A 72,089-nucleotide genomic window follows, 5' to 3' on the forward strand; every position below is an offset into this window, starting at 1 on the left:
CTCTGTGGCTTCTCTCACAAGTCTCCTTCTTGTCTGAGTGCTGAGTTTTGAGGGACAGCCTTTTCTTGGCAGTGCCTGGGTGGTGTGATGCAGCTTCCACTTCCTGATTATTGATCCAACTGTGCTCACTGAGATATCCAAACACCTGGATATTATTTTGTACCTTTTCCCGAATTTATGCATTTGTATTACTTTATCTCTAACTTCTGTAGAATGCTCTTTGGTCTTCATTTTCCTTCAGAGTCACAGCCTTACCAATGATCCTTCAACAGTGGGGTTTTTATCTAGAAATGTGACAGCAACTTGAATGGTTCACAGGTGGAGGCCAATGGTAAGGTAATTGTGTCCTCGTTAGGACAATTTCTTTCATCGTTGCAAACTGGGAGCTTCCAAAGCACAGGGGTTGAATACTTATGCAAGCAAGATATTTCAGTTTTTTATTTTTCTTAAAAATATTTCCAAACATAAAACCAATGTCACCTTACAATAATTGATTCTGAGTTTCAGTGTTTAAAAATAAAATATCAAACAGAACGAAATTTCAATGTACCATTTGTAATTCGGTAATATGAGAGAATTGGTCAGGGGTCTGAATACTTTTGCAAGGCACTGTATATATATATATATATATCACACACAATGTACTTTAAAGCTATGTGCTCTGTAATTTGTATTAATCTTGAACATCTTCTGAGAATTGTATGACTGCTCTGCTGGTTGTATTTAACAACACTGAATGTTCTTCTTTTTTAACGTTTGCTGCTATTTTAACAGAATCCCCTTGAAAAATGTTTATGTATCTTCTAACAGCCCTCTGAAAGGCTGGTGTGCACAGGCAATTCTTGACATGCTTTTATCCTTTTTCTTTTAGATCTCTACACTGTGTTTGTCAGAGTGAATATAATCATTTACATGTCCCCGCTGAACTGCCATATAAAGATTGGAAAACAGAAGTAGATGGTAAAATAAAGACGTTTTGATGGTTCAGTGGTAGCTTTTTGACCTGGTTGTTAAATTTATTGAGTCAAAATTAAATAGCTGTCAAGCTGAGAATTCTGAATAGTCAGAACATGGAATGCTGCAGAGATTCTAATAGAGAGTAAATATTGAACAAACTCCAGTATACCCATACAGTACATGGCCTGCAGGAGAATTGCAAGGTCTACAGCTAAAGACAGCCTAGTACGTCTCAAGGGTGCTAATTTGCTGAGCAAAACCAAACACTTTAGAACAATAATTTTTCTTACCATCATACAGAAACAAACACTCAAGTTTGTTGTGTGAGACTTAAATGATTACATAAAACGTTCCATGGGTTTTTATAAATAAGTATAGATGCAATGGAAAACTCTCTTTCCCATAAAGAGTCATTCAACTGGCACATATATTTGTTTTGTTTGGTTTTTAAATACTCCTGAAAGCGCTGGGCACCTATGGTTAATATTGTCCTTTAACCTGTACCCAGTGGTCATTAACTTCCGTCTCAAACATATATAACTTTTGACATCAATACTTAGGCACATTCAGATGTATCTCAAGTTCGTTCTGGTTAAATAAATGCTCAGCACTGTTACGGCTGGTTTAATAGTAATTCAGGTCAGAAGGATCAAGCACATGACTTCTGCACAGTGCTGGCAAACGTCCTAATAAGGAGGCTTCACTGTCTGCATGCGATGCCTAATCTGACAGTCTGTTCCCACAGAGACCAGGGCAGGGTGGGCACACAGAAAGGGTGCTTCGTGATGCAGAATGGCACTGTTCTGTCTATGCACTTCGTGACAGTGGCTTCAGCGCCCCCATACTGTGTAAAAGACAGTATGTGCAGAAGGTTCAAAGTCAGTTATTTTACTGGCTTAGCACAAACTCTAGCAGGCAGAGTATGAGGGAGGTCAGAAAAAAAATGTATTGTTTGCTGTATTGTCAAAACTCACAGTAAGGCATCAATGACAAAACATACTAGGATATATGATGTTCTACAAAATAAAATCTTGCTAGCAATTATTTTTCAAACATTACTAAGGGATTCAACCTATATAGAAAACAAACAAACAAAAAAAAGATTCAATTATTTTAAACCCATTCCTAATTTATCAACTTAGTGTTTTAAACTAATTACATCATGCTACAGCATTCCTGATCTCTGTTCACTAGCTCCACCTACTGAACAATAGCTGAGAGCACCACTATTTATTACACTCAAGCCCTAAATGTTACATGTGTTCTTTGCTGACACCTAGCGGCCGTAATGAGACACTGCCCTTGCAATACACCAACCTATTTAAAACAAAACTCGATGAAATGATATAAAATGTAACACTTACATTTAGGCAAAAAGCATACACATTTATAGTAATTGTTAGAACAGATAAAACATTATACCTAAAAAAAAAAAAAAAAAAATTGTATAAGGGACATAAATCTAAAAAGGAGTAAGTAGTTGAAGCATATATAGGGCCAGCATGCTTGAGGACTGATTGGTTTAATCTTAGTTGCGTTTAGTTACAATGCTAATAATCAGGTAAAAAATAAAGCAAAATAGATGCACATAAATATCAGTGTATGTAAAAGGAGTGCATACAGGGCACCAGCTAGACAGGAACATTGTTGGAATAATAAATTGTTACCAAATAAATAGTACAACACGTTTTTGAATTGCAGCTGACAGTCATTGTATGAAGAGGGTAGAAGACAATGCAGATCTGGTCTGCCCTGGAGTAGCATAAGCACACACCAGTAAAGCAGCTTGGAACTAGGGGTCACTTTGTCAAGTTAAAGCTGTTGCAATTTTATTATTTTTTTCAGAATCCACTACAGTAGAAAAAATGTATATTACATACAATCAAGGCAGATTTATTACTAGGGAAATTAAATTCCCTCTAGATCTCATTCAATTAAATGAGTAATTTCAGCTGTCACACACCACTAAGGAGAATGCCCACTGGGTAGCATCATTTAAACGATTATATTAACAGATAGATACAATATGCATAATAAGTGTAACTGCCTGTCTCACCCGGATTTGTTTTCATTTAAATTCCAAGTATATGCATGAATAATGGGATTTAGCAATGCAGTTAAATAGAAGTTAATGAAGATTTAAAACCATGTATAAAATTAACATGCTTGGCAGAGCAAAATAAGCCAAAAATAAGCTTGGTTTACTGCCCAAAGGTCTTGCACAGCTGGAATAATGATTTATTTTACTTTGCTTGCATGCATATGCTGTTAGCTTTAGCTTGTAGAATATATTGCTATAGAACCCATAATGTAATTGGCTGTGTTGATAAATTAACAAATTGAATAAGAGCTTCAACGTTTCCCTAATGAGAGTTCAAAAGATATTTTGGATTTGTGAAAAAGATGCTGTGATAGCTACATGGCTCCAGTTCACTGATCCAATTAGAAAGCATTTGCATCTCACTGGCATGTTGGTATTTTTGACCTGGTACTTCTAACAGAAGGGTCTCATTTTAACCCTGGAATGTCCATTGCTGTATAGCATACAAGCCAATGTTGTTTCTCTGATGCTTACGCTACTAAAATCATTGCTGTTGCCATATTTAAATACAATGACTTCTATATCCATAATTGTTCATGTAAAGCATGATGCTATTCAGGTGACTCATTGTCATGTTAATAAATGTCCTCAAAATAATCCATTCCTTTCAGAGGAAGATCTATTAATTGTTGTTTATGATTCTCAAAGCAGTTTGTTAACACTGTTCAGGGATACCATGTTCCAATCCCATGAATATTCATTGCAGGAGTGACCATGGTCAGAACACTGGTATCAAGTGGAGAATCAGAGTGTGTTAGGCATTGTTGCAGAACACTGCAACTCAAAATGGCTTGCCATGGGCACTCAAACAGGTTTCTCCAATGCTTTAGACAAACTCACCGTGGCTATTAATAACTAAGGACACTTGCCTTAATACATCTGTAAAAAGCAGCCTCATATTTAACTGAACATTCAAGGCATTTCAAAATAGTGTAATTATGTTAATGTGCAACAAAATAAATAGGACTTGTTAGCTTAATTTACTGTATTGTTTTACAAGCTGTATCATTTAACAGGAGCATTACTACATCAACCAATCCAAATAACATTAGATACATACAGAACTAACAGCACAAATCTAATATCAAAGCATCAAGAAAATTAGCCACAACAAGTAAAATGTACCTTCATAAAAAGATTTAAAAAATAAATTAAAAAAAGGACACTCAGATACATTGAAATCAAATATTAGCAGTTTATTTATTTTACAAAAAGGAGGTATGATAATGCATAGTGGGGCACTGAGGGGGCCACATATTCAGGTTCAACAAAAACATGTATTTTCTAGCCTATGGGATTTCTAGTATTAACTAATAATTAGTGCAGCACCACCTTCTGGGGAAAAAAAGTTATTTTCCTACCAAACAACAACAGTGTAGAACAGAATAGTTCACTGCTTATCAATAATAATAAAAAAAATAATAAAAAAGGAGAAGAAAAATCCAGGATTGCAGCAGGAGTTTTTACAGTTTTAATTCTACTTTTTTTTTTTTTCTGATAGGGTCAAGAATATCACCAAAATCAAAAATGGGTGCATATTCCAGTCAAGGTACATCCACCAAGTGTATGTCTTAAATGTACAACATATAAAGTATTTGAGCAACATACAAGTAACAGCCAAGAGTCAGATCAGTGCCTCGCCCTGTTTACATTTACAAAGGAATATAAAATGGGTCCCCCCCCCCCCCCCAATAGGTTAGAACACAACTGCTTACTAAAATTAACTTCAGTATAAATTGATTAAATGCTTAATTTCTAGAGTATACTAAAACTGGTATCTTAATAAAAATGAGACAGTCCTGGATTTTGGGCCAAAGAAAGTATAAAACCCATTACTGTAGTAGCATTACAGTTACCTACTGCTTTATTCTAAAAACATAAGAGCTCACATCACAATTTAGTAAACTAATAACTAAAAGGATGACTACACTCGTCACTCAATTATAACCCACACCTTAGACGGTTATACTAGATTCAATCACCAGTGTGCAGTTGGCTGCATGGGCTACAAAATCAGAGTGTAAACCACACAAACCTTGATTAAATTTGGGAATGCCCAGTGGTGTTTTCTTAACACCGATATGGACAGTCACTAAATCCTATTCAGAACTGCATGTGACGTAATGGACAGGTTAACCACAGCCAGTAATGGTTAACTACTTCAACAAAGGCTAGCACAGCCACCCTAAAGGACAGTTCATATTGAATTGGTTGGTTACCAGAGTTATAAGCAGTGAATGTACACAAATGTGTGGAGGAAGGAGGTGAACAGTGCTATTTCAATTAGAAACAAGTACGAGGATGGTCAAGAAACAAATAAATCACAACCTAAACCACCTAATAAAGTATGGTACCAAAGGCAGCAAGCCATTAAATCAAAACAAATCAAGAAAACTAATGCATTATTCTACACTGCATCATGTTGTAATGGTTTCCAAAACATATCACAACAAATTCACTCATAAAAAGTACTTTAACAGCAAGCTACTGTATATTGCAAGGACCTAAGCAAGCAACACCATAGAATGTCCTGCGCTAATCAGTACATTGAACTGTACAATAGGTTCAAAAGGAATTTTAGCAATAACACTTCTTGCTTAATACTATTTTGAGACTGCATGACAAAACACAGAAAAACAAGATTATCACAAGCCAAAAAAGGCCACAAAGTGCATAAGGAATCAATCTAAAGCCACTGCATAATGCATGGTTGCAATTAATAAATGGGCAAAAATAGACTGGTCTACTTTACCTGTCTGGCTTGTGTATATCCCCTTTTGCTGGCATTAATAGTCTATACTTCTGGTTGTTTGTATTCTATCAGTAGTGAAGGTGAAGAACAAAAAAAACCTAAACAGTTAAGAAATGTCCAGTTAAGTAATGTGATTATATATATATATTAGTATTTTTAGTTAAGTGTGCACTTAGTTTGGCTTTTCACTTGTGCCTCTTACATTTAAGTAGTTAGGCTGATATGTAAATTGCATAACCAGAGAGACTGCATGACTCAATTAGTATGCTGCAGAAAGGTACAAATATTGGATTCTATGGTTTTGAAACTGAAGTATTAGATTAAAAGGAACTGCAAGCACAGGGTGTAAGACTAGTAAAAAAAAAGACAGCAAATATCTGCTTAAACAAACACTAAAAATGTACCTTCATAAAATTTTGAAAGTCATGCCAGCTATAGTTCATCTCAGTTGTAAATACAATTATTGTATAACAGGCTAACACGATGGAGGAGTGAGCTACTTACTGTACAAGTCCCACATATATACGATCCATAACAATACTAAAGGCAAACAAAAAAAGCTGCCAACACGGACTTCAAGCACTGTAAAGCCCTGTCCTTTTTTTCTCTACAGAGATTTAAAGAAACACAGAATTAGATCTCATACTTTTTGGCAGTGAAGGACTTGCCAGTGAACCTGTTCTATTGCATAGGACACAGTCCACTGCACAATGAACAGCCACGTAAAAGGCCACATGCACACTGCAAAACAAAGAAATAAGAGGGGGGTTCCAGTACTTCTGTTTCTGACAACACTGGGCTTATTTAACAAATTAGCATATTACAGTATTAATGGATTTCACATCAAAACATTTGTAAACCAATTGAAGGCTTGTCCTAAATCCAATACTCTAACCTTAAACATGAGGGACTCCTTATGTTTTGCTAATTCTACCAATTCTTACTATGGAGTTTAACCCCAACGATGCCAAGTTCCGTCAATTCACAAGCCCCACTCACCCATTCGGAGCGGTACAGCTTACACTGCTCACTAAAAGCAATTATGCCGCCCTAAAAATAGGGAATGTTTTAATCAAATATTTTCCATCTTTCCTATTATGTATGACAGTCACTTCTGAAAGTTTGATGGACAGGTACAGCAATCAGAGAGTTAACAGATGTTTTGCTATGACAAGGTACCATAATGCTGCCGTGAATAGAGTTTGTTACCTGGATACTTGAAACCTTCCCTGTGTCTGATGGCATCATGGTTTATTGCTCCAGAAACCAAAACTTGATTTCCATTCAAATTGAAGACTAATTATATATATTTTTTATAGGTAAGATATAATATATAATAATAGATATATATATAAAATTTACATAGGGAGAGACTTCTCTGAGAGACTTCCATTTCCAGTCTACAGTACACACAGATTTGAACTCTACAGCTGCATTCTTTAGACATACAGGACTGTGTATTACAGCCCCATATGCATTGCATATAACAGTTTGTAGTTTTTAAAACTTACAAAAAAAAAAAGAGGACCTTTAACTTCAGTTGAATGTTAAAAAAAAAAAAATTAAAAAAAGGATGCATTAGTTTACAATTTAAAAAAACTATTAAAACATACCAGAAAAGCAGGATATTATATTTCAATTAGTTTTATGGACCCTCATTTGTAACACAGCACTTTCAACAATGTTATCTTTTTTCAGAAAAAGGGAACCACCGCTCGTTAACCTTTGTGTTATCCTTATTTAAAACATGATAGGAAACATGACAGCTTTGCAAGCTGGCTTTTTTTTTGTGCCACAGGCATTCTCCTGTTAGCAGGCTTTTTTTTTTTTTTTATATATAAAGTAGCTCATTGACAGCGAGACAGATGCACAGTATGACAGCCCTGGTTAACCATTTTTCCTTTCAGAACTAGACTTCACTGTTTACCAGGCTGTCATTCTTTATCTGTAACTTTAGTCCTTCCGGTTTCTTTTCCATCCTGGCACCAAATGGGATTTGGCGTTTCCTGGTCCGCTCCAGTCGTTTGGTCTCCCAACTTGTTCACGGTCAGACTTCTAGTCATTATGCATCAAGCAGGTAAACTACAAGCTCATAGGTCGACATCATAATAGCGGTGTTTGGAATCTGTCTCACCAAATGCGTGGTAAGACCACGGTAAAGCGCTCTGTAGCCTTCCTCTTTTATAACCATTGATAACGTCTGGAAGAAAGATCGGTATTTTGTTCCCTCTTCTCGTAGCCTGGTTCGAATTACTTCTGCAAGGAGGAAGTGGCAGAAAGACAAAGTTGTTAGACATTGTATTGTGTAGTTAATCATACAATCATAACAGGTGTTGGGTATTGTGAAAAGAGTATTAATGCACACACACACAAAAAAAGTTATACAAAACACACAACCCAACGGTAGAGATCAAAGCAAGCTAGCTCTGGTTAGAAGTGAGCTGGATTTTTAATAACTTCTTTAAACAATTTTGGTCCAATCTTTAAAGTAACACAGTATCTCACTCCAATATAGATGACAAATTGTTAATTATAGGTTTATTTTTGTTCCCAAATACAGTGAGCAATATTCCCTTGAGGGCAAAAGACCTATTTTTTATCCTGCAAGTTAGCACACACTGAACTATCGTGATCTTAAATTTCACAACAAGAAATGCCGCTCTTACCATGAGGATACGCTATAGAAGTGGCACAGGTTTTCGAGGTGGCTGCAGCCAACATCAGTCCAACAAAATCAGAAGCATTCTTCACAGACTCTTCCTCATTGTCCATGGCAGAAGCAGTCTTAGCTTCCAGTAGTTTACGTTTAATACTTTCATAAATTACAAAATGAATAACAGTCTCTGAGATGCCTGCGTAAGAAGCAGACATGCCCCTATAAAAACCACGGATCCCATCAGACTGATAAACCTTTCTGATACATTCAAATGCGCTCATTCTCGTCTCACCCCGGTTTCTGAAAAAAATCAAGAAAGAAAAAACGAGAGAGAGATTTGCAATACGGATTAAATCAGAAGATGCAATAATACACAACTCGCAAAGACAATTTTGCAGGGAAAATACTATACGACATAAAATATAATTACATATGCAGAGCAACTGAAATAAACGCCTGGTTACCATACAATTCTACAATTTATCCACACAAATAGAAAATACAGTAAGCAGTTTGTTACTGGTATTGCTACAAATAGTTTTGCTGATTCACAGTGGCAGTCTGAAGCCTTTTGTGTCAGGTAGCCAGTACTTAGTTTGGTTAACAAATAGTAGGTCTTGTGTTAAAGTAAGGATTGAATGTGTCACAGCTTCTGGAGTCTTTTTGTTGTAAGAGTCGTGTATGAGGTGGTAACTAGACAGCAACAAAGTGAAAAGTAAATTGAACAATAACGCAGAGGTCAATACAGTAATCATTTATATCAATGTAAAAAAAAATACCAAATTGATTGCTATAAAGTAATCTGTGTCTTAAATGTGTCTTTTTTTAAATCACTAAAGTATGATTTCTTAAGCCAGCTTTGATAAATCATGGTAGTTGGTCTGTGTAAGACTGTGTATAGTCAGCAACAATATGCTTTCTTACCTTGCATCCAGCTGTAAGCGAGTCTTTATTAGCCAGATAGGATTAGTGGCTGTGATTGCAGTAAACCCTACAAAGAAATTGCAATAGATGTAGGTTTTGAGATGGTAATGTTTCAAAAACAAATGCATTGAGATAACTAGGGGGTAGACATAACAAAAGCCTTGACTACGGTTTTAATTGTGTTGTGTTGACATTTATAAGCTGTATTTATACGCCCCTTTAAAAATGCAAACAATGGAACAGCCCTAAACTACAATTATTGGTGTAGGTGGAGGAGTTGCAATGTAAGCCATAAACAAACAATAGCTTAATACATGATAAATAACCTTGATATTGGACCTCTGAAATCAATTTTTCTACTGAACCACTTAATAGGCAAAACAGTTCATGCATACGCATTAGAGCCATAAATAAAAGCTCACAAGGACACAAACATCTATTCACTAAATCTGTTGTCTAAATCAATCTGCTAACACAGGAATTAAGACATGTGAACCTAAAATTATTTAAAAAGGTGCTCCTAAATGACTTTCTTCAAGTTACAATCTAAACATACCTGCCTATAGCTTTTTTTTCTTAGCGTTGTAAACAATAAAAATGAAATATACTGCAGAATAATGTCAAATGTAAAGGCATCACTTTGTGCATTATAATAAATACATTTCTGCCCTTAGAAAGTCTCCAGCCTGCTCCTCAGACACTACAGTCCACGGTATTAAGCGCTAGTAAAATAAGGGGATGGGAGAGTTACACCAGTTCTGAGAGAACTGCTCTCCAAGGCAAAGAATTAAAGCTCACTACATGAACGATCAAGTGTGGTGAAATCACTCACTTGCACCAGCTGTTTAACAAATTAGGCCAACATTAAAGAGGCTCTTCGGTCAAAGAAATTCAAATATGAATCAAAAGCGGCTCCAAAAAGGAACCAATACCAACTGAAAGCCATTTGCTTTCTTCCAACGTACAAGAAACTGTTGCATTTCAATTCTGTAGACTTATTGGCCCGTTACAATTAAAGTCAGACAAGGCGTGTTCGTATTATTGAAGTTATTTAGGTTAAGCATCATATATAGTACGCAGCAATGTTCTCATAAGTCAATGAACGTAGAAGCAGCAGCATGTTGAGACTGCATTGTAATTCAAGTTGTTTGTGTGTTTGAAAAACAGCCTTCAGGTGGGAAGTGGCTTTTACCATCTCCCCCTAGGCTGCACAGAAAATGTACGCTTTCCAACCAGTGAACAGTGCAGAAAACCATTTTGTTAACAGTCACAGTACTATTTATATATTTAATAAAATTCTAAAAGGTGAGCATTAAATAAATTATATATATATGTTACATTTAAAATAAAAAAAAAAACACACAAAAACAGAACACTATCAACTGTATTACAAAACTGCAAAGCGTAGTTTAAACTACAGGCTGCAATAGATGCTCTGTTGAGTACTCACGGGGATAAAGCTAGTCCTTATTTCTGCAGGGTGTGACCTGCGGATGGGGATCTCATTCTTTTCACGGGAGAAATCTACAGTAAATGCCTAAAATAGACACAGGCTTTTCTGTACCACAATGACATTAGGTGAACGTGCAACCCTAAACCCCTATGGAAGAAGGGTTTTACTAAATCAATCATTGTGAGGTTTTTGCTGTGCTTTGATATTACAATAGGAAAAAAAAAATCTTAATGAAAAACTAAAACATAAAAAAAATACAAATGAGTACTAAATTATCTGCCAGTGGCAGCAATATATTAAGTTGTTTAAATTATATATAAACAAACACACTGTATGTTTTACCTACCCATTAGCAGTGATTTTGAAAAAATAAATAAAAACATAATAAAAAAAATCAAGCAGTGCATGAAAGACTGTTCAAATGCTAACCTTGTCAGCCCTCCCCAGTAAAAAGACAAGAGATTGTTTTCTATAAACATTCTTTGTTTCAAAGAAAGATAACCAAATAAAATAAGATATTGCTAAGTTTATTTTCTTTTTGCAGGTGAAGCAGAATACATCCTACGCAGAGATCATAATCCAGCGCATGTTCTGGCAAATTTTGGGGTAAACTTTCGGATAGATTTCAAATGTCGAATAACGTTTTATTGTTTTTTTAAATATTAAGAGCCTTATAAGTCCAGTGAATCGCGAAAGTCAGATGGCTCAGATAGCCCTGTAACTCAGCCAATTAAATTGCCCATCTCTGCTGCTAAACTTTTTAATTTAGGAAGAAATAGCTACTGTAAACTTTGTAACTTGTACAGTACTAGTCAAACTAAATACACACATTAGAACATAAATCTACAAGCAAGGCATAACTACATGCTCTTTAGATTTTTTTATTTATTTTTTTTAATCTTGTTCCGTTCAACCTGAACATCCTGTACGGTTTAGGTTTGATTACATAAATAACCGTTACCATTATTATCTTCCGCAGTAACAAACTGAATCAACATTTAGCAACATTTACCGGTCACCGCTTAATATTTACGCTGTTGGTTGACATGAACAAGAACTGTCCACTAATGACAAGGTTAGCATTTTCCATTCGAGACTAGAAAATGTGTATAGGTCATTACCTTAACTCGACACAGGGCTCTTACTGGACCTGAGACGTCAACTGGGTAATTATAAAAGGTTAATAGAGCTGGCAGGCTGCAAGGCAGTCATGAATCTGCACATTATAACGGAGAAGAAATCAATGAGCTACCTCAGATGTCAATCAGCAGGGGCCATCCAGCGTCATCATTCTGCTTCACAGCTGCATGCCTAAATGTTAGCGTTTTATCTGCACTATATACAAACAGTGTCAAGCCGTACTGTTTAGAAGCAGTTAGTAACACATGTAAATCTCTGCTTTTCGCAACCAAAACTAAAGACAGAGTGCTAATAATTTACCATTACCCATTTTTATTTATAGACTTCTAAGACATGCAATAATAAAATAATGTATTTTATATTTTCATGGTCACAAGATAAATTTAAGAAAACTTAAATTTCTCAGGCAGAAAGAACCTGTGCCACAGACCAAGTCCTAATGGCAATATCTGGTCCCACCCCAACCTGGAGAACTATTTGTCGACTGACAAAAACACACATGAATGGACCTGAATGCACCATGAAAATATCCATGTTGCAGGACTTGCCTCATTGATCTCATAGAGACAGAGATAGAGATAATGACACACACACACATACATAGTGGCTCTCAAAAGTATTCACCCCCCCCCCCCCCCCCCCCTTGGACTTTTCCACATTTTATTGTGTTACAAAATTGAATCAAAATGGATTTAAATTAGGAGCTTTTGCCACTGATCAACACAAAAAAGTCCATTGTCAAAGTGAAAAATTGTTCTAAATTACAAATATAAAACAGAAAATAATTGACTGCATAAGTATTCACCCATTTGCTATGACACACCCAAATAAGCTCTGGTGCAACCAATTGTTTTAGAAGTCACATTATTAGATGAATAGAGTCCACCTGTGTGCAATTAAGGTGTTTCACATGATTTCATGTTTTTGAAGACAAAGGAACAGTCAAAGCAAATCCGGAATAAGGTTCTTCAAAAGCACCACTCAGGGGAACATCTAAGAACATTTCCTAGGCATTGAATATCCCCCGGAGCACAGTATTATTAAGAGATGGAGAGAATATGGCACAACTGTAAATCTGTCTAGAACAGGCCATCCTCAAAAACTGAGTATCCGGGCTAGAAGGGCACTACCAAGAGGCCTATGGCAACTCTAAAGGAGTTACAGACTTCCATGGCTGTGCTGGGAGACACTGTATACAGGAACAATAGCAAAAAGAAAGCCATTGTTTGGGTGGGGGTGGGGGGACACCTTGCATCAAATCCCAGCTATGGTTTGCCAGAAGGCAAGTGGGAGAATCGGACCAATTGGAAGAAGATTCTATAGTCTGACGAGACCAAAATAGAGCTTTTTGGCCTCAATGCTAAGCACTATGTTTGGACCAAGCCTAACACCGCACATCATCCCGAGAACACCATCCCTACCATGAAGCATGGTGGTGGAAGCATCATGCTATGGGGATGCTTCTCTGCATTAAGGCCTGGAAAGCTTGTGAAGACAAAGGGCAAAATGGATGCAGCAAAGTACAGATAAATCTTGGAGGAAAACCTACTGAAGTCTGCAAGAGACCTGGGACTTGGGAGTAGATTCATCTTCCAGCAGGACAATGATCCCAAACATACAGACAAAGCCACACTGGAGTAGCTTAAATACAAAAAGGTCAACGTCCTGGAGTGGCCCAGTCAAAGCCCAGACCTCAATCCAATTGAGATTATGTGGAAAGAGTTGAAATGTTCAAAGGTCCCCATCTAACTTGACGGAGCTTGAGCAATTTTGCAAAGAAGAAATGTGCAAAGCTAGTAGACTTATCCAAACAGACTCATGGCTGTAATTGCTGCCAAAGGTGCCTCTACCAAATATTGACTCAAGGGTGTGAATACTTCTGCAATCAATTGTTTTCTGGTTTTATACTTGTACTCAGAACAATTTGTAGATTTTATTTTTCACTTTGACATGATGGACTTTGTGTGTTGATCAGTGGCAAAAACTGCTAATTAAATCAATTTTGATTCCATGTTATAACACAATAAAATGTGGAAAAGTCCAACTGGGGGGGGTGGGGGTGGGGGGTGAATATATTTGAGAGCCACTATACATACATATATTTTACATACATAACTGATTTTAAACAATTGTGTTTTTCTCCAAAGTACTGTTTCAATTAAGTACTAATCCCTTTGTCATAAACTCCCATATATTCCTTCACCTGCCAATTTTACTATGTATACAAAGCAATGTACAGTTAATAAACCCAGTAAGAACAAAATGAATTGAAATCACTGCTGGCTTTACAAGGATTATTTTGCACGACTTGCACATGTTTATGCCTACAAATACAGCAGCTGCTATTAAATAGATTTAATAATGGCTGAGAAAGAGACACTATTGACTTAAAGCTATTAAATCGATGTGTGTCCCTATATGTTCTGTTTGACCTTTGATTAAAAAAAATAAAAAATCAAAAGACAAACAAGCAACAAAATAAAAAGTAATTGTTGTAATTCTTTCCTCCCCCTTGCTTTTACCTTTAACATCTGCAGTTTTGAAGGTTGTATCCTAAAAAGTATAAGATGCTGGCACAATTAAAGAAAAATATAAAACTATACATGATCCTTACCTGCAAGTCCAGCTGAAACCATGTGCACCTGGGTTGAATCTGGCTCAAAAATACCATTCAATTTCTCTTTTGAACTGGAGTAAGCAGCAAAGTATATAGCTCTATAAATGGAGGACACAGTGAACAATACTGGTGGGTGAGTTTGAACTAACATATTGATACAAGAAAAGGATTGATTGTGATGAGGTATTACATTGGAAATATGTTCTGTAATAAATGCTATGCTACTGGATCTATGCAAGTAATTAACATTTAGAATTTAACTCCTTTATTACAGAATAATTACAAGTTATTTGGTTAGGGGGCCCTCAAACTAAATAATGCATTTCCTGTATAATTCAGATAATCTGCACAGCACACACAAAAAACAAAAACAATTTAAAAGTATTCATTTAACCAGAACAAACTGAGTCTTTCTTCTTGGTGTTTATATTGGAATAAGTCATCTGTCTTTATAGGTTTTGGTTGCTGACGAAGTTACGCCCATGCAAGAAGAGAAAACAAAGACTTGACAATGTGCTTTGCTACAAACCATAAACATTAACTTGTTTATGAGAAAGAATGAATGTAATATTCCTGAATGACTGAGGGTGTAAAGAATATACAAATATAAAAGTTGGTAGAAAAATATAAAAGTTGGTAAAATCAACAATACTTGCTAACTTGCAAATAGCTGATCCAACACTTAACCTTACTACTAGGCCTTAGCAAACAAGGTTGGACAGTAAATTAAAACCTTTGCCAAAGATATAAATATTGCATTATAAGTGTCTAACATGAAAAGCAGGTCAACATCAGGTATAGTGTATCAAAAAAAAAAAAAAAAAAAAGACCAGTTTTATCAAAAGCCAGCTGTCCACAAGATATTGCCTTTAATATCTGAGCTGATCAGGAGTCAACACTGAAAAGTGAGTCACTGTGACCTTGATTGGCAGCGTTGTGGAATAACTTCCTGTGGCCCACGTCCATGCAGTTTCTTCAAACTGGGGCTAGCAGTTCCAGTGACCTCTCCAGGAATTAAGACGGCTAGGGTGAGGTTTTGCTGCAGGGAAACTTGTTTGTACTGGAAGGATAAACAAACTGGAATGGGAGATGTAGGAGTAGGAGTGGCCACTTTGATATAAAAAATAAATAAAAAAAATATCACATTTTCTGCTGCAGTATGCTGGGGCTTTATAGAGCACTATTACCTTGTGTTAAACAGGTCAGGTGTGATCTAATTCAGTCAAAAGGTTTGCAATTAAGATCAGAAACAATAAAACATTCTACGCATCCTGAAATTGAAGGCTGAAGCCACTCTAACGACTGTGCTCTTGTGGTGAATACACTACAGCACATACTATATAAAACAGAAACAAAATCTTAATTGCTTTGTGTTGCCAAGGTACAAATCTGAGCAAGAGGCTTTAGAACCATCTCGCAGTAAATGAATCATGGGAAATGTGAGCAATACAGACAGGATGTGGGAAACATTTTCCAGCCTACTGATTTCAGCTTTATAAATCTGCAAGACATATCTGGCTTCTGCCTTCACAATTTATCTGCATTGTGACTGGTTACAAACAAAAAGGTGTGTCTAGGTACTTTAGGTCACTAAATCATTATGTACAACACAGAAGCAAACTTTCATTGAAAGCAATCAAGGTAAATCTTGCCACATTTCCCAATGTTTTAGATTACTAAATAACATTAAACTTTAGGGAAATCTCATTAGCTGGGTCTAACACCAGAGAGTGATCAACAATGCACATGTCACATGCATAGCATTACTGCGACTTACCTCTGGGCCTGCAATTTGTCAAGCTATTACACACATTAAATATTACACAAGCATAACAGCTCTACTCTGACAAGGACCTGTCTATCTGCTTAGTATTAGCCTTGTCTATGCTTTACATTTCAATTACATGTTCTAACCTTGTTATTAACACACTTGAAGTGATTCATAATGCTGACCAAGTCAATGCTAACTTTTTTTTCTTCCCCTCTTGCCTAACTGGTTTCAAGGGTGGTGTAGCAGGTGTCTACTTTATTTATGTTGCAACAATGTCATTGCTATAGGATGACAGCCCAAAAAAAGCAAATACTACCAATAATCCTCTTCTCAAATCAATTTAGAATACTTACAACCTGTCTACAGGTAGCATCATTTTTTTTTTTTTCCTTGCACTTAAAACCTTTGACAAGTCTAAATCCCATTGTAATTCAAACTGCAAGTATGAGCTACGGTTTATTTGAATAAGGAACCAATTCCCAATAAATGGAACAAGACACAGAGGTCTTGCTAGCTTTTCTGTTCATGCGTTCCTGAAACGCACATGTCCCAAATTTTGCGTCCCATCCCTCAAATACTAAACTATTGTTAAAGGCTAATAAACTACAGGGATGTGCATTTTGGTTCATTTTTATGAACGTTTAACCATATAGTAGTTTAAACAATCTGTCTGTATAGATATACATACATTATATATATATATATATATATATAACACGCACAGTAGACTGTTCACATGACGAGATGGGATTCTAAGCACTGTTACCTTCATCTATGTGTGTTTTTAAATTTTTCTGCAATCTAATAACAGAAGTACTGTGTCTTTTAAGCAAATACTCTTGAAAATCTGTACAGCCGCATGAATGTGCTTTTTTTGCCCAGTAACTCAAACAAACCACAGATACATCATCTCCCATTCAAAATAAGTATTTATTTCAAAATAAGAAATAAAACTAAAATGGACCAGAATTAATGTCAGGCAAGATATGAAAGTAAAAGCAAAGATTGTTTTGTAATTAACAGCTTTTTCTGAGTTTAATTAAGAAACAATATTGCTAAATTAGTTGAAAAGGGACATCACCTGATTAAAAAAAACACAAAAATTCAAGCCCTACTTGTGTGTGTTTACATTTACTTTTTCCAAAATACTTGTTTTATTTCTTAGCAATATGGATACTATCGTATTAATTTCCACTGTTCATTGCACTGCTAGGAACTGTAACAGAACTATTTCAATAGTAATGGTGTGTGCACGCATTATGCCTGACTAAACATGAAACGGTACTTAAGTGTGGATGCTTTCAGTGGGATTAATTAAAACGTTTAAGTACGGTTTTTGAGATTATATAGGTGTGGACAAGGCATCCTAAATATTGCTGCATAAACCAAACAAGGTTTATTGCTACCACCTACAGGACTAGAGTGTACTTTAATCAAATGCCGTTATATTGCAGAACAGTTTAAAAAAAAAAAAAAAAAAAAAAAAAACAAGTACGTATTTCACGGTCATTTTACTGCAGTGTAATAGAGTAGCGCTAATATGCATGCCTGCATCCCTTTCCATTGTGTGTGTCCCGTGAACGGAAGACAGAATGGATTTTCCATTGGATTTATTTTGCATCTAGGATGCTAAATTTGCCGTTAACGTGACCTCTGAACAGACTTACCGGGAAGGAGCCACACCCACCAGATTAGGCCCCAACCCTCTGAAAAGCGAACGAGGGCCTTCTTTTTCCAGTATTAGTCTTAAAGAAATGGAAGATAATAAGTTATATGCAACAAACTTTACTGGGAATCCCATTAACCTGTAGAATACCTTTGTTATGTTCAATTTACTATGCAGGATTTTTTTTTTTTTTTTTTTTTTTTTTTAGGCAAAGCCATTACAGAATACAGTAACATTTTATGTTGACAAAATAAAAACATGCCTCCAAACAAAAGCTGTCTGAGCAATAGATTATAAAATGGCACAAAAACTTTTTTTTTTTTTTTTTTTTTTTTAAAAAAGAATCATTCCCAAAAAGTTCACCAGTTTATCTAGAAATTGTATGGGACACGTGCACGTAATCGTGCTCTAGTAATAGGAATAAACGCTCATCAAGGTAGATAAAGATTTCAGCAATGCCCTTTTCTGTCCTGCGTGTAAGTTAACTTTGTCTATAAAAAGAGTTCACATTTACTTCAGGCAATGAAGAGGTCCAAGAGAGACTCTGTTGACACTAGCCCCATTCATAGTGCTGAGATGCACTTCAGAGATGTACAGCGTGACAGAGGAAGACTGCAGCCGTGTTTTCACCACTTCCAGCGGGCATGTCAATATTGCGCCAACTGTGCCCCCACACCTGAAATGAAAAGCATAACATGCAAATACCATTTCACACACAAATTGAAAAATAAACATTTAAAAAAAAAAAAAAAGTGAAATGACTTTCAGCAGAACACTATGGTGCATGCTGTCAAACAGCAAAATGATAAACTGTTAAAACCCAAAGTTTTTTAAAAATGTATTATGTTCAGATGAACAATTATTGTGAAACATAGAATGAAGATGACTGAAAAAAGTAAAATAAAAATATTCAAACACTGCTTCAAAATTTGGTTTTACATTACTGAAATTATAAATATGGGGCGAGACGATACACCAGAGTCACGATACTTATGAAAAACTCATCTCTGCTTGGCAGACTTAGTATTTTAATTCCAAACAATAGGATCCTGAAAAACATCGAACTAACGAGACAACACGTTAACTGTAATGCAGTACATACTTAAATCCAGTATGTATTGTAGCAGTATGTAAAATTTCCCATTAAAACGACCCAACAGCAAAACATCTAAATGTTATCCATGCACCGAACTCCGTAAAACGTAAACTATTATAAGTCGGTACTCACAATTGCCGAATATAATGCTCGATAAGGCCCTAATGTCACAGTTCACTTGCAAATGAAAATGCACAAAAGCAACAAAAGACCACAGTATCTACAACAGTTTGACGATTAACTTACATTACCGTAGCTTGTCTCGTTCGCTTTGTTTTCGCTGCATTTTCGTAACTGGAGGAAGCGCTGTGTGACTGAACAATTGAAGACAGACTGACTTGGCATTAGAGAGAATTAAGAAAAAAGCAGGCTGTGATGGATATTCAGATAAATTGTAACATTAAAGAGATGGGCTTTGCATCAGAAGAGAGTCGGAAATCACGTGTGACTGGTAAGAACATACAGACAATACCATCAAAAGTTTGAGTACACCTGCTTGAAACCAGGTTTTTCATGATTATCTATGTTTTTAACTGTATAAACTTGTCTATAAACACTTAATATTGCATTATATGAAACGTGTACTTATATAAGCTGATAAGTGAATTGCATTCAAAAATTTAATTTTTAAATGAAAATGTAAATCTTCTCAATTTCAATTAAATGGTCACCCAAGCAAGGGGATTTCAGTCTGAAGCCCAAATCAGTTAAAAGTCTGAAATGTGTATAACACTGTGTTAGAACACTGGCCTAAGTATAAAAATGTCTATGTTAGATGTTCTCCGAGTTAACTAGCATGTTACCCAATTAACCTTTTGTCACCAATTATTGTTAACAGGTGAGGGTCCATGGTTACTATAAAGTAAAGGGAGCAAGTTTGTCATTCCTGAATGTAAGGGAGCAGAAAATGGCAAAATACGCTCAGTTAAGCAAAGAAAAAAGACTGTAAATTACTTTAAGAAACAAGGTCAATCTTTAAGACAAATCGCAAGAACTTTGCAAGTGTCTGTAACTGCTGTGGCCAAGACCATCAAACGATTTGAAGAAACTAGCACTCATGAGGACCCAACACGGTCAGACAAGCCAAGGGTGACCTCAGAATCAGAGAACAAGTTAATTCGAGTCACAAGTCTGCGAAACCGGAGATTAACCACCCCAGAAATAAAAGCTCAGCTCAATGCTACTAGAAGTAAAGATGTTTCAACATGAACTGTTCAGAGGAGATTGTGTGAAGCTGGCCTAACTGGAACAATTGTTGCAAAGAAATCATTGTTAAGAGTGCAGAATAAGAGGAAGAGACTTGCCTGGGCCAAAAAACAGAGAAACTGGACCTTTGAGGAGTGGAAGTCTGTCTTATGGACCGACGAGTCAAAATTTGAAATATTTGGGTGAGCCCATGAGTTCTGCATGTGTGGTTCCCACTGTCAAGCATGGAGGAGGCAGTGTCATGGCCTGGGGTTGCTTTGCTGGTAACAGAGTTGGTTATCTTTACCAAGTCCACGGCAAGCTCAACCAGCAAGGCTTTCATAGCATACTTCAGAGGCATGTCATTCCATCAGGATTACAGCTAGTTGGGCAGTCCTTCATTCTTCAGCAAGATATTGACCCGAAACACACCTCAAAGTTGTGCAAGAACTATCTAGCCAAGAAGGAAAGTGAAGGACAACTCAATCTAATGACCTGGCCGCCCAGTCTCCACACCTCAATCCCATAGAACGTGTATGGGACGAACTGGACAGAAGAGTCAAAGCAAAGCTACCCACAAGTGCCCTACATATCTGGGAATTGCTGCAGAAGAGCTGGGAAGACATGTCGGGTGATTTCCTGTTGAAACTTGTTAACCAAATGCCTCGTGCTTGTGAGGGTGTTATTAAAGCAAAGGGTGACTATTTTGAGGAATCCAAGATTTGGAGACAATTTTCAAATTTCTTGAACATTACTTTGATACTCCTTATGTTTTGTATATTGCGACGTGTTTTCATTTTCAAGCATTTACAGAAACGTATACGACGTAAAACATTGTCAATTATGACAAAAACCTGGTACTGTATATATACACACACATAATTTATGATTTTATATATATAATTACACACACACAATTAAATACACACAACTTTTATTGTCCAATATAACAGGTGAAAAAGGGAGTTTGCAGGTACAGTTGTTCCAACTTGAAAAAGCCTTTAAGGGAAAAAATACGCAATGGAACTAATCGTCTGATCTTGAATTAAGATCTCCAAGTAATTAAATCTACTGCGTACTGGTGTGCCTGTGGGTGTTAATATGTATTGTGTAACTTACTCATACAAGAATAAAAAAAAAAAAAAATAATAATAATGCCAACTAATGAAATTTTGAAGCAAGTTTGGCTTGAAAACACAAGTAAAAGGCGCCTTGGTGTGTGGAATTCTCTGAGCAACACAATCAGAAAATGGTCATTCAATTGAATGCATTTCCTTTAAGGGGGTTGATTTGATCAGCTTCTACCCCAAGTAGATGACAGCATCTTATAGTGCCAAGAATCCTGCTGGACTGCATCCCTATGGACTGGTGGTTACTAAAATGTTGGGCGATTCTCCTAGTGCTGCAAGGTTTTATAACAATCCACCTGTAGCTTATTGCTGTGCAGTACACTATAGGTTGATCAAATCCAACCCAGCATTAGTTTACAATGATCAGGTTACAAAATAACTCAAACAGCATTCCAAGACAAGACAAAAACCAAGCATTTACAACTTCTGTTACTGTATTAGCGTTCCTATCAGGTAATATCATCCACTGCGTGATGAAATGTGTTTTTCTTTTTGCCACTAAATGGACGGTACGAAGCTGCTAGTCTAATACAAACATTTAAAACAAAAAGGGCAGTCTACCTCTGGATCATGGAATTGACAACCCTGCATTCTCTCGTTCAAGCATGCGCCCTGATCACAAATTCAAGTAGGACCAGACTCAAGTTGACACCCTCTTACCTAGATAGCAGGTATGCAAATAGAAAACTCAAATACCCATATAAACCCGTAGTCAAAAATATATGAAAATAAACCCTTTGGAACTCTATTTATTATGTATAAATAAGAAAACAACTTTCACTGTTTTCTCAATCTTGCCGATTTGCACTAATCTTGGACTACCTGTTATTTTAAGTAAGGCATTGTAGTCCAACATTGTGCTAAATAAGTGAAACCAGCCCACAGTGTGATATTAAATGAATAACATCTCTCATAAGTGCAATAAAGTTAAAGGTCACACATCTTCAATGTAGTGCCCTATGGTTTTAACAATCATTTTATTTACTTAAATGTTAATCATGGGAATGTTTATAACCAAAGTCATGACAAGCCCTCTAGCAGAGTGCTGTTACTTAATACTGCTGCAGCTACAACAACATTACTATCGATGGGACAACATGTGTACAGCTTTGAGCAGACATTGAATAACACCTTATATTTGACATGGATATCTTGCAAATGGTTAAACATTCAAGAAAGGGTGGAAGTTTGTAAATCTTCAGCAAAAAACTACCTTTTCAGAAGTAAACACACTGGAGGGTCCTGAGATTATTTGATTACTGGTGTAACAAATGACTGCTTATTTTTATACCTCAATAGCAAGTACTTGCGAGACTAACCTTTCCCCTAAAATGCAGCTTGGTTGTTTGCAATCTCACATTCCAGTTCCAGCCTAATACAGCACGTCTTTCAGCTGCAGTGCTCTCCAACATAAAGCCACTACTGTCTCTTGGAAAAACTGCACACCATTACAGTACCTACCTTAAAAGGGTACCTTTAGTGGTAGTGAAAATAAAATAATTTAAACACAAAACACGTAGCTGAAAACAATATAAAGCCCCTGTTCGGCCAAGTTATGATATAAAAGCATTAAAACAACGTTGAGCATTTATGCACTTTGTCTCTCGTATGGCGCACCGGATATGACGCCGGGTCATTGATTTCCCTATTTCCAAACACTGCTAGTTTATAGCTGCAACAATAATTTGCGACGGCATTTATCCGATTATATAGAAGTAGGGGTGTTGCGATATAACGATAAAAAGATAATCGCGATAAAAATTCTGGCAATTATTGTATCATCAATATTTAATATTGCTGTAATTATTTATAGTTAGGATCTGTCAACCTCAAGTCATAATTTGTAATGCTAAATTATTAATACAAAGTTAAAAATGCAGTGATGGAATTTAAAGTAATCTGGCAGTACCATACTGTATACTTCGTCCTGCATACTCTTTTCCGGTGTATAAACTTTCATCTACTTTTCTAATGCTGTGATTGGTCGTGTTATGTGGCCCAGCACTGTGCAAGATCAGCTGTGTTCGAATCACTTGTGCGTTTGCGGCGCGAACAGCACTACAAGATGACAGAAAGTGAAGAGAAACCAGCTGTACCCTCCAAAAAATGAATGAAATCAATAATATGGGATTATTTTGGTTTATTAAAAAAAAAAAAAAAAAAAGACGATCAAATTGTTGGAGGGGAGGGTCCAAGCTGTAAAGCAAGCACAGTTAGTGTTCTCTGCAAGAGCAGCAACATAGCAAACATGTTCATGCATTAAAGAGATCACCACCAAACGCTTAATAAAGAAGCAACATTGGTAAGGAACAAAGTATGAACAGTTTAAAGTTAAATGAAGTATTAACAGTTGAAATGTGTTTATTTTATGTTGTAGCTGCTGTAATTCTTTTCAACGTGATCTTTCTGTGCAGTGTACTTGAACATAACCGACTATCAGATATTTAAATTAATATGTTACTTGATGTATATCCTTGAATCTGTCTTTGTTTCAACTAAATATTAATGTTTTCAATCATCTGAGTTTAAGACGTCTTTGATCATACACAGTAAAATTAGTAATGTTATGAACAGTTTGTATATTGGACTTCCTGTTTAAAAATAAATAACTCAAACACTGATAAACCTTGGTCATATGAACTATTTTTAATTAGCTCTGTACTGTTGAACAAACTGTCTCCTGCTTTTTAATTTGCTACCAAGTTGTGTTTAGCTGCTCTGCATAGTACTTTTAAAATGATAGTCAACTGACAAGCCAGAAAAACAACGTCCTCCTGAGCAGAGTTTGCTGGTTATAATTAATACTGGTGTGTTACTATACAAGGTGTATAGTATACAAATAGTTCAGTAGTTTTTACATAGTGAGGGGGTTTACGACTGTTCATAATTTTAAAACGTCAATTTAAGTTATTTTTAATTTACATTTCAAATTTAAAAGTAAAAACAAAAATACATTTGAAAATTGAAACCTAGAGAAAATGTGATGAGACATTTGTTGAGAGCTATGCTGGTGATATAATATAATACATGCATACATAAACGAGTAGCTGTTTTATTTATGAATAAGATGTAATCAGACAAATATGAAAACATTTGGAAATACTGAACATATGGAAATATTGTAACACCCTTACGATCATGTCTTTCAAAAGAACATTAGTGTTTTTACACAAAAACCTGAAATCAGTGCCATTTTAGTTTGTTTCACCTCACGCCAATGAAAATATTTCATTTTTATGTTTATAGTCAGTTGTCGTCGTCCCCCCCCCCCCATACTGGACTCTGTTGGCACCAAAACAGAACAATTTAAATGACCAAAGGAAAACAAATAATAAAAATACAAGAAAAACACTGAAAAAGCCTGGACAATCTTTTTTTTTAGTTAAAAAAAAAAATAATGAGGATGATGACCAAGTTCTTTCTGCAAGGCTCATTTTATTTTACTTTGGAATTGCTCCAAATTATTTATTTATTTTTTTTGTCAGAGTTTTGCATTTCAAATATTGAGTATTGTATAAATATTTATTGTATTATAAGTAAGCACCATATTTTTTTTTTTTTTTTTTTTAAGTTTAAGCTATACTGATTTCATACCTATTATAACTTAATAAATAGTACACCTTATAAATTTGTAAGGGTTTTTTGTAGATCTTTGCAAATTATCATGTTTATTGCAATTATCGTGATAACACACACAATAATCATGAGAAAACGTTCGTATCGTGACACCCCTAAATAGAAGGGTACTTCTATGAAGCGTTGAGGTCAGACTACCCCAGTTTAACGATCGCTCGTTCCTAATTAATAGGCTTTGGCATGCAAAGTAACTTTCTAATCTTACTTTTACTCTTGTTATTCAAGCAGCCGAAAGCTTTGTACTCCGCCATGTCGAACGCTATGGGTTTTTCTAGCCCATAAACCTACGCGTGCAACATTTGAACCATCAGGGAAATCAACGACTTGACATCATGTCGCTGCCTGAAAGGCTCCAATATGTCTTACTTGACCCAGAAAGTAGAAAAAGAAATTGAAAGCATCACTAAACGCGGGACTTGTTAACCAAATCGGTGCTTTGTTATTTTTGGGTACAAGCAGTCTATAAAGAATGTACACATTAGGGGACAGATTTCAAGAAAGGCACCACTCTCCTGGAGATAGCATTATTTTAATGTTGGTATACAGGAAAACAGGTTTCGGAAGCTTTCACTTTTTGTATAAACTTTCGTTTGAGCAAGTTAGATTATGGGTAAATCTGGATCTTTCTTGTTCTGCCAAAAAGTATAACACTAACTCAAGACTTTCATTAAAATTAAGAATAGAAGACAGGAATACACTATGATTTAACATTTAAATACCCCAAATATACAGGACCCAGCAGATCAAGGACTTGAAAGAATTAAGAAATTGGGGCACTCAGTTTGGTTCCCATCATCTATTAAGTGAATGGGAAATGATTAAAGCTAGTGTTATAGGGCAGAGAAAAAATAAATATACATACAACCAAGGAACTTTAAAAAACCCCAAAGATTCTGTCTCAACAGCTGATACACTGAAATCTGTTAGCAACAGCTAATTGTATCTCTAAAATGCCCCTACTGTACCCTGCTAGATTAAACTAGATGCAATGCGATGCACTGTGCATCTTGGGGGTTTCTCAATGCTGGGTTTCAAGTCTGGGCTCTGAGATGGGGGAGTGGAAGTTGAGATTAAATGTAAAGGCACTTCAGACCTTGACAAAGCTCCACATGTTAAATTGTATCTACTGTAACACCTCCTGACTCAGACGTTCAAGTACATTCATTAAAAACAAATGCAACAACTTCTCCAAGAAACAGACCGCAAAGTACAGTGCTATGTTTCACAATGAAACAATACGTCCCTAAAAACAAAAACAAACAAAATAGTACAGTACTGGATTATTATTATTATTTTTTTTAATAAGTGGTATATTGCTTTTATTATAACAGTTAGGATTATCACAGGGTTATAAATAAGAATTCTATTGCATAGTAGTTTCACCCTTTCCAGATTTTAATATGTGCTTGATTAGCCCCAGTGTATAGGTAAAAAGCTCTGATGTGTCTTAGTAAACTCATAGTAAAACCAGGAATGGACCGAACTTTCATGCAATGGGAGTCTTTCCATTCCTGTTATCAAGTCTTTTTCAAAGCAGTTCTAGAAATGTCATTATTTTAAACTGGATCTTTGTAACTGTTACATTTTATCCAAAATACACAATAGTCAAGAAAAGTAAAATCAGCAGATCAAATGTTCTAAATAGGATCTATATGGATTCAATCCAAAATGAACAGGGTTTCGCCCACCTGCTGTTTCTGGAGGGTAGTGTAGAGCAACCATTGGTGGGCTAATCAAACTGGCTTTCTAAAAAGCACATGTTACGACTGAATCGCAATGCTTTAATAAATAAAGCAAGCTGTCACTGTGTCATACCTCACCTTATCTTGAATGTTGTTATCTAATTTAGTCTTTCATTGCTGTCTTAATAAATAGTGAACTTACTCAACTTAAAATTGCATCGTGTGCAGTGTAGCATCGTGTGCAGTGTACCTTAGTGGGCATCACAAGACTGGAGAGAATAAAAGAATCAAAACAAACGTTTTTCATCTGGTCCACCTCCAAGCTTATCAGGCTTTCGAGATTACAAAGACACAATAAAGTTGTTTTGCTTTGTCATTTATCTTTACTATTATTACAGCTTTAACTTAAGTGTGTTTCAAAAAATCAAATTATTAATTGTGACATACATGCAAACATGTCCACTGTCAGGCTGCAAAGCAGTTTAATTTATGTTCAGAAGTATGGGTTTTGGAATTCCAACAGAAACATACTATTTTACAAATATGGGTTACTGAAAAAAATGTTAGGGTTTGTTTAGACTTTTGCAGTAAACATATCACAAATGCAATAACCGCCTTGTAAACAAAGGCTTTGAGAGTAGTACACTACAGAAACATTTATAATCTCAAAAAGTGGAAGGCCTTAGTTATCAGGGGAGCTGAAATTAACTTCTTCAAAATACTGAAGCTATTCTAAAAAAACAAACAAAAAAAAACGCTTCCAAATCCAATAGCTTTGCAGCCTAACCATTCTGCATACACCTCCTAAATCAAATCTAAATCCTAGTACCTTTGGCAAAGTTAATCAGAGAACAACTAGTGCGGTCTTTACAAAACACTTGGAAACTTGGGAACAAGGTCACACATTATAAAAGCAGTATGCGTAAAAAAGACCTCCTCTGCCTAAGGCAATATAGGTAACACAAGCTGAACCCCTAAAAAAAAAAGTCAATTTAAAATCATATACATCCCTGCGTACAATTTGACTATTCGTTTATAAAAATGGACGAGTGTGTATGTGCATTGCATATTGAAGTACTTTTTATGATGCATCCCTGTATTAAGCAAATTCCTGTAAATTACCGTTTACACCTATAACTAAAGGTAAAAGTTTGCTTTCTGTAGATTTGCTTTGCGAAAAGTTATTTTAGTGACTTTAGACGAGTAGAAATGTGGTTTACTTTAAGCTGGAATTCCAAAACACGAATCGCGTCAGATCGTTACGTATTATTAAATGTGTAAATATCTCCACGCGGTCTAAAAAAAACAAAAAAAAAACAGTGAAACAGCCTCAGAATAACCTTGAAACTACAGGCTTGACACCGAGTGGCGACAGCCTGGCTGAACCAGGGTGTGACAGGCTTGGGGGCGCTCCCAGGAAACAACCGAGGATCTGCTATACTCGATGGGCCTACCTAATCAATTTTCAACCCTTTCATCAAAACATTTCCAGGCTTAAATACAGGGTCAGGCACTAATAATAACAGTATCATATACATTGTATTATACAACTTTAGTGTGGAATAAATTCTGTACATGCATATAACTCGTGTACTTTGAAAACACGCCCCTTCGGCTTCAGCTAACCTAGATATACGATACACCGAACACAGCTATAAATTAACTGGATTGACGACTGATCGTGCAAGAAAATAGCACTTATCTGGAAGCAAATACATTGTTTTGCTATTGTATCTCAAACTGTTTCAAGCCCTCTGAAGAAACAAAAATCACATTTGAACGGTTTACAAAACGGCGATTAATGCCTTGAGATCGTTTTTTTGTTAAAAAAAAAACAATTGTAAGGTTAATTTGTGCAGCTACAAATACCTGGCCAGTAACAGTTAGTACAATGCCAACGTACTGGTACGTATAATAAACACATACAACTGTTAAAATAGAAACCCTTTTCATTCGATGCTAAAAATGTCACTGTCATTCTCAATTTTATAACCACTAACCATAACTGCAGGAGACATGCACGCAGCTTTTCAAAACGCCGACACAGGCCAGAAAAGCTGTACTTATAAATTATGAAATGAGCACCAGGGCACCTACTATAAAGCACTCATTGCATTTCTATGATCATATACGTGTACTATTTATTTATTTATTTATATGTAATACCTACCCTCCAGCAAACAGATGCACCAGGGTATCTCGCTGGCTCATTCTCTCTCATTCTCCCCTGCAGCAGACAGGAGAAGTAGGTTGTACTAAAATTTATCGATGCGTCTTCAATTTTTATAGGTTTTTTTTTTTTTTTTCCCCTTCACTCGGACGAACCAAATAGCCCCTCCGCTCCTGCTTGAACGACTGCAATTTTTTCTCTCTCATATACCCGCCCCCAAAAAAACTACCGCCGCAGTTGCCTTTCTGTAGGTTTATCATCAAACAACAAGTCTCCAAACAAAGGCTTCTATTGGTGGCCTCTGTATATGACGTCAACAATCCCGCCCTATCATCCCCTTTTCACGTGATCAGGGTAGCTGAGTTTATGAGTGAAGGTAGCGGATAATGTGTTATAAGCGCATTCACTCTGGCAAATGTTGTCTTTGAAGACGGGAGGCATGTGACTTTGAACGCCAAGAACCAGTGAAATAAACTTGCACGTGTAATCTAATGCTTATGAAATAAAATAAATTGTAACTCATCGTTACTGATTCCCAGAAAATGTAAGCGGTTACAGTGCCCAGCTTTCTGATAAACTAGAAGTCACAAGGTCAGAGGCATTTTTTATAGGTCATGTGGGTGGTTTGGATTACACATTGTTATCAGGGGCTATGTTGTCTTTCCTTTGTATTTTTGAACAGAGTTAAAAAAAATAAAAAATAAAAACAACTTAGACATTTTCGCAAAGGTGCACTATATATCTGATCCCTGTAGAGCCTATAATTCATATTTAGAACACCATGTGCATATATATATATATATATATATATAATTTGCGTATATATATATAATATATATATATATATATATATATAATTATACAATATATATTTATTAATATGTTTGATACCATTTGTAATATCCTTAACATCTGGAACACATAGAATTGTAGACCTTGATACATGTGCTATGAAGTGTATATTAGGCTAGTTTATTAAGCTATGCAATGGCTCCCAATTGTATGAGTAACTACTATTGAAGATGAAGGTCCCAGTCAAAGTCCTGATCTCAAGGTCCCAGTCCCATGTCCTACAGTGGCCCAGTCAAAGTCCTGATCTCAATCCGATTGAGAATCTGTGGCACTATTTGAAAATTGTGGTCCACAAGCGTTGTCCAACCAACCTGAACAACCTGGAGCAAATCTGCCAAGAAGAATGGGCCAAAATCACTCCGACACTGTGTGCAAAGCTGGTACATACTTACCCCAAAAGACTTAAAGCTGTTATTGCAGCGAAAGGTGGTTCTACCAAATATTAATGTGTGGGGGTTGAATACTTATGCAAGCAAGATATTTCAGTTTTTTATTTTTCTTATTATTATTTCTCAACATAAAACCAATGTCACCTTACAATAATTGATTGATTCAGTGTTTAAAAATAAAATATCAAACAGAATGAAATTTCAATGTACCATTTGTAATTCAGTAATAAGAGAATTGGCTAGGGGTCTGAATACTTTTGCAAGCCACTGTGTGTGTGTGTGTGTGTGTGTGTGTGTGTGTGTGTGTGTGTGTGTGTGTGTGTGTGTGTGTGTGTGTGTGTGTGTGTGTGTGTGTGTGTGTGTGTGTGTGTATATATGCACATTTTCCACATTGTATTTGGTCAGATCTTTTTGTGGGTTGTAGTAGTATATAAACGGAGACCGAGAAAAAAAAAATGACACCAAAGTGTGGTGCTTCTTTCATTTGTTTGGTGTGCAAGGTAATCAAACATGCAATCTTCGGGTGTGAAAAAGTTATTGCCCCCCTAGTTAACTCAACCCAATTAAAGGGATAATTAGGGTCAGCTGTTTGAATACTTTGGTTAACAATATAAATCTGACTAACTTTGGCCCTTACCATCAGAGTGAAGTTGTCAGCACATAGGTTCTAGAGTTGTTGATGCCTATCAGTCTGGAAAGGGTTACAAAGCCATTTCTAAGGCTCTGGGGCTCCACCAAAGCACAGTCAGAGCCATATTGTCCAAATGGAGAAAGTTTGGGACAGTAGTGAATCTTCCCAGGATTGGCAGTCCTGCCAAAACCTCTCCAAGAGCAAGGCGTAAAATCATCCAGGAAGTCACAAAGAACCCTAGAAAAACATCCAGGGATCTGGGCTAAAAATGACTCCACCATCAGAAAGACACTGGCAAAAATGGGATTCATGGCAGAGAAGCAAGACGGAAACCACTGCTCACTAAGAAGAACATGAATGCTCGTCTCAAGTTTGCCAAAAAGGACTGGATGATCCTCAAGAGTTCTGGAACAATGATCTATGGACAAATGAGTCAAAAAATGGAACTTTTTGGCCAGCATGGGCCCCGTTATGTCTGGCGAAAACCAAATACTGCATTCCACAGTAATAACCTCACCCCAGTCGTCAAGCATGGTGGTGGTAGTGTCATGATTTGGGGTTGCTTTGATGCATCAGGACCTGGACAACTTGCCATCACTGAAGGAACCATGAATTCTGCTCTGTATCAGAGAATTCTGCAGGAGAATGTCAGGCCATCCGTCCGTGAGCTGAAGCTGAAGCATAGCACACACTGAGTTGAAGCAGTTCTGCATGAAGGAGTGGGCCACAATTCCTCCATGGCACTGTGAGATACTGATCAATAACTACAGGAAGCGTTTGGTTGCAGTTATTGCTGCTAGAGGTGGCGTAATCAGTTATTGAGTCTAAGGGGGTGATTACTTTTTCACACAGGGGGGAGGCATTGGGTGTTGCATAACTTTCTTTAATAAATAAATGAAGTATCAGAATTGTGTGTTATTTGTTCACTCAGGGTCCCTTTTATCTAATATTAGTTTTCGGTTGATGATCTGATAACATTCAGTCTCAAAAATATGCAACAATGCAGAAAATCAGATAGGGGGCAAATACTTTTTCACAGCACTGTATATATATATATATATATATATATATATATATATATATATATATATATATATATATATATATATATATATATGTGTATGTATGTATGTATGTATGTGTGTATATATATATATATATATATATATATATATATATATATATACACACACACACACACACACACACACAGTATGTATGTATTCTATAGCATTTATTTATTTATTTATTTCTTCTTTTCCTCCCTCCTCCTCCCTGTGTGTGGAGCCTCAGTGTCACTCCCTGTCCTTCAGGCTGTGACAGGCACTTGTGAATTGGGCTGTCTCTTTAATGCCACTTGTTCCCTCTTCTAAGAGGATGGGGAGTTTTTCATGTTCTGGCAGGTCTGGGAATTGTTTGCAGAGTTTTTCTATTTTTGGGAAGAAGGCTTACCTTAATGGGTTATATTTGGAGCACTGCACTAGAAAGTGCAAGTCTGTCTTGACCTGGTTGAGAGGACAATGACCACACAGCCTGTCCTCTTTGGGCAACCATGTCTGCCTGTGTCAGCCCTTCTATGTGGTAAGGCTCTGCTCCCCGAGCCTATACTTTGTTAAGGTATGTCTCTGTTTGTTATCTTTCACCCTGGTCAGGTAATCAGCCAAGGTGTAGTGTCTTTTTAGGGCCTGATAGCATTCCAGTTTGCTTTGTGTTTTAGTGTGTGTCCCAGTGAATAAGGTATTCTTGTTTGTTTTGTGCTATAATTTGGTTGACTCTGATTGTATGTGTTAGTGTGGTGCTGTCATGAAGCTGGTTGGTGTTAGTGTGGGTTAGTGCAGTGAGCTTCAGGACCAGCTGGCTGAGGGGATTCTTCTCTGGGCAGTGCTCTTGGTATTGCAGGGCTTTATGATGGTAAGAGTTTATGTTACTATTTTTTAGATGGAGCCAAATTTCAATTGCTTTTTTTTGGATATTAATCAATAGTGGGTATTGGCCTAATTCAGTCCTGCATGTGTTGTTTGTAGTTTTCCTTTGTATTTGAAGGATACTTTTGCAGAACTTTGTATGCAGGGCTTCTGATGGGTATTTGTCCCATTTTGTAAAATCCTGCTCTGTGAGCAGACCCCACACTTCACTGCCGTACAGGGCAATGGGTTGGATGACACTTTCAAAAATTTTTAGCCAAATTTTAATTGGGATCTTTATATGAATTTTTCCAATCACAGCATAAAATACCCTGCATGCTTTTTCTTTTAGTGCATTCACTGCCAGATTGAAACTCCCTGACATGCTGATTTTTAGGCTAGATAGGTGTAGTTTGTGCAGTGTTCTAAGTGCTTTTGCCAAGGGTGGAGTGGTAATTATTTCCGAGAGATCTGGCTTTCTTCTGGAATACCATTACTCTGGTTTTGTTCATGTTTACTGTCAGTGCCCCGGTCTCACCATACTGCTCTAGCAGTGCTAGGATCTGCTGCAGACCCTGCTCTATGGTCGACAACAGGACCAGATCAACTGCATAGAGCAGGAATTTAACTTCAGTGTCACGTAGAGTGTGGCTAAGGGCTGCAGACTGCTCCAACACTGTGGTCAGCTCGTTGATATAGATGTTGAACAGTGTCGGGCACAGACTGCAGCCGTCTCACTTCCCACCCCTGTGAGAAAAATTCTGTTCTTTTATTGCCAATCTTAACCCCACATTTATTTTCTGTATACATAGATTTGATGATGTCATATATTTTACCCCCTACACCACTTTTGATAAGTTTCTAAATTAATCCTTCATGACAAAATTGAGTCAAAAACACTTTTAAAATCTATAAAACCTGCAAATATTTTCCTTTTATTTTGGTTTACATGTTTGTCCATTAGGGTGTGTAGGGTGTAAATATGATCAAAGTGCAGTATTTTGGTAACAATCCAATCTGACTCTTACTCAGGACACTGTGTTCGGTAAGGAAGGCCATTATCTGGGCATTAATGATGCTGCAAAACTGGAAGGGACACTGTGTTCAATGAGCCATTCGCCTGGGTATCTAATCAGTTACCTGCTCCCATATTCGTACGTGTATGTATATTATATATATATATATATATATATATATATATATATATATATATATATATATATATATATATATATATATATATATATATATCAGATTATCTACAGCCAGATTTACACCTTGTTTACTGTGTGGGTATGGGGTAGCCAGAAAGTTGTCTGTTAATGATTGTATTTCTGGGTTTCCAGTTGCTTTCTGGTATTCCTCAGCACAGTGTGGAGCCCATCTATAGGAATGATTGAGGTTGTACAGCTTGCTGGGCTGCGTCTGCATGGTGCTGCTTTAATCTGTTCTTTTAAGGAACACAGTGGTTTGGCTGTGATCTGACAAAGGGGATTGAGGTCTGACAGTGAATGCAGGAATACAGGAGGAGTCTAAGTCACTAATGGTGTAATCTACTACAATGTTGCCAACAGCCAAGCTATAGGTGTATCTTCCTAAAGAGTCCCCTCAGAACCTACCGTTAACAATGTACAGGCTCAGTCCTTGACAGAGCTGCAGTATCTTTCACCCATTTTTATTTGTCTTCCGATCATAACTGTTTCTGTGGGAGTTGATAGGTGTGGAGTATAGAGGTTTTAGACCAAATATGTGGTTGTCTCCCTGTGTGCTGATACAGCCTGTCCTGGTGTTCAGATCTCCACAGATCACATTCTCCTGGGCCTGGAAATGGCAGAGCTCTGTCTGGAGACTGGAAAAGATTTCCTCATTGAAGTACAGGGATTCTGAGGGGGGAATATATATTGCACACAGGTAGATGACATTCTGATTTGAGACTATATTTTTACTAATTTTTAACCACACATGTGACTCTGCTTTTTATGGACTGAACAGATTTGGTGAGCTCTGCTTTATACCAAATGATAATTCCCCCAGAGTCTCTGCCATGCCAAATTGTGCTGTGTTTCTGCGAGGGCACTATCCAGGGGCTGTGCTCTTCAGCCTGAATACTATTGCTATTTAATATTATTATATATTTTAAGCTACTGTAGTAACACTGCTGAAAAATGTAGTTTTTTACTTTTTTTTAATACTAGTTATAGCGGATTTGCAATGGTGACTGCAGCTACTACGGTATACTGCAGTAAAATCTGCAATCCTGTGCTAAAATCTGCAAACTGTTCTGGCAAAACAAGAAGGGTTTTCTTATGAAGATGTAGGTTTACTGGATTAAGCAGATTAGCTAGTTTATATAATGCATAATATATTTGGTCTGATTGTTTGAATTGAATAAACTATATCTTCACTGCTGCCTACCTGAATTGGATGAACTTTTCAATAGACTGATGGTTATTTCTCCATGTTTGTTGGAATATATTTTCTGGTTGGTCCTCCACTACTTACTGTAAGGAGAGAGAGAGAGAGAGAGAGAGAGAGAGAGAGAGAGAGAGAGAGAGAGAGAGAGAGAGAGAGAGAGAGAGAGAGAGAGAGAGAGAGAGAGAGAGAGAGAGAGACTGGAGAAGAAGAGCCATTATGTCCTGAAAGGATCTCATTATGTTTTATGAGAAAATGTAGCTTACTTATTTGTGCAACAAAATAAATTGCATGCTTACTGTGTCTTTATTACGGTTCTATGCGGCTACTGACCCCTGGAATGAACAAAAGACATTATGAAGATGTCTTTTTGGTTTTGGCCATTTTGTATTGAATATTACAGTTTTTTTTGCCCCCTGTACTGACCCCTGTAATGAACAAAAGACACTTGAAGATGTCTAAAACTCTTGTGGTTTTCATGTCCTTTACATTTCTACCAACCTGAACCATTTCATGAAGCAACTGTAGAGTTTGTTACCTTTCCAGTGGAATGACAACCATTACCGAATAGGAAGAGTGATCTCTGACTGTCAATCACTGAGGATATATAAAAAAGCTGCCCTATCAGGGCCCTGCTGTGAGGAGGAATCCCTCCCACCTCCTGTTGAAGAGGGTCATCCTCACAGTAGCATATCCTCATTTTCTCTCTCAGTCCAGAGTCAGGTCACAGATTGTCTGTGTTTTTTGGAGTCTAGAAATCTATTTTTACACGGTAAGCTAAAGTGTTTTGGAGATTGCTCATGCCTTAGTCTCGTGTCAGTTTTACTGATTAGAGTTGGTCTCGACCCCTCTTATTGCGATTGGCAAGCGGACATTACTCTTTTACTACCTTGTGTAGTTTTAAATTACCATTGGTTGAACTATTGTGATGCTGTAGAGTGACCCCTTGGGCTCGTGGCATCGTCCTCTATGCCAATTTATTCAGCCTCAGCTACCTTGCAGCTCGGGCCTATGTGCCCCTCTCAAGCCTCTGGCTTTCCTAGCGTGACTGCGCTTTCCACCGAAGCCGACGCTGATTCACTCAGCTACATCAGCACGGCATCGACCGCGCTCTCCTCGGTGCCGACCCCGACGCCGTATTAACTCGGCACTGGTCAAAGCAACGGTGATAGACTCGGCAACGACCTTGGCACCGATAGACTCGGCACCGACAGTCTAGGCACTCTTTTCTGTATCTATTCTAGCAGTCTCACTCCTTAAAGAAAGTAAGTCTATGTGTTTTAATGGAAAAACACAAATCTCACTCTGATTTTTTTCTCTGATCTCACTCATTTGAACTGTGGACCGATGCGCTTTCTGTATCCTGGCTCTAGACCAGGGTACACTGCTTAGTTCCTAGAATATACAGGCCTTTGACTTAGAAGAAAAATAAAAAATGACAGGTGAAAGCTCAAGAACCATTCCCATGTGAGTTGTGTTTAGATCTGTATGCCGGTTTGTAGTTTGTAGTGAAGTTTGGGGGCTAAGTGCAAACTGTGTCGACAGAACCGGGTTGTGTGCAAACGATAGGTTGTGGATGCAACCCCGGTTTCCTGAAAGAGAAAATAACCATCAAGTATGGGATATTGCCCCCAGGCGGTAGGATTTAGCTGAGCTTATGTCAAAGCTGCCGATAGGCTGGTGCATGCACTGACGCCCAAGTCCGCCCCCTTGTCGGCTTAGAATACCCAGTGCACGCAGCACCACGTTCTCCTTTGCTTCAGGCCGCAAAGGCTCCCGAAGCGACCTTGCGACTTGATGGTTATTTTCTCTTTCAGGGAACCGTGGTTGCATCCGCAATCTATCGTTCCCTTTCAATTCGAAAATAACCATCAAGTATGGGAACAGTGTACCCAAGCTGTCGTGAGAGAGAAAGCGCGGCAGCAGAACAGTCTTACGTCATAAAGCAACTGCATAGGCGTCCATCTATGCATGTGTGGAGCAGCGCCTCAGCGTCTATGCTCGAAATGACACATGTCCGAAGGTAGAATTGTTACCACCAAAAATACTAGTCACTCTACATGTCCGTATTATGCGGCTTGAGAGAGTCTAACACAGATGCTCCGAATGATGGAGCAGAGGAACCCAGCACTTTCAATCTGTAGAACCTCCTAAATGTATGCGGTGTAGCCCAACTGGCTGCAGCGCAAATCTCAGACATGGGCCACCTCTGAAGAGGGCCCAGGAAGTTGCCATTCCTCTAGTGGAATGCACCTTCAACTGCCCTGGCGGCAGAAGGTCTGCAGATTCTTATGCTAACTTAATAGCATCCACTATCCAATGGGAAAGACGTTGCTTTGATAACGCCTGCCCCAAGGTCTTAGAACCATGACACACAAACAACTGCTGTGTCTGCCTGTGAACAGGATGGCTTTGTAGGGGTGATATCAGACCAGAAATGCAGACTCCAAACAATTAGAAATGGTGGTAAATCTGTGACTCTACGGCGTCCAGAGTTTTATTAAATAATAATAATCACAAACAAAAGGTTTTAAACAAAACAAACAAAACAAAGGGTGCGTTGGCCAAACAAACAGACAAACAAAACGGATTAACACTACACGAAACAGACACTAACAAACAGTGGACGTACAGACAAACACAGTGAGTTTAAACCAATTATTTAATTATTTACTTTCGCCTCTCCACACAGATACGGCCAGGGTTAAGCAGCTCTAATTGAATCAGAGAAATAGATCTGGCATGTCATATCGTGCTGGGATTAACAACTGAATAAACTGTACTCACTTTAAAACTCGATAATTGAATTGCACTGTGACACAGATTTGGGGGTCATGTGTCCTTGATGGTATCTTTGTTAAGATCCTCTCAGGAAGAAAGGAAATTAGCCTTCATTACTACAAAATAGAGCAGATCACATGGCACAGGGCAGCATCACTGTTGGAGCTGTGGAAGTTATACAGATGAGAGCAAGAAAAAAAAAAAACAACAACTTTGGCACTATATTGATTTGTTAAACCGATCTCCATGTCTTATACTGAACTTTGATATCAAATGTCAGTAACCGAGACTGAACCTGTGTAAAAAAAAAAAATGAACTAAACAAAAAAAAAAACTTCAGACGTCACATAAAATGTATGTCATGCACAGCTACTATATAAACTGATTTTTGTCAGTTATGTTCTGCTTATGCACTGAAACTGATTCAACAGAATTTGTCATTTGGCTTGCTGAAATCCCAATACGAGTGAATGTCAGGGAGAGATTCCTCTTACGGTATAAATGTATTGCATGTATATCTTTCATTACTCTCTGATTATGACGCACTCAGTCCCTGAATGGAAAATTAGCACAATATTTGCTGCAGTTTCTCCAGAAATCCAGAAAATGGCAATATTCATCACTTTATAAATCCAGGAAATTTGGGGCCAGCTCAAAAAACTACTTCTAGGCAGCGTAAGGATTCAGAAGAAAGATAACTGAAAAGAAAAAAAAAAAGCAAACCCTGTATTTCAATGATTTTGACTAGCTGAGCCAATATTGTTCTGGCTTAAATATTGTTTTGTGAAACAAACTGTATTATCGCTAGATATAGCAGCATGCTTAGTGTCCAAAGTGCTTTGTCAAACGTGGGCTAGAAATCCACACCAGAATCTTACGCTACTAAAAGCTACTGTGCTACTTTCCCAACAGCTGAAGAAGAATGAACATTTAACATATTGGGGAGTGTGAGCTTGGGGCTCTGTTTTGGGGTGGTAACCTGAAGAAAGACCAGACAAGAGGCAGGAATTGAAGTCTAAGTGAGGGTTTATTTACAGTGGATAGATAACAAAAGAAACCTCAAATGGGTGTTTATAAATAAAATCTAGCCCACTCACCGGGCCCTAGTCTTAACTGCTTCTGGTCCCAAGTCTTGATCGTTGGGTAAGGGTAGCCCCCACCCAACCCAAACACAAAACACCGCCTCACACACTCTGGGGTGTTAAGAGTTCAGTCATTTGCAAGTCTCCTGGCCTGCAATTCCACCACTCTCCACCAGGAGGACTCCCAGGTAAGTTTTCCTTTCTAATCTTTACAATTGTATAATCCGTGCTCAGGGCTGTACACAAACTTTCTTTCTGCTTCCAGGTTTCACCGACGAACAAGGGTGTCCCCAGCAGGTAAGTCCCGGACAAGGAGGATGAAGTAATCCCAGCGTTTATAAAGTACAAGTGAAGAAAAGAACAAGGCTCGTTTTCCCCAAAAGAGCCAACTCAAAATACCACGTATTTGTTCCAGCCAACAACTAAAAATAAAAGTCTTGAAATTAACTGTGTTGACTCTCTATCAAAGTCCATTACTTGTGGTTTCAACACACAGTTATATATTGCAGGGATTTTTTCATCACTGCCTGTCTTGGTGATCCTTTTGGATAGTACACTGCATGATTTTCACAAAGCGTTACTTGTTATAAAAGGGTACAGTCTCCGGTGCCAGCGTTATTTTACAAGCGGGTTATCTCCTGAACCATGTACTCCATGTTCAATGAACACGCTTTTTAAAACAATGTCAACACACTCCACACGCGTGTTACCGCAGGAATAAAACAGTCTTTGGCTGTGGTCTTCACTCACAGCCCTCAGCGTGAAAATATATGATACAGATCTCCTTCTAAAATCCCAATCACACTCCCGTTTAGGATATTAAAAGTTTATTTCAACTACCTTGCTGCACCGTAGTTGTCTTCCCATGTCCATAGTTTGTTTCGCTGGTATCCTCCTCCGTATTCCGTTTATTCCTGGTCTGATGCTTTATTGTAAACGAAACCCACGCTCCTGGTCACGTTGTTTACTTTCTTTTAAACACTTGTTTCTACACACAAAGGTTAACGCTCTCTCCTGCACTGACTGCCCCGTTGCTGTTTAGAGCCGTACCTCGCTATTTGCCACCTTATATAACGCTCCCCTCCCTCCTTCCAGCTGCTATTAATTAACCCCTTTAACCATCCCAGAAGTGGAGCCCTACGACAGCTACTCAGTAAGGTAATTTAAAGACGTAAAAAAAAAAAATAATAACCTTTGTGATAAATTGCCCTGTAGTAATGCAACTATAGAACCTCACCTTTCTATACTGCATTACTATTTACTCTTGCATATTTATTACAGGAGTTTACTTTTTTACTAAACAATTAAAATGGACCGATTTCCATTTTAGGTTTAGTAAAACACAAACATGCAGTAACCCCTGTAGGCTACTGAGAGCTTTCAAAATCCTTCTTGTCTTCCCCCCCCCCCCCCCCCCCCCCCCCTTTTTTTTATCACAATGCCTTTGAAGGTTGAAAGATATAATTTGATAAAATTATACTCTCTAACCAAACCACAGTACAGTAGATAAGAAAACAAACAAGAACAACAATACATTTTTAAATCCCAACAATATCATAGTATCTTAGTTCTATCTCTTGGGACTAAGGTGTCTGAAATAAAAAACAAAAACAAAAAAACTTATCTTTGGATGCTACATATACATTTTAAAAGAAACAAAAAGGTTTATGTGATATATAAAGAGAGCAACAAATAAAAGCAGTACTTGCATAACATAAATTAAGGCATTTATTCACAATTACTTTTATTCTAGTATTTAAAAACTGTATTCTAAATGGATGCAAATAGTAAAGCTATCCAAAATTCATGCATGGGAACGATAGGTTGCGGATGCAACCCCGGTTCCCTGAAAGAGAAATTAACCGTCAAGGTATGGAATATTGCCGTCAGGCAGTAGGGACTGGCTGAGTTTTATAGCAAAGCTGCCGATAGGCCTGTACGCGAGCTGACGTGTAAGCCCGCCCCCCCTGGTAGTTTACTATACGCAGCGTGCGGAGACTCTCTTCATCTTTTGCTCTTCAGGCCGTGAAGGCTTCTGGAGCAATCTCGCGGCTGGTGGTTATTTTCTCTTTCAGGGAACCGGGGTTGCATCCGCAACCTATCGTTCCCTTTCAAGTCGAAAATAACTATCAAGGTATGGGAACAGTGTACCCAAGCCGTTGCGAGGGAGGATTCTCGGATTAACGCAACTGCATAGGCAATACATCTAGGCATATGCGGAGCTGCGCCTCAGTGTCTATGCTCGCAATGATACCTGTCCTAAGGTGGACTAGTCAACACCATATTGGCATCCGGAGGTGCCACAGAGTGCAGTACAGATGCAAATAGTGGAACAGAGGAATCCAGTACGTTTAACTGGTAAAACCTCATAAAAGTATGCGGTGTAGCCCAACTGGCTGCCGCGCAAATGTCAGACACAGGCACTCCTCTAAAGAGGGCCCAGGATGTTGCCATACCCCTAGTGGAATGCACCTTCAACTGCCCTGGTGGTAGGAGGCCTGCAGATTCATAAGCTAATTTAATAGCATCCACTATCCAATGGGAAAGGCGTTGTTTAGACAACGGTTGACCCAAGGTTTTAGAACCATGGCATTCGCCTCACAGTCATTGTACAGTCAATATAACACCTCAATGCCCACACGGCGCAGAGCATGTGTAACCGTTCTTCCTCTGGGGAAGAAAAAGGAGGAGGATGGAATGCCATCAACTTGACTTGTTGGTTCATATGAAACGGGGATATGACCTTTGGTAAAATGGCTGGATTTGGGCACATGAAGACCTTAGAAGCATCTCCTGTGAAATATGTACATGATGGATGCACTGACAGTGCATGTAACTCGCTGACACATTTGGCTGATACCACTGACAGCAGAAACGTGGTTTTAATAGACATGAGCTTCATATCCACAGTGTGGAGAGGCTCGAATGGTGCCTTGGTAAGGGCTTCTAGCACCACGTCATGGCACAATGACGGTAAACTGGTCGTTCTAGGAGGTCACAAACGTTTTGCGCCCTTGAGGAACTGAGATGCCAGAAAATAGCAACCTGATGATAACCCGTCAATGCGTACATGGCAAGCTGATATGGTGGCTAAATACACTTCAAGTGTAGAGGGAGATTTCCCTTCATCTAACAGTTTTTGTAGAAACTGTAATATCACTGCCATGGGAAAAGATATTGGGTCATGCCCCCCCGCCAAACACCAATCTTGGAACAACTGCTACTTGTACGTGTACTGCGACCTACTAAAGGGCGCTCTAGTGCTCTGAATGGGCGAAATCACCGCTGTCGAGAGCCCTAGGGCTGACAGGCGCTCCCGTTCAGGGGCCAAGCCCATAGCTGCATGAGCTTGGGGTTTGGGTGCCAAAGCCGTCCTTCAGCCTGGGATAATAGGTCAGCTCGCAGGGGAAGCTCCCGCGGTTGACCCTGCAGCAACTGCACCAAGCTCGGAAACCATATCCTTCGAGGCCACCGAGGAGCGACCAAGATCACTGTCGCTTGCTCTACCCTGACCTTCTCCAAGAAGGCGGGGTGCATCGGAATCGGAGGAAACGCATATAGGAGCCCTGGCGGCCATTCGTAAGCCAGTGCATCGACTCCTAGGGGGCTGTCGGGGTCCCTCACTGAGAACCATAGGGGGCAGTGTGTGGTCTCTCGCGAAGTGAAGCGATCTACTTGCGCTATGCCGAACCATACCCAGATGCGTTCTACCACCTGAGGGTGGAGACGCCATTCCCCTGCAAGAGTGCCTCCTCTGGATAGGAGATCCGCTACATAATTGACTCTGCCCTAGTAGGTGAACCACGCGCAGAGAGGTCAAACGCAGCTGTGCCCACAGCAACAGCTGTGCTATCATCCGGTGAAGGCGGGAGGACCATAGGCCCCCCTGGTGGTTGATATACGCCACCACCGTGGTGTTGTCTGACTGCACCAACACGTGCTTGTGTAGAAGCACTGGCAAGAAGTGCTGAAGGGTGAGGTCCACTGCTCTGAGTTCAATGCATTGATGTGGGCTGACCTCCAGGGTCCTGACCACACTCCACGGGTCCCTGAGCCATTCCAGACTGTTCCCCAACCTTGGTTGGAAACATCGGTCATGACAACCTCCCTTCGGAAGATGGGACCCATGCGCACGCCCTGGCGGACGTTCGATGGAACTTTCCACCAGCGCAGTGCCTTCCAGCAGGTTCGGGATACCGTCAACCTGTGGTGTTTGTCTCCCTGCGGATGCAACGCAAAGGCACTGAACCAGGCCTGTAAAGGTCTCTGGTGTAATAAGCCCAAGGGAAGGGCTTGCGAGGCGGCAGCCATCAACCCCAGCATGCGCTGACACAGCTCCATGCTATCTGCTTCTCTCAACCTGAATAGGGAGAGACACTCTTTGTGTCAACAGGGTCGCTTCCATGGACACCGAGTCCAGATGCAGACCCAAGAATTCGGTCTGTTGGTTTGGCACGAGGCGGCTCTTTTCTGAATAGATCTTCAGACCTAGCCGCTGAAGATGGTCTGTAACCATCACTGTGTGCTGTGCCAACTGCTCCTTCGACTGTGCGCAGACGAGCCAGTCGTCCAGATAGTTCAGCAGTCGGATGCCTTGAGCCCGCAAGGGAGCTAGAATAGCGTCCATACATTTCGAAAAGGTTCGAGGAGCTAGTGAGAGGCCGAATGGGAGGACACAAAACTCGTACACCCTGCTCTGAAATGCGAAACGCAGATACTTCCTGTGATCCGGGCAGACGGGAACAGGCAAGTACGCATCTGTCAGGTCCACGGTGGTGAACCAGTCGCAGTGTCGGACAGACTGGATGAAGTGCCTGTGCGTAAGCATCCTGAACGATAACACCCGGAGGTATTTGTTCAGTACTCGCAGATCTAAAATAGGGCGGAGCCCGCCGTCCTTCTTGGGCACCAGGAAGTATTTGGAATAGAACCGTTGGTCACACAGAGCAGGGTCTACCTGTTGAATGGCACGCTTCCTCAGCAATGCCTGTATTTCCACATTCAGAGCAGAGGACTGAACAGAGTCCTTCACTGCAGTTACGACCACCCCCCGGAAAGGGGGAGGCTTTAACCGGAACTGAAGGGTGTACCCGGTGGATATAGTTTTGCGCATCCAGAAGTTGTCATGCATTGTTGCCAGAATCAGATCTGTGGGACAGTGTAGGGGTGGGTTAACAGCTGCCTGAAGATTCTGGCTGTGCTCGTTCTCGAGGCGTGGCCTGCCACCTCCCTTAGGGCGCCACCCTCCGCGCTGCGGTCCTGCAAATGGAGGCTGACCGCGCGCTGCTGCAGCTGAAGGAAGTGTCTTAGCACCCCGTGGCCACGGTAGGTGCTGTGGTGGTGTTCTACGCCACTGGTGCTTCTGTTGGCGCTTAGGCTGGAAGGGCTTATGCTGCCACATCTTCGCCATCTGCTGAGATGCCTCCCGGGCTTTAGCAGAGCGCTGTAGCCTCTCCTCCACTGCTGGGCCAAACGTGTGCCCCGGTGTGATGGGAGCATCTAATAATGCGGCCTTGCCAGGCTCTTGAACTCTCACCTGCGAGAGCCAAAGCTGCCTTCTGGCAACTACCAGGGATGCGATACTCCTGCCCTGGGCCCGTGCATTTAGCTGGGCTATCTTAACAAGGAATTGAGCGACCAACGCCAATTCTGCCCTCAGAGACGCCGAAAGGTGCTCCGGGAGATCTTTCACCAGCGACGCCTGGTAAACTGAAAGGAGGCTGGCCACGTTAGACAGCCTAACTGCCTCTGTAGCTGCTGAATAGCCCTTCTTTAAATGAACCTCCGTGGTCCTGCACTGTCTGTTAGGACATGCAGGTCTTTAGTTAGGCCCGAGAGCGTCTGCGTTTTAACTAGAGCCGCGAAGGCAAGATCAACTGGTGGGAAGGACGCCAGTCCCGCCTCACTTGCTCCCTGCATGGCAAACATGGAAGCCTTCCGCGAAGTTGGCGGAGGCGAGACCGAGGCTGCAACAATTGCCTGGCCTTACAGGCGCGCAACGTGTCCTCTAAACGCTATTCTGTATCTGGGGGAAGAATAGACAATACAAAAACCCAATAAAAAATATAATATATATATATATATATATATATATATATATATATATATATATATATATATATAAAATATTAATATGAAGGAAGACGGAGAGCCAACGCGGAAAGAACGCAATGCCGAAGCAAAGCGTGAAAGTGAAAAAAGAAAAATATATATATTATATATATATATATATATATATATATATATATATATATATATATATATATAAAGAGCGAACACTGAAATAAACTCAGAGAAGGGGAGGTAGCCAGCTTCTCAAGCTCAAGGCTGTCGAGTACACTCAGTGAAAGTAAATCTCTCAGGGAGAACTTACCAGCTCGATGTCCTACAAAGGCTGAAGGCAAAGGAGGAAGAGAGTCTCCGCGCGCTGCGTATAGTAAGCTCCCAGGGGGGCGGGCTTACACGTCAGCTCATGTATTCATATTGCTCCATATTACAAGTATTCATTTTAAATCCTGATCCTGAATGACAAATGCCTCGTGAAGATTGTAAAATAATCCTTATGAATGCAAAAACAGTAACTTTACTGTATTTGCAGCCTATCTAGTATATCAGGTGCTGCTGGAATCTCCTAATAGGAAAATAATGGTTTTCTAGTAAAAAATATGTATCCAGTATAACGATATCACAGTTGATTCAATTGAAGCCATTTTCCCATTTAGTGATGTTCTGGTTGACTTGTCGACAGTTCACGTGGTTCACTATTTACACATAAACTTGATTTAGTAGGGAGTATTGTAATCCCTAATTTGTTGACGAATGTAGTGAAATTAAAGTTATAGGTTTGACCTATTCTAAATACTAGCACAACTGCCGCAAGTTGCGATGGCATGCTGTATATTAGTTTTGTGAATACTGATCGTGCAACTAGCTTACTTGACTGCACTTACAGTATTTTGTCTAAAGGAGGCGCGTTGGTCCTGGAAAAAAAAAAAAAAAAAAAAAAAAAAAAAAAAAAAAAACACAGATTAGCAGCCTAGTGCACACTGCTACAGCAAACGAGCTCAACAACCAAAAAAAAAAAAAGCAGAAGCAACACCAGGCAGCCGATTCTCAACTTCTTATTTAATGTGTTCTCACTAGCAGAAGGTAAGGCTTGACGATTACACTGCCTTAAAACATTTCGTTTTTGGGTTACATATTCAAAACAAGGTCTGGTTTGTTCTCAGATTCCGTGCACCGAAATCAATGGCAATGTTTTCTCTCAGTCGCTGTAGTAGGGAGATGCGGCTTACTCAGATATGGAAATTGTTGTAGCTATAATATGCACTTACATTTCACAGTCGTGGTGTACAACGAATGATAATAGCGAGACTAAGATATCGAGTAACAAGAGGCTTTTATTCAACTCTTAGTCTTTCGCGCTGCCTTTTTGTGAAGTGGTTTTTATTGTAATGTAATAATATTAAACCGGGTTCCACTTAACATTCAGCGGTCGCTTTGTAAGTTCCAGCTTGTACAGTACGCACATAGGCTGCATTGTGCTGGAATATACCACTTAGTCGTGTTTTAAAATGGTATGTATATTTTGGTTTTGAATTAAGCTGCTCTTTAAATACTGCCTCTAAACATAATAATATCAACAAGGTGTTATTGTAATGCTCGACTTTACTGTCGTATTGCCTGGAACGACACACACACACACACACACACAGCCTGATACCGTGTAGGGCTGGTGACGAAGTAGTTACACTCCCTTCTAGCTTGAGTTGAATGGGTTTTGCTAAAGTTATTGTATTGTTGTCGTATTGCGAGGCAGATCAGAGATCTGAAGTAATGTAAACGTTTAAGAACTTGAAATTGAAGAAGCACACCGCTAACGTGAATCGTTTGACCATTTCTTGTAAATACCTGTAATGTATGAGGCGGGTATTTATTCTGTATGCATGCAAAGTCTATACAACTCCAGATTGGTTAGATTTAGGAGACTCCTGCAATCCTGTAAATCACATCTGCACAGTGTTCTGCTAATATACTGAACAGACTGGCACTAATGCTTTTGATTGTCAAGCGTTCACATAGGTGAGCACCACAAGGTTACCACAGAAAGTAAGCACAATATCCACAAGGTCTTGTCATTGGAACATATATATATATATATATATATATATATATATATATATATATATATATATATAAACACATTGGTTTTGGCACAGACAATACTGTGGTTGTGGAGTGCTACCCATTGCTTTAAAATACATGTTCTTATTAGTAATTAAAATAATTATCTCCTTGAATTGTGTAATTGCCTTAGATAACAGTGAATGTGAATGTCCCCCCGCTACATGTAACCGAACAGAGAATAGCATTCCACTGAAGAGCTCCCCTCTGTGCACTGCAATCGGAGAATAGCGTTCCACTGAAGAGCTCCCCTGTGTGCACTGCAATCAGAGAATAGCGTTCCACTGAAGAGCTCCCCTGTGTGCACTGCAATCAGAGAATAGCGTTCCACTGAAGAGCTCCCCTGTGGGCACTGCAATCAGAGAATAGCGTTCCGCTGAAGAGCTCCCCTGTGTGCACTGCAATCAGAGAATAGCGTTCCACTGAAGAGCTCCCCTGCGCTGCACTGCAATCCGAGAATAGCGTTCCACTGAAGAGCTCCCCTGTGTGCACTGCAATCAGAGAATAGCGTTCCACTGAAGAGCTCTCCTGTGTGCACTGCAATCAGAGAATAGCGTTCCACTGAAGAGCTCCCCTGTGTGCACTGCAATCAGAGAATAGCGTTCCACTGAAGAGCTCCCCTGTGTGCACTGCAATCAGAGAATAGCGTTCCACTGAAGAGCTCTCCTGTGTGCACTGCAATCAGAGAATAGCGTTCCACTGAAGAGCTCTCCTGTGTGCACTGCAATCGGAGAATAGCGTTCCACTGAAGATCCTGTGTGCACTGCAATCGGAGAATAGCGTTCCACTGAAGAGCTCCCCTGTGTGCACTGCAATCAGAGAACAGCGTTCCACTGAAGAGCTCCCCTGCCCTGCACTGCAATCGGAGAATAGCGTTCCACTGAAGAGCTCTCCTGTGTGCACTGCAATCGGAGAATAGCGTTCCACTGAAGAGCTCCCCTGTGTGCACTGCAATCAGAGAACAGCGTTCCACTGAAGAGCTCCCCTGCGCTGCACTGCAATCGGAGAATAGCGTTCCACTGAAGAGCTCTCCTGTGTGCACTGCAATGTCTGTGGATTCATGTTGTTTTCACTGTTGATGTAATTGCATTCTTTAAAATAATTCTGTCACAAAAGTTCCTATGGCTTCCCTTTAAGGATGTGTTTCTCAGTTCCGGAAAGCTAAAATAACAGGCCAAAAACAGCAACTAGTAACAGTAATTTGGGCAATTACAATGGCAGAGTCCTCCAATCATGGCCAAGCTGTTTTTCCTGTATTTTTAAGGAAAATCTATATTGACATGCTCCTTGTCTGAATTGAGGTGGAATGACCCATTTGCAACACCCTGTTCATCTTTTCATACAACATAGCCTGCCACAATAACATGTTCATCTTTTCATACAACTTAGCCTGCCACCTACATGAAATGTTTCCTGGATAGGGCATGTGAGATTAGGTATTATACAAGGGGGGGATTAAAACATTGCAGTCCTGTGTTGACAAAAGAGGAGGTGGTGCAGTACAAGAGATTTGTGATGTCATACGTTACACTTAAAGAGCAGCTGTATTAGTTCGGTCAGGTGAATAATGATCCCTGTCAGGCAGCAACCACTTGACAGCATGGCTATGGCTTTGTGAACAAACAGCAGGATAAAGGAATTCGCTCTCTAAATGTCACTGAATTGCTTGTCTGAATTTCAACACTTCTGGTTTTGAGGCAGTCTCTTGGTAAACTATGGTAGCGACTGTGTTGTTTTTAAATATGTGCCTGTTAAAAATCATCATAGGTCATTATACTTTATTATAGAACAACCCAGTCCCTTCATGATAACATATGCATGATGGGAACAATAACTGTATGCCTGTGGTGCTGTTGGAGGATTTTTGGGTATTCCTTAAATGTATATTCTAGGAGAGTAACATGAAAAGTAATGTACTACTGTACATTGTGTTATTGTTGTATCATTCAGCATGCATTCTTCTTAGCAACTTGTTTTCCCTCGACACAATTTCACCTCAATCAGCCATGTTCTGTCAGCTCCTGTTCCAATGCTGAGAGTAATCAGAAGCTTGACTGCCAACACTGGAGGCTTCTTTTCTGTCAGGACCAGATAACATAAAGTATTTTTTTTTTTTTGGAAACTGAGTTAAATATACAGCTAAAATTGCATAATCGATATGCATTCCAAGTGTACTTTTCAAGGTCGACCGTCACAATTTGTTTTATATTATTAGAAAAAGCTATCCTAGCAATATTGTAACTTGGAGAGAAGGAATTTTTGCAGGAAGCTGCACTGATATAAGCACCATAAAATAAGTCTGTGAGGTCAGACTTGGCAGTCCCACCTCACAAACTGTTGAGAAGACAAACTTTAAGTGGTTTGTTTTGAGCAGTTTTTTTTTTTTTTTTTTTTTTTTTTTCAGAAATTATTTCTACACCACAGTCTGTATGATACTGCTGTTGCAGAATATGCCCACAAACAAAATGGCCCCTCAGCATACTGTGTACGTTCTACAGAACAGCTGCTAGGTCTCCAAATTATTGCTGATGAAAATTATAGAAGTAGTTAAAACTCCATTATGTTGCCTAAACATGTAATAGATGACATCACTTATAAATAAGTAATTTGTGACAAGTATTTTAAACCAGTCTAATTATGCATTTATTGAAATTTTGTGAATAATTTAATGAATAATATGCATTTTACTGGTGATGCTTTTTGTCAAAGAGCATGTTTCAAGTAATGAGTACAATATGTAAAGCCAGCCCCTGGGAACATAAAGCACAGGGTTTCGGATTAAACATCTACTGGAGGTCTGCTATGTGGGCTATCATTTGAGGTATTCTCTGGTATGGCACACTAATTGCACGGTAGAGGTACATTGGTATGGAAACCTTATAATTTTCAAAGATGGTATTGGGTGTTTTTGTGCTGCCTCTTTGTGCATGCGTAGCCTTGTGTGTGTGTGTTTTTTAAAGAAGCCCTTGCTATCCCTTAGAGCTGTCGGTGAAGTACAGTAGTTTAATCCTTGCCTCTGTCTGTGTTTGCTTTTCAGGTGAAAAGAGTCAGCAGGTGAAACATGGCGTGCTAACAGAGACAAACGGAATAATGGTTGCTCGAAAAAGGTTTATTTTCCTGCTGGCTGTGGCAGTTCTGTTGGCAATCCTCAGCCTCAGTCTTCAATTTTGTGAGTACTTTTTATAAACCTAGCTTTTAATGTCTTAATGGTTTCCTGAGCGTTTTTTTTTTTTTTTGTGTTCAGGTTGCATAACAGTTTATGCTAGGTACCAAAACGGTGACCACATTAAACATACAAAGACATCTGGTAAAGATTATGTACTAAGTAAATACTTTTGATGTAATTAAGTAATGTTTTAAGGATTCAAACTTATGACTCTTCCTGCTTCGCTTCCTGTGATATCGGGATCAAAAAGTGCAGACATGGTCTTTCTAAAACCCTATTAGTAATGCAGGTAAACGGTTTCTTTTGGTTGGTTTTGCAGACAGTACCATACTACTACAGTAAAAGTGACCAGCTCTTATAGTATGCACTGAACTGGTAAAAACTGGTAAGTCCTTTCCTCTTATAGGAACTTGACACATACATTTACAAACCTGGATTTCTAGCAGTAATAAAGAAAACTGGTAAAATTTTCAGACTAAACATGTATTCTTTTTTTCTAAATTAGTCTTTCAAACTGGATTTCTGCAGGGTGTGTACATCCAGCATATGTAATCGAGGAATGGCAGCTACAAATCTATTGAGCTTGTAGAATGAAAGCTGTATTGGACAATCTTGTGCTACAGCAACAAGGATATTATATGCTATAACATGGAGCTGATGTGACTGGAGATAATAATTAGATTTCTTGCCTGGGACAGGAATCCATATTTTTAGGTCTCAGGCAGTTTCCCCATGTGCTCAGACGGAAAAGAAAATGCCTCTTGTCTGGCAGCGGCCTAGGGCAACCCAGCACAGAGAAGCTACATTTGAAGTAGCCAGAACTGTATACATCTCATCCGCACCATCTTGCAGTCAGTTACTGTACTGTAGAATATTATTTTGGAAATGGCAGGATTTTATTCGTGTTTGTGTGGGTTGGAGGCCAGAACATTTTGAATGTCATATAGCTGTAAATCCTTGACGACTACAGAAGGCATGGGTTCAGTCTGTTTTTATGCCTGAATGGCATTGATCACTAAATTAAGTGGGATTCTCAAAACATCAGAGTAGCACTTTCTGCATATGATACTAAGTTTGATGGTCTTTTATAAACCTAACAAATATAGGAAAGTGTTTAATGTTTTTTTTTTTTTTTTTTTTTCAGACATTTATAATTTCTAAATATAAAAAGCAAAGGTTTGGGAATGTTTATGCTTTAGTTCCAGTTTAGTGATGAGGATGATGATGGTGATGTGACATTCGTTTGCTGTGTTGCATCATTCATAATGTCTCTGATATAATTTTGCTCGCAGGGCAATGGGATTTTAATAACCTTCTCTGGTAATAGTGAAGTTATGATTCTTCTTCTTGCTGAGTCTTATATATATATATATATATATTTAATCCACTTAGAATTGTAAGCCTCCTATATATGAATGAGTAGAGGACACCTGTTTACTGTTTTTGCCCCAGACTCACATGGGACCTGATGGAGCGTGCTGGGAAATATTGAATGAGCTCTTAAGCATTGGCAATCAATGAAGACATTCACCCCACTGGTCACTGTCAGTAATTTATGCCATGCTATAAAGGTGGATGCAGGATTGTTTCTCATATCTTACCACTTATATCAAAACACTGTTATTGATGGTTATTGAGAATGTCTTAACTAGAATGCTGGTCTTTCTTACCAAAATGATGCAGCATAGCGTTTGAATCTTCATTTAAGAAAGAAGATGCATGGCTACATGATGCATCATTTTACAGTTTGTTTTTTAAAGTGGAACTAAACAGCAACACTTACAGTTGCTCCTGCCATGCACTGTATGTCTCCCTGCCTCCTGTATTTTGTTTTGTTTTGTATTGATAGTGTTGTATTGATAGTGGGGAGTAGCTTTTACAGTATTTAGATACAGTGCTAGGGAAATGTTATTTAAATGAACACTTTATGGTGTGTATTAGTTTGGCATTTTACCCCAGGTGATTAATGACACAGAATGTGGGAAATTAATAGCCAAAATTATGTAAAATGTGTAGATTTTAGAAAGAAGATTCTGCACAGTTTTTGACATTGCTTACCGTAAGCCCTTTCCAACATTCTGAAATCTGCTGTCCATCTGTTAGTTAAGAATTTTCAGTGATTTTTTACAAGCATTTTTTCTCTATGATTTATTTAATTTAAGGCCAGATTCATACTGTTGTGATTAATTTGCCTCTCTGAACCCTCATAGGTAATCCAAAGATTTTGCACTTAACAATAACACAGGGGTGGATCCCTAACATTATTCATGGATAAGGCTCCGATTTTGGCACGATCATTTTTTAGTACATTGAATGGGCAAGGTGTGGCAAAAAAAAACAAGAATTCACGGAAAGGTCATCAAATGTAGATGATGATGGCAAAATAGATGCAAGCTAAATTCACACTTTGTTAATCTGGGTGGAGTCCACATCCCAAAATAGTGTATTGAATCTCAAACCGTTGCAAAGTTGTATATAAAAAGGAGAATCATTTGAATTTAACACAGTGTGATACCTCAAATGGTAGTTCTTTTTGAAAAATATTTCTAAAGATAAGGCGCATCCTGTTGTGTGTGTGTGTGCCGTACTGCTTAGCAAGTGCAGTTGGTAGCAGTACTGCATAATGGTTTTAAACAAGGGGGTTTGCTTGAAAGATCACTCTTCTGTTGTGGATCAAGACACAACGCTCCTGCTGTCAAGTTTGTAAATAAACTGTTTACATGTGGGTATAAAACAAGGTATTTTTATTTTGGAAACTATTTATTTGCTGGGGCACTGCAGAGTTAAAGGAAAAGCTAAATCAGAATTCTATTATTCCCAAAGCCAAACTCAGGAACTTTCCTGCAGCTGCTACTCTATCAGCGGCTGAGGTGGGTTTGAATTCTTGACATGGAAAAAAGGTAAAAATCGTTGATCTGAAAAGAAGGGGATTATAGGACCAAATGTGAACCCTGTAATGCTGCAAAAATATAATAAATAAATAACAAGACTCATTTGGTCTTTAGAAAGTGTCTGAGCTGCAGATTTCATAAACCAATTGATAAAAAAATTCTCTTGCTATCTATCCACTGTGCATTTCAAGACCCAAGCTGTTGATATTTTTTTCTTTAAAAAATGTCGTATGACTGTTTCTGTGCTTTTCTTTTATGATTTTAGTAATCTGAATGAAGACCAAAAAAATTTAACAATCAGTTGAATGGATAATAGTGGTTGAACAATGAGGCTTTCCATTAATCTTAATCGCAGCAGTTACAATGTGCTGATGAATTTAATGCGCAATATTATTACCTTTCCATAGATAGTTAAAAAATAATGTATGCTGAGGAGTTCTTCCTATTTATTGACTTGAAGTGAAAGGTCTTTTTTAACTGACAAGCTGCTTCTGTGTTGTATTTTTTGTATCTGCTTCATAGCAGTCTGAGTACACTATGACATCACAATCACATTCTGTGCTTGTCAAAGATGTCGATGCGGGTTAGCATGAGAAGAAAACTTATTAAAAAGCAATTGCCTCGTTGTATTTGCCTTGCGTACAAAATGATTCAGGGAAACACCCCAAGAACAGCACAGAGATGTGCAATTGAAGCCTCTGTTTGTTTGTGGGCTCTGCCTGGGCTTCACATACTGCTCTGTTCCATATGGATGCTGTGAACCTGTGTATTGGGGATCAGCTTAACAACTACAGTATGGTTCTGTATGTGTAGCAAGTATGTGACTTGTGTGTTGAAAAGCCTGTTATACAGCCATACTGGTGGTGCAGTGTTATTGGACTTCTTAAAAATAAAAATTTAACTTTTTTTTTTTCTTTAGTGATATATTTAAAACTATAGGGTCTAACTTGTGATGTGTACAACAATGTGTACTATTTCTAAACATACTGTAGTATTTACTGTCAAATTCTGCTGACTGCCGCAGTATTGCGATGGGGTCTCCAGTGTGCAGCCAAGCACACAGTGGGGATTGGAAGGGTCCTTCATTTTCTTTTTCTTTTTCTTGCCACTAAAAAGTAAAGCAAATCCCATGCTGTGTCTGATCAAAACGCTGAACCTTTCAATTAGCAGAGTCCACATGCCAGCTTGCCAGCGATTCAGCAGAACACACGTCTGAAAGCGAGCTTGCACACCTAAAAGGAGACCTTTACATTCAGTGGATGCTGTGTATAGTACTTGCCCTTTTATCCAATTCAACCCCGATCTGTACTTCAGTGCAATGGCAGAAGCCAGTTCTTTTTTTTTCCCCACTAAGAAAACTATGAATAAATTGTTGGAAGGATGAAGCTTCCTGACCTTTTTGTTGGTTTTATCTCAATGGTTAAGAAGCCCTTGTCTATCAGTGCTGAATTTAAACATGCTCTCATCATACTAGTGTTGTTAGCGTTGTTGAGGAGATAGATCAACAGTTGTCGAGCATGTTGCCAAGAAAAATAGATGTGAAGCTGCTGTGCTCTCCGTAGAACTTTCGGAGTTCAAAAGTCTTTCGAATATCTCATACATAGAAACCAAATATATATATATATATATATATATATATATATATATATATATATATATATATATATATATATATATATATATATATATATATTGACATTGAGAAAATAGACATTCAGTGGGTGTGGGAACATACCCTGAGCAGTAAAGGGTTAAAATTGCCAATGGTAGCTGAAAACCAATTACATCATCAGCTAAAATACACTTGTTTAATGGTAGTTATGATGTTTTCATGGTAATGTGCTTGTGTGTGTGTTTTATTTAGTTTTTGAAGGGGAGTATAGACAAACAACAGAATAGACACATTTTTAGTAAGACATGAAATATATGAACATGTTGTTATTGTTTTTTTTTTTTTTTTAAATTTTAATAGTGCACTTGATCCCTACAACAGCACTAAAAGAAGATCGACAGAATGTGAAAAGCAGGAAAAGGATAATCCCAGTACCACGCACTGAGCCTCCAGTAATCGATCCAGTTTATGAAGCCTATGCATACTGTAACATCCCCAACAACACAGAGCGTGGCATGGAAGGTAAATATATAGCAATACAATTTTCACTTGCTTTCTGGGCCGGTGTGATTGATTCGGTGTTTGTTCAAACTGATAGCTGTGCTGTAGGTGTGAATAATGATAAGGATTCATGCTTTTATGCAGCGTTTAATTCTAGATGTTTAAATATGCTTATGACTGCAGTACATCTTTGCACTTGTTTACTGTTCACATAATAGGGTCTAGTATGTTTTAATTTTCTGCAGGCTTCCACATGAAACTATATATCTTAACTCACTATATATACATAGTTCCCGTCTTGCTTTAGAAAAAACACAGTTTTTAAACACACTTTAATTTAAACACAGCGTGTACTTTTTAATGTAAGATTGTTGTGCTGTTTTAGCCCCTTCCAATGCCCAATTTAAATGATCTTCCATATTCATTTTTTTCATGTTTCTGTGTTCAAAAGGATCTCTCTTTTATTGATTTTTTTTTTAACTACTGTATGATTTAAAACCTCGCCAGGATTTTTTTTTTCTTTTTTTTCACATTTAAAATAGCTTTAGTTCTTTGTCCCATTTACATTCTGCATTAAGTAGAACAGGCTATGTTTGCCCTATTTACAATCTATTCAGTAATCTATTCTCACCACTATTACAGCTGTATGGAAACAGGTTTAGCTTGAAGTAAATACCTCAATATGATTTACCTCAATCAAGTTTACAACAAACTGTTGAGTGTTAGAATCTGTCTAATATCACAGTGTCGGTTTTTTTCAAGCATGTGTGGAGGATGCACTCTGGAAATACTGTACTTAAAAAAGAAAAACACATGTATGTAATTATTGAAATACTTTCTGGCTTATCTATGTTCTAATACAATTAAGGAGGCAATCATGGTGTGTGTGTGTGTGTGCGTGTGTGTGTGCGTGTGCGTGTGTGTGTTTTTCTTAGGTCACAGTCCGCCTGATTACAAGTTATTGTCTGTCCAAGTGATGATCCGCCATGGTGACAGGTACCCGCTATACGCTATTCCTAAAACCAAGAGACCAGCTATCGACTGCACTCTGGTACCCAGCAGGTGAGTGCTCATGCAGTAATCGCTAGGGCATCACGCAATCAGAAAACAGAAAAGCAACACAGTAGATGCTGTGCTTACAGCCAAAAAGCTTGATTCACTGATTTGAAGGGTGAAGGACATCGTGTCAATACAATTTTTGAATTGGTTCCAGTAATGCGGTTCTCAAGTCAAAAGGTAGCACATGCAAGTTCTGCTGGCCACATTCTGTGCTTCATGAGTGTGGTGGGCAAATGGAAATTATCAAAGGGGAGATTTTATGCAAAGTTGAAATTAAAGCTTTGTGTTGTTGTATTCATCTGTGGATAGTGTGAATTGAATTATTGAATTATTCTGTTTCATTGAGGTCACAGACTACTTTTGCTTTTAACAAGCAGAGGCTCAAGCGTAGCTACATTCAGTATCAGTGTTCAGTGAAGTATTATGTAGTTTTATTTTGTATTTGCTATTGTGTCAATTTTCTTTCTTTTTTTTTTTTTTTGTTACAGAATTAAACCTAGGTAAATAAATAAATAGACATAAAAAATGTATTAAGATTATGAACTTTTACTGGGATCACATTAGCTCTGAGTGTGTGTGTGTGTGTGTGTGTGTGTGTGTGTGTGTGTGTGTGTGTGTGCATATTGTGCAATTTTTTTCAATGATACTTATGGTGTTTTGCCGCTGAACCGTCGACACGTAAACATAGGTATTGTGAAAAGGAATTTCAAGTCAATTTGCAGCTTCTTTGTACCAGCCACTTTTGTGTGCTCCACTACCAACTACCAGGCACTGAAAGAGATGACTGATTTAGTGCTGAAGCTACCTGTACATATCTTTGAAGCACGCATGGCTGATTGGACGTGCTTATGTCATTAACATTCTTGGCTGCTCTTCGAAGTATAGAAAGGATGCTATCAGTATTTTGTTTGAGTAAAAACAATATGAATTTAAAGCAATGCAAAGTACAGTGGTGCCAATTTATTTAGTTGTTATCTTCAAATATTTGAGAGGTCAACTTGTGGGTTAATTGTGAGTTATTAGTTTCATTAGAAATAACTAAGCAAAGCCTGCACTGCTATTCTAAAGGCTGGTGCCTGACCCTATCATTATTAAGTGGACACACTTGCAGTTGGAAATTTGTGAGAGAAACCTTATGAAAAGGCTATGATTTTGTCGGCAGGAATAGTTCTCTGGATGTCTTCCAATTTGAGCACAATGGGATTATTTTATTGTCTTGTATAATACATTTATAACATTCCTCACCCGGATGCCAAAAAGATCTACCAGACCATTTGATTAATGTCAGGCCAAAGCATATTATTAATCACTAAGCTTTGTTGAGGTTAAAAAAGATTTCAGTGTTTCATATTGGCATGAGGAATACATTTAGTGTATTTTTGAAAGTGGACGTACACACACACATGCACATTGGTGCGATACAAAAAGATAACAGAGAATACATTATGATTTCGGTAATTATCTTTAAAATGTTTTTTTCATAATAACTGGGGAAGGGGTAAGCTAACCACGGCAAAATCCCACACAGTATATAGCTGACAAAAAGTACAGCCTTAACAGTTAGAATGGAATGCAGTTTCTGCTGCGTTGGCTAGATCGTCTTGAAGTGGAATGTAAATATCTGTTATGTTTTCAGTAACGGTACTTTGAGCTTAGCTATGCTTTATACTACGTTTGGAATTCAGGATTTACAGCTTAACAAACTCTTGCTATTGAAACCCTGCAGCAGAAACCCTTGACATTTATATCCACTCTAAATATGTGTAGATTCAAAAGACGTTAGATTTTTTTTTTTTTAGAATGTTTTCTAGCAGCCCACTCGCTCATTCTTTTGCTACTTCTAAAATAATATAATGCAAGCGTTACAAAGTGTAAAACACAGAAAGTGTATTTTAATTCGACGCAGGTGGATAATATACTTTGTATATTGGTGGAGTCTTCCAGAATCCGTTCGCCCTTAGGGATATGTGGTTGAAACCGCATTCTTCCAGATGTGCAAAAAAAAAAATACTCAAGATCACCTTTTCAAACCAGGACATCTACAGAACTGCCAGTGTGAACTTTTGAATTTCACTCCTGCATCTCTGAATCCTCAATGTTAGAATTACTGCTTCAGTAATGCTGAAGTGCCAGGATTCAGAGACATGTCTAACCTCTATGAAGGCCAAATACGTGTTTTACGTGTTTTATTACTCACAGAGCAGCAAGAGGGGAAGCAAAGTGCGCTGCTGTGCCAAGAAAGTGTCAGATTGTAAACCGATTCCTGTTGGCAGCAACAGGACTGGATGAAAGCTGAATGTGTCCAATTGGGAGAACCTTTTAAAAAAAAAAAAAAAAAAAAAAGATATATATTGATATTAAGATATATATATACTGCAAAAGCATTCTTTCCTCAGTACTATCTTGTTTGTACCTCATGCTTAAAATCCTTTTTCTTGAGTATTATCAATATAACAAATCACCCTCTTTTGACCTAGAAGGGCTGTATTTTAATCAATTGTTGAAAGCTGCTTTTTTGAGAAAGTGTTTGTGCACCCTCTGGTGTTTGTCAGATAACATTACAAGCACATGTTATTTTGAACAGATTACAAAAATCACAAGTGGGCTGTGCACTGTCCCCTATGTAAAAAGGTCTGTCTGTAGTGACCACGCTAACTCCCGTAATCTCTATCCTATGCTCCAAATATCTGTAAAGACCACGAAGACTGTCACTTCAGTTAATTTTAGAATCAGACTTTTAAATAAATGTAAGGCAACTCAAAAGATAATAGTTTTGCATCACTTGCCAGGAAAAAAAGACACATGCAAACCCTTTATAAATTCACTAGAAAGAATATTTCCAGCACAATACAAATGCAACTGTTCATTTGTATATACCGTTCTTTTGGTCGTTTCATTATTTGGTAGCATACAGTGGAAGTGTCATAGATAACAAGAAAACGTTGTCATACGTATTTACTTTTTTAAAAATCAAAACCCTGGCACACTCGAGTTGCACAGCTCCTTAAAATACTTACTGCTTTGTATGAGCATAGTACATTTTTCATTGTATTTCTACTGTATTAACCGTGCATGAAGCGACACACTAGTTAGTTTTTTAAAAAATTATTATTACCTTTCTTAGCTGTCGCTACTGAAGTGAATCTGTCTGTTGCGTGGATGAAACGGTCAGCTGATGATCCCATTATATATAAAATGTTGTCTTCTTAAGGCTTTATTTCCAGACAAATATTCTGTAGACTGGTAGGCAAAACAATGTAAGCTGGTTAAAACGTGACTGTGTGCAGTGTTTGATACCACACACATTTTCAAACCTCAGCATTCATTAGAAAGTGCTACATCTTCTCATACCACCCTCCATGTTGACCTTTTTAATTTGTCCAAACAAATAATGTATTTTTGTCTTTTAGGAAACCTTCTCACCCTCGGCTGGCAGGTTTTCTAAGTCACATGTCCAAAGGGTCCAAGGGCCGCTTGGATAGCGTACTGAGAGGCCTTCCTCGCTTCCCCAGTCATCCTGTTTGTGAGATGGGAGAGCTCACACAGACAGGTACACTTCCCTTCCTCAATACAGCACAGCACAGCATATGAAAGTAAACTCGAAATTCCATGTCACGCACATCACAGTGGGATTAGGTATCGCAAAATATGACACTTATATTCTGTATAGTTTTAGTTTTCTAAGGATTTTATTTATCGTCAGTGGTTAAAAGAGAGAGATGAGACATCTGCATTATAAATGTTGGTGTCTATAAAAAGGTTGGGGGGGCAATGGTTCTTTACAGCTGAATGTCCTTCTCCTTCTCCCTTCTGATGAAAGGGTTGTATATTTCCATGCAAATGGTTTGCAAGGAGCTTGCTGACAGTGGTTTGATGAGGCAGATTAAATTTGCTGTGTCTATTAATCAATTGGATTGACTACATGTTGATTAAGCACCTGCAGCAGTTAACATCGAAACATCGAAGCCTGTAAGTCTGGCGAACTCTGTAGAGATCCATTTAGTTAACCCAAGACTTGATAGTCAATAACACAGCCTGGCAGTTTTAAAACTACAGAGATGCTATCCATTATTTTTTTAAGCACATGCCACCTGTATTCCTACAAAAGCAACAATGACTCCTGCTACCCAGCAGAGTGAGGTCTGGAATTTTAAATAGCAGGCAGAACTAAAACTTATTTACTTTCTCGCACAAAAAATTACCATCTACAGTATCTAGCACGGTCTGCTATGCTGTGGTGAAAGACTTGACTATTAGACCAACTTTATTTTTCACTACGGAAACATGTTTTCATTGTGATTGCTTCAGTATTGATCCTCATAACGCTAAACTGTCCTGTCGTATTAACTAGTCTGTTGGCTGAATCCCCAAAGCTCTTTTTTGATTTAAGATGACCAGTTTAAAATGACTGACCAAAAGCCTATACTTGTCAAGACTGCAACAGGTCTGTGTTTTATGTCCTAGAGTTTCTATATAACTGTACTGTATATATGTTGCCATGAAAGCAGAAATACATGAAGCATATTTTCTTCTTTTTGTTTGTAGGTGTTGTGCAACACCTCCATAATGGGCAGCTCTTGCGTGACACCTACATAAAGAAGCACAAACTTCTACCTGACAGCTGGACCAGCAAGCACCTGTATGTAGAATCAACTGGTAAGAGCCGGACCTTGCAGAGCGGGTTGGCTATGCTCTACAGTCTGCTGCCTGAATTTGATTGGCAGAAGATCTACATCCGCCATCAATGGAGCTCCATCTTCTGCTCTAGTAGCTGCGACTGTCCAATGAGGAACCACTACCTGGAGGAAGAACAGAGAAGGCAGTACAGCCTGCGTGTCAAGAACAGCCTCCTGGAACGGACCTATGTGGACATGGCCAAAATAGTCGGGGTACCCACGAGGCAGCTGAGGGCCTCCAACCCTATTGACTCTCTCCTGTGTCACTTCTGTCACAACATCAGCTTCCCTTGCACACAGAACGGTTGCATTAGCTTGGAACACTTCAACGTCATCAAGAGCCACCAGCTAGGTGACGAGAAGGAGAGGCATGAAACGAAAGTGTACTACAGGTACTCCCTGCTGGCCTCCCACCCTATCTTGAACCAGACTGTGACGCGCATGCAGAGAATCGTAGAGGGTCGGAGCGAGGAGGTCTTTGCCCTCTTCTCAGCCCATGACGTTACTGTAGCCCCTTTGCTAGCTGCTCTGGGGCTCTTCGAGGCCAGGTTCCCCAGATTTGCTGCTCGGATTGTCTTTGAACTGTGGCAGGCCCCCAAGGACAAAAAAAGCCTTTTTGTTCGTGTTCTTTACAATGGCGAGGATGTCACTTTCCAGACCTCCTTCTGTCAGAAACACAGCAGACATTCCAGCCAGCCTCTCTGCCCTTTCCAGAACTTCATGAATTTTGTGAAAAAGGACATGTTTGGCATCTTTAACAGCACTAATTATTATGACGCTTGCCATAGGCGGGCGTTTTAAAGAGGTGTCGCTGTAGAGTAAAACAGATGTAAAGTTGTAATACTTTATTGCAACATTGAAATTGGTCATATTGCTTTTTAGAGCTGTATTGGCCTTTTTTAATTCCTGGAAATCAAAGATGATTTATATAGCTGACCAGCAACTGGATTAAAAGATTTTAGATTATGCTACAGATACAGCATACTAAATCTTAGTCTATATCACACACTGTTTTCACTTTATTGTGTCCTGGGATGAAGTTCAGTTTTCTGGATATAAAAATCATGTTTTTGTCCGCTGTACTACAAGAAAGGGACAAGAGAATAACCAGTAATATTCACAGGCATCCCTGGAAAACTATATGGAACAGTGGAATTGGTATTTAGTATTGTGTAATGCACACTACAGTTGTACCAACCTTAAATCATCCTTTGCTATATATGTGCTGTTTTTTCTGCAGGTCTTCACATTATACTGTAATGGTATAACATGGTGTTTAGTCCATAAGCTGTAACTAATTCATGTATACCTTTATCCTCTACTAGATCTTGTAGAATCCTGGTTATTAGTACTTATTTTGTGGGTACAATCAGAGAACCACAGGATCAAGTGATGTACTAATAAAGGCCTTTTCATAAATGGGAAGTACTTTTTTAAATGTTTGGCTCTCAGTGGTTTGCAATAGAACCATAACAGGCCCAGATACCTCAATGACTGCAAGTCCTACATCTGGCTATTTAGTACACAATGTGCAACTGCTTTCTAAAACACAGAGGGAGAGTTACCGGTTTACTGGAATGTATTTATCTCAGTACTCTTACTGTACTTCTGAAATGGGTCCTTACTCCCAATGCAGTAGCTGCCCTTTTATTGGAACAGGCTTCAACCACAATTGATGTATTCAATGGGGAAGACTTTTAAAATCCTGGCTATTATGGTAAATGTAATCCTGATCTTTTTTAATTTGTAATGTTAGTGATTTCAACTGCATTCCAGCTATCTAGCCAGTGTTGTTTTTTTTTTTTTTTTTTTTTTTTTGGCAGTATAATAATTCATTTCAACACATGAAAAAAAAAATATATATATATTTGTATGAATAAAGAGCATTTGAGTTTGGAGTTCTTGGAGACTTGTTTGCTTTTATTATTTATTTTAAGTATCTTCTTAGTGCTGTGGTTTATTCTACAGTCTATACAGTATTTTATAGATAAATATGACAGTGAACTCAGTTAAGCACATTCAGTGGTACAGGGGTGTTACTTAGACATATACTTCTGTTGTAGTAATTTTACAAAGCTGGCCCAGTGCAATGACCTTCACCTCATCTCTGAGACTATTTAACATGGTGACTTCATATATGCAAAATGTTGGTGACCATGATATTGTCTTAATATCTGTTATTTTCTGGTCTTTTGTTTTTAACATGACATTTAAGTTTCGTGCATACAGAAAAAATAACACTTTCCTAATAAATAAATAATTATATTAAAAAAATGTCATTCAATATTGGACAACTTTACACCTCTGAACAGATCCATATAAAGATTCAGTTTTGTTTTGACTTTTCTCCTCTTTTAAAATGTATAATACATTAGACTGCTAGGGGGGAAAAAAGCTTTCAAGAGCCCAAACATACCTATGCATGTTTATTATGTTGTGTTTTTTTTTTACATATATTCAAAAATAAAGAAAGTGTCGCTGCAGTATTGGCTTATGCAACATTTGAAATGCATCTTTTCAGTATATGCTTTTGACATCCATTGAAGAAGAAAACCCTTTTTTTTATGTCATTATTTGGATAAATTAATATTTTATGTAGTTAATTAGCAATGGTTAGCCTGGCTTCCAAGTTAATTGAATGTGAAAGATAGAATGTGCCACACTGACTTGTAAATTGTATTTCTTTTAATGTGTTTAATTGAATTTAGGAGGTAAAAGGAAATGAAAAATACATTTTAAAAAGTTAGCAGAAGCACTTGGTATACTGTACTTACTGAGATGTGCATGCTGTTATTATGTGCTGCCTTACCATTCAAAGAGAAACAAAGTGTTTTATTGACTTAATTTAAAGGTCCGGCAAACTAGTGTTATAATCCATTATCCCAGTGGGACATCTTGGTGCATTGCTGCTGCCTTTAATTCAGGGTCTTTGCAAATCACTGTATGTTTCTGATCATCTTTTTTAAGGTCAACTTTCTTACTTGCCTTGATGAAATCATTGTGGTATAATGCAATTTCTTTTAGCCTTGCAAGTGCTTTAGCACAAACCTACACAGCAAGGATACACTGCAAAGTAAGCACAGAGCATTACATGCACGATTGAAACCAATTTGTAGTTATAATCCAAGCAGAAAACACAACTGTGAATCTGGGTAAAAACTGATCCTACAGTTTATGAATAGGCACAGGGCATTGATGTTCAATTGTTTCTCGTTTTTTAAATACATGCATTTCACAATTCATGTCCAAACCATAGATTCTTCTTTGTTATGCTCTCTCTCCGCCTAAACACTGGCATCACCTTAGTTCTGAGGAAGCCATTGTTGATGTGGAGGTGGGTGGATCCCTCTGGTGAGTGAGTGATATCTAAACCCTTGAATCCTTCCATTGTTGCTGCTGGCCTCTTTCCGGCAGCAGGCTTGCCAAGTGTTAATCAAAGAGACCCATTTTGTGCTGTGCTGGGGGGCAGCTCAGTGCATCTGCTTATCACTGGTTTGAAGGTTGAAGGTCTGCCAGGTCTACAGTGACTGAAAATCATTTCCATCTGTTAAATGGACAGGGGTGTAACCTGGATGAAACAAGTCCTGTGTAAATCTGCTGCACATCCCAAAACCTGCATGACTATTTGCCCTTTAACCTTTTTAATGAAATCCTGTCCCTGACGTTCTGTGATGGACACTTCATTTAAACCAGTACTCTGTGGTATTGCAATAATGGCTCATTATGTATGTGGGCAGGTCCAGTTTGCCTCTGTAATTATGAGCTATAATGAACACTATGCAAACACATAACTCCAGTGCATCATTGTTCAGGTCTCAAAAGAAAGGCTTTATAGAGATTAGAGAGGACTTCAGAGACAGACACAAAATCAGTAAAGTCACTGAGTAAGAAAAATGTAATCTTTCATTGTAATGTAAAAAGACAGATTGATGGGCAATGCCCAACAAATAATTGAATGTGCAATTGAACTAAAATCCCACAATGCAAGATTTTCAAAGTCTGGAGGATTTACAAGAAATATTATTGCTGTTTAAAAGTTATGTTGAATGATAGTCAAGGGCAGCCATGCTAATGCATGTCAGACCACCACATCTATCACATCTGATCAGAATTATGCTAATGCACCTATCTGGTGTAGGTGAGTGTCTGTATATATCTGAACCTGTTGTGACTTGATATGGGCAGAGTTCTTACCATTAGTAAGGTAATACACTGATGCTGATTTATTGGTATCTGATGAGATTTGTTACACTTTTCATTTCTTGGTATCATAGAGGATAACTTGATTTGTTTGTTTATACAGGTGATAAATGCAGCTACAGTTTAAAATTGCTTTTACAGGGGGTGCCTGCCAGCAACAATAGCTTACATAAAAATAAATAATAGCTATTTAGCTAATGACTAAAACAATCAAGTTAAATGACGTGCTTAGTACCGGTCATGGAGTGGTGTGTTAGTGGCTCAGTGCGAGGCATACTGTCTGGTCTTGAAGCACTTGTCTGAATAATACAGTCATTCTATAGTCATCAAGAACCTGCAGGTTTTAGCTGAATTGCCTATGAGATGGATTATTTCCCCACCCACGTATGAGCTTTTATGTATTTCAGTGATACTTTGGTAAAGTCCTGCATAGGTGGGATCCCAGAGGTTCTTGTCTGTAAAGGCATGACTGTGTGGTGTGCAGGGTGGGCCGTGCAGCCTGGGGAGCGCAGGTTTGCAACATGTTGACAATCTTGGCTGGAAATGCAATGGAGTGCTTCATATGGGTCCTAGGGAGCTCCTATGGGTTGGGGATGGAAAACTGTCAGGGGCTGCTTCACCTAACTGTGCTGCAGCCCTTATAATTCACGTGCAAGGTCAGTTATTACTGCAGAACTTCACCTTTAAGTGAGTGCTCAGATAGGTTACCCGAAAAGTCATCTTCAGGTAAACACAATTATTTGAACAGTACACAAATGCTGCTCATTAAAAGGCTGTGCATTGCAGTAGGATATTCACGGATGTTATCAACGCATTTCTTGGAATGAATTTAAGAGCAACCAATAGCAGATGAAGCCTGATAGATAATACAATTATAAGCTGACAATGTGTGGGAGAAGGGAAAGACTACCCTGTTCTCTGGCATGTGGTGTTAGATGCATCTGGGCAGCATCTGTTTATGTTTTGAGTAGGGATGCTGAATCCAACATGCGACACGTGAATGTTTTTTCAAAGACTTTAATGAATATAAATGAAATGCTGGTACAATATGTATCCAATTATAAATAATACAAAATTACAATTGTTTATAATTCAGTGAATGACTTATAACTAAGAATAGACTTGATCTGATAGAACATGTGATTTAGTTTCTAGACAAGTGACAGAAGAAAATGTTGAAAAATGGAAGTAAAGTGGGCTACTTATTTATTACTTACAACTTATTTCCTGAGTTCATTAAAATGTCAAAAAAGAAAAAATGCAAAGGAGATTTCTAACTTCATGTAAACTGATCAGTTATTTTACAGGTACCAGATATGTGAGAGTAAAGTCAGACACAGTAAAATGTATAAAGGCACAACTGTGATTATCTTTTATCTTCATCTATGTTTCTGCCATTGGGTCAGTTTATATACAGGATGTGGCCACTTTGTCAGGAATGGGAGAACTCCATACCCAGTCCACTGTTCAGGTGACTTTCTCTTTCACCCTGTCTGAATTCTGTGAGTTATAGTCTGCGTATTGATCTGTTGTCTTCTTCCATCAGTCTCCAGCCACTTCCAGCCATACACAGACCACTCAGCATCAGGCTATTAGCCATGCTTCCACAGTGGACCTTACTGCTCAGACCAGTCAGGTGCCCATTGTTCCCTTTCTAATGTGGCAGCTTTCTAGTTATTAACATTGTGAGGTTTTTTTTTAAATGAAAATCTTTGGATTCTGGTGACTAACTTGCTGATGCAGAGTAACAGTAATATGTACTGTATTAAGTTGCATATAAAGAGAATGGTGTTTGCCCTTTCACATTGACAGCACAGTTTAGGATTGACTAAACTGACAAAACTGGTATTGGTACGTGATGGTGTGTAATCAATGGCAGCTCAGCTATGCAAATCAAGCAGCAAATACAGACTTCCACATGAATCCTGACACAACATCTGTAAACAGGAGTAGAAATCAATATCTGTTGTCAGCAAAATTATTTATTGCTTATGACATTTATCTATTTTTCTAAGTATAACCTTCTAACATCTTATTATTTAAGTGGCAGGGATCTGTCACAACAAACACTGAGAAACAACCCTGAGGTTCCAAGCACTCTGATTGGCTGACACTCCAGCGCAGTAAGGGCTTGGATGTTTACAAGGATGCAGTTTGGAACTCTTGATGAACTTACTAGTAATCTATATGAACAGAACAGTAAACCAGCAACTCAACATTTTTAACCTTTTCAGTCCAGAATTATTTTTGTTGAGCTGAAGGATCATCTCCTTTATTGATGTTCTGACAGGACTGAAAGGGTGACTTTTAGTTGGAATATGCCCCACTATTCCCATCTCTGGTTTGGCATTGTGTTTTTTATCTTTCACAACAGAGCCTTGTGCCTCTTGTATCACCTACCATAACTACAACTGGTGCTTAAGGTTGCTTTCTTTCTTACATTGTATCCGTCAGTACATTATTGGTGGGATCCAGCACACTGATTTCGAGTTACTTTCCAGGGGTTATATTTATCAATCTTATGTACACACAAATTTCACTCTATATATTGCTCTTTTTCTGTACCGCAAACCATCCTAATATCAAGATAGAAACATGTAGCTTCAATGTATTACTTTATATGGTTAAGTTTACCATATATGGTTAATTGAGGGCGTTTTCAATGCAAATTCCACATACAAACAAATTTATTAACATTGATCGAGATTGAGACTTATCGACACCTAATATTTAAAATTGTGCGTACAAGTGCCTTACACAAGATTTATAAATCCGAATTTAATTGTGTGTGCGAACATTCTATAAGAGCCTGCTACACGCATTCTTTATTTCAGTGCAAATACCGGACTAACTATTGATACCGGGGGCTAAAATTTAAAGGTCATATATACTATAATATATATATATATATATATATATATAATATATATACTTCGACAGTCACATTTGGCTGTTTTTGTTGTGCAAATTTGCATTACTTCAATATTATAGCGATGGAATACTATATGTTTAACAGATGGAGGGTGACATTTAGAATGCTGTAATCTCATATTCTGGGTTTACTTTGAGATTATTGTAATGGGTAGCTGTGGTATTGGTAGATAAACTATACCTAAACTGTTTTTACATTTTAAATTCCAATAAACTACTCAGAAAATTAATGAAAGTTCTCCTTCCTGCAAATTAGATACCATCATAATGGTTTAGTTCCTCGCAGCCATTAAGGAATTTAATGTGCTTTTGCTGGTGTTTCAATATAGGGCCTGACAAGTACAGAAATCATATGGTCACCTTTTAAAAAACAAACAAAAAACAAAATCACAGCACCAGTGATGTTCTGTTATGACTTACTTGAAAACGTTTCCTGGGATTAACATACAATATGTGAGGTTAACCCAACTCATCTGCTATTTCCATTCTGCGTGTCAGTAATCTGTACCAGCTGCAATCCTTAAATAGTTGAGCGTTAAACCATCTTCAAGCTGGGTAACAGAGTATAAGCATTTACTTTCTTGTCCACTAGAGGGTGAGATGGGAGCACCCAGGACCTTCCCACTACCTGTATCTCAGTAAAACTGAATACCATCTATTTTAATCACACAGACCTGAATAAAAAGACAAAAATATGAAATAAACATGACAGTGAACTCCTCGGCTCCAGTCCAGTGTCCGTGTCATTGATACAGGCAGGGTTTTCATGGCCAGCCCCCAAAAATGTTTAGTTTTTCTTGAGTGTGCCAGAAGCTGGAGAGGTGGTCCTGGTTTTCAGCAGTTAGAATCGGTCGGTGCTTTAAAATAAACATTTGCTGTGTTAATATGGCTGGTGCTAAGAAGGGGTAAGAACGTTGTTTTGAATCTTGGTTAGCACTGCTTGGACTGGTATGAGTCAGCTTTGAGAGGGCTGGGAGGTAGGCTGGAGGTGGGGATGTTAAGGTTATAAGTCCTTTAGGGACCTTTAATGATCTGTTTTTGTTTTTTTAACCTTGTAATAACAGGCCTCCAATTGGATAGTTTTTCCTCCTGGGGCAGGCAGAAGCACACAGCCTGGTTGTTATCTACAGCAAGGAAGTGGAGAGTTCCTCCCTCCCATTCGCAACATCTTCATCTGGGCTGGTTTTACCCTCATTTAATACTGCTGGAGATTCTGTGCACTGTCCAGGAAATGGCTTCTCCTAGCCGTGCTCAAAGTGAGAAATGGATGTGGAATACCGGCATGAGGCATTGGGTCAGAATGGCTGATCAACTGAGAAGCTTGCCACCTGAGAATTGAAATGGACAGCACTGCACTACAACTGCAACCAAAGCATTTGGTTCCCAAGTCAATCGGTTACAATTAAATACACAAAACAGCACAGATACTGTCCATACTGTGGGTGTAGCCTTCTGATCTCATGGTAGAGGGCCCATTAAAATGGGAAACAGAGTACAAAAATTCCCCACATTTTTTTATGAAGGAAAGCAATTGATCTCCACAGCATGTCTCCTTCTTGTATGTTTACTTGATTTTGTCTGCTGGGGTCACTGAGTGATAAGCATTGTATCTGGCTGGAGATACTATAGTCAGCCACAAATATACATGGAAAGCATCATGCAGCTTCTGGAGTGCAAGGTGGGTGTTAAAGGTGAACCATGCCTCCCCCCTCTCCCCTCTCTCTGAACTGCTCCCAAATTGCTTTCTTATCAATTAAGTCAATTAAGTTGCTGTTCTATCAGCTTTTAAGGTGACGGTGGCTGCATAGTAACTTGACCCATAACCGTGCACATTCAGAGGCAAGGGTGGCTGATAATGTTTGACAGTCTGTGATGACAGAGAAGTGCCACATGGAGCTACCCTGCAGACAGGGCCACAGGATGAAGCAAAGGAACCATCACTGGGAGCTGCAGCACTCACCGCTGCTATTCTTCACCATGTAAAGTGCATGGTCATTTAGCATGCGTTCCCATGTGATTAACACTCATTACCAGGATTGGGGTATTTAAATTTAAATTTTCCAATTGGAGCTGGAGCTGGAACTGGAACTGGAATTGATGTTCAAAAGGAATTGGAATTGGAATTGGAATTGATGTTAAAAAGGAATTGGAATTGGAATTGATGTTAAAAAGGAATTGGAATTAGAATTGGAATTGGAATTGATGTTAAAAGGAATTGGAATTGGAATTGGAATTGGAAATGGAATTGGAATTGATGTTAAAAAGGAATTGGAATTGGAATTAGAATTGGAACTGGAATTGAAGAACAGGAATTGAAAAGAGGCCTTTACTTTTTTGTAAATACTTCTACATATCATACAATAGTTTGTTCATTATTGACAACATACTATTCTTTAACATTTCAAACAAACTTACCTTTTCCTCTTTTTCATTGACACCTACAGTATCTGAACAAATTTGGCCTTTGAAACTGCCCAGGTGAATTATAATAGAGTCATTATACCATGGTTCCCAGCTAGGTTTTATGGCATTGCATAATTAATAATACTCCAGCTTTGAAAAGGTCTGGGGATAGTAAATCTACAGTAGTAATCTTCAGCACAAATTACATTTTCATTTTTTCTTTGTTTTATTTAGCCTTTTAAGATCATTAAAGGAACACTGAAAAAGGTGCTTCTTATTTCTATGTGTAGATTTGTTTTATTATACCAGCCAGTAGTAATATCAGCTAGTATGTGAAGATTGTAACAATAAATAGAAGGAGCAGTCCATTAGCAGGGTCTTAATCACAATACAAAAGAGCTGGGCTCACCTGCACTCGTGGCTTTAGAGCTTTTAACCTCCTCTCATCTCACAGACAGGGAACAGGACAGAGTCGATAATAGCAGTGTATCACACAATACTGCCCGTTACACAGGCAAGTACACGCAAGCAAGAAATATATAGTAAAGCTGTGAGTTTTGGTTTACCTTTCTAAGCAGATATACATACTGAGTCTGTATGATAGTTACCCTACTTGCCATAAGGTTGTAAAGGCTGCCTAGTTTGAGAGCCAGTGTCCCCTTCTAATCATAATCCAAATTCCCTACCATCTGTTAGAAAATGTAGATCTAAAAGGGTTTTCAACTTGGTTAAATAGTGAAGAATAGAATGAATTCAATTGCTGAGTCCTACTTCATTTCCATACTATTTCAAGGAATGATCAATTAAGACGGATATGTCCGCTAATATAACACTGTGTAACAAATGTTTTTTTTTTTTTTTTTTTGTTTCTGGGTAGTAAGTGTTATTTCCTAATTGCTTATGCCTCAAAAGTATAGAAAATGGCTATTATTCCCCACAAACTTTGCTTTTGTGACCAGGACAGTGATATTTCAAAATAATCACTATTTCCAATGGGAAAACGGGCAAATGTGTGTCTTTTCGTTCACATAAAGTCAGAAAAAAATAACATATGAATCCAAATTAATATGTATTTATACTAAAGTAATACAAAAATGACTACAAAAGATTTAGAAGTGAGTAGTTTTTCCAGATTTACGATTATACTGTATTTACAGTATAATCGTAAATCTCGAAAAACTTGGAAATAGTGATATTTTGAAATATCACTGTCCTGGTCACAAAAGCAAAGTTTGTGGGGAATAATAGCCATTTTCTATACTTTTGAGGCATAAGCAATTAAGAAATAACACTTACTACCCAGGAACAAAAATTGTGTTACATAGTGTAATTATTAAAATCATTCTAACTTACTAAAACCCCATTGGAATCGTCAAAGAAAGCCATTATTTTGTGAATCTTGCACGAACCTAATCTATAATTGTTGTAACTTAAATCCCTATCGGCTTTAACATCAAGCGCAAAAGTGCCTTGTTTTCC

The 72,089-nt window shown here is 38.4% G+C and overlaps 2 protein-coding genes across 3 annotated transcripts; one reads left to right on the forward strand and one right to left on the reverse strand.

Moving 5' to 3' along the window:
- Positions 1–7,205: 7,205 nt before the first annotated feature.
- LOC121323165 (solute carrier family 25 member 36-like) lies at positions 7,206–29,201 on the reverse strand. The gene is made up of 7 exons (XM_041264042.1): positions 28,937–29,201; positions 18,552–18,713; positions 18,039–18,116; positions 14,598–14,698; positions 9,391–9,457; positions 8,477–8,766; positions 7,206–8,066 (listed from the first exon to the last, which is right to left on the reverse strand). The coding sequence occupies exons 1-7, from the start codon at positions 28,975–28,977 to the stop codon at positions 7,873–7,875; spliced, it is 933 nt and encodes a 310-aa protein (XP_041119976.1). The 5' UTR covers positions 28,978–29,201; the 3' UTR covers positions 7,206–7,872.
- Positions 29,202–46,035: 16,834 nt separating this feature from the next.
- On the forward strand, positions 46,036–62,882 carry LOC121322719 (2-phosphoxylose phosphatase 1-like). 2 transcript variants are annotated; one of them, XM_041262961.1, is made up of 6 exons: positions 46,036–46,136; positions 50,209–50,340; positions 55,201–55,362; positions 56,277–56,403; positions 59,811–59,950; positions 60,946–62,882. In XM_041262961.1, the coding sequence occupies exons 2-6, from the start codon at positions 50,262–50,264 to the stop codon at positions 61,875–61,877; spliced, it is 1,440 nt and encodes a 479-aa protein (XP_041118895.1). In that variant the 5' UTR covers positions 46,036–46,136; positions 50,209–50,261; the 3' UTR covers positions 61,878–62,882. The 2 variants fall into 2 exon arrangements, with proteins under 2 accessions (XP_041118895.1, XP_041118896.1); XM_041262962.1 differs by having other exon boundaries at positions 55,222–55,362.
- Positions 62,883–72,089: the final 9,207 nt, after the last annotated feature.

The sequence above is a fragment of the Polyodon spathula genome, chromosome 11 (genome assembly GCF_017654505.1).
Source record: "Polyodon spathula isolate WHYD16114869_AA chromosome 11, ASM1765450v1, whole genome shotgun sequence".
NCBI lineage: Eukaryota > Metazoa > Chordata > Actinopteri > Acipenseriformes > Polyodontidae > Polyodon > Polyodon spathula.

Excerpts from the sequence above, each read along its gene's own strand:
- LOC121323165 (XM_041264042.1), bottom strand. The coding sequence starts at position 28,977 with ATGAGCCAGCGAGATACCCTGGTGCATCTGTTTGCTGGAGG. Across the intron at positions 18,714-28,936 it reads GTGCATCTGTTTGCTGGAGG|GTGTGGGGGCACAGTTGGCG; the intron begins GTAGGTATTACA and ends TTTTCATTTCAG. Across the intron at positions 9,458-14,597 it reads GGTTTCAGCTGGACTTGCAG|GGTTTACTGCAATCACAGCC; the intron begins GTAAGGATCATG and ends ATTTCTTTGTAG.
- LOC121322719 (XM_041262961.1), top strand. The coding sequence starts at position 50,262 with ATGGTTGCTCGAAAAAGGTTTATTTTCCTGCTGGCTGTGGCAGTTCTG. Across the intron at positions 55,363-56,276 it reads CACAGAGCGTGGCATGGAAG|GTCACAGTCCGCCTGATTAC; the intron begins GTAAATATATAG and ends TGTTTTTCTTAG. Across the intron at positions 59,951-60,945 it reads GGGAGAGCTCACACAGACAG|GTGTTGTGCAACACCTCCAT; the intron begins GTACACTTCCCT and ends TTTTGTTTGTAG.